Source organism: Megalops cyprinoides, chromosome 4 (genome assembly GCF_013368585.1).
Source record: "Megalops cyprinoides isolate fMegCyp1 chromosome 4, fMegCyp1.pri, whole genome shotgun sequence".
Classification (NCBI taxonomy): Eukaryota; Metazoa; Chordata; class Actinopteri; order Elopiformes; family Megalopidae; genus Megalops; species Megalops cyprinoides.
Genome location: NC_050586.1, coordinates 12576093 through 12647647, shown reverse-complemented (window position 1 = coordinate 12647647; position 71555 = coordinate 12576093). Strand labels below are relative to the sequence as shown.

The 71555-nt window shown below is 42.9% G+C and overlaps 4 protein-coding genes across 6 annotated transcripts; all 4 read right to left on the bottom strand.

Moving 5' to 3' along the window:
* Positions 1–14530: 14530 nt before the first annotated feature.
* slc25a37 (solute carrier family 25 member 37) lies at positions 14531–29012 on the bottom strand. The gene is made up of 4 exons (XM_036528062.1): positions 28741–29012; positions 19030–19258; positions 18077–18133; positions 14531–17633 (listed from the first exon to the last, which is right to left on the bottom strand). The coding sequence occupies exons 1-4, from the start codon at positions 28933–28935 to the stop codon at positions 17098–17100; spliced, it is 1017 nt and encodes a 338-aa protein (XP_036383955.1). The 5' UTR covers positions 28936–29012; the 3' UTR covers positions 14531–17097.
* Positions 29013–37261: 8249 nt separating this feature from the next.
* On the bottom strand, positions 37262–46559 carry entpd4 (ectonucleoside triphosphate diphosphohydrolase 4). Of its 2 annotated transcripts, none has more exons than XM_036527937.1 (13): positions 46421–46559; positions 45333–45436; positions 44847–45044; positions 44072–44277; positions 43487–43637; positions 43079–43182; positions 42703–42762; positions 42216–42370; positions 41216–41382; positions 40369–40693; positions 40016–40101; positions 39694–39855; positions 37262–39326 (listed from the first exon to the last, which is right to left on the bottom strand). In XM_036527937.1, the coding sequence occupies exons 2-13, from the start codon at positions 45338–45340 to the stop codon at positions 39068–39070; spliced, it is 1881 nt and encodes a 626-aa protein (XP_036383830.1). In that variant the 5' UTR covers positions 45341–45436; positions 46421–46559; the 3' UTR covers positions 37262–39067. The 2 variants fall into 2 exon arrangements, with proteins under 2 accessions (XP_036383830.1, XP_036383831.1); XM_036527938.1 differs by having other exon boundaries at positions 42240–42370.
* Positions 46560–47830: 1271 nt separating this feature from the next.
* On the bottom strand, positions 47831–52459 carry chmp7 (charged multivesicular body protein 7). 2 transcript variants are annotated; one of them, XM_036527459.1, is made up of 11 exons: positions 52206–52459; positions 51376–51658; positions 50842–51013; positions 50432–50617; positions 50190–50323; positions 49851–49899; positions 49615–49734; positions 49222–49320; positions 48912–48972; positions 48297–48527; positions 47831–48070 (listed from the first exon to the last, which is right to left on the bottom strand). In XM_036527459.1, the coding sequence occupies exons 2-11, from the start codon at positions 51651–51653 to the stop codon at positions 48015–48017; spliced, it is 1386 nt and encodes a 461-aa protein (XP_036383352.1). In that variant the 5' UTR covers positions 51654–51658; positions 52206–52459; the 3' UTR covers positions 47831–48014. The 2 variants fall into 2 exon arrangements, with proteins under 2 accessions (XP_036383352.1, XP_036383353.1); XM_036527460.1 differs by having other exon boundaries at positions 48297–48524.
* A 3879-nt stretch (positions 52460–56338) lies between these two features.
* On the bottom strand, positions 56339–69925 carry lgi3 (leucine-rich repeat LGI family, member 3). The gene is made up of 9 exons (XM_036527067.1): positions 69480–69925; positions 65267–65338; positions 62963–63034; positions 60560–60631; positions 59850–59921; positions 58996–59165; positions 58708–58872; positions 57604–57694; positions 56339–57382 (listed from the first exon to the last, which is right to left on the bottom strand). The coding sequence occupies exons 1-9, from the start codon at positions 69692–69694 to the stop codon at positions 56653–56655; spliced, it is 1659 nt and encodes a 552-aa protein (XP_036382960.1). The 5' UTR covers positions 69695–69925; the 3' UTR covers positions 56339–56652.
* Positions 69926–71555: the final 1630 nt, after the last annotated feature.

Genomic DNA, 71555 nt, shown 5'->3' with positions numbered 1-71555 from the left:
TTTTCTTATTAGATGTGGGTGAAGTTCAGGCAGCTGTTCAAGGGTTCCTTGCTCCTGTTTTTGTTGTACTTATTTTTATGGAAATAAAAGGAAAAAACTATTAATCACAAAAAAATCTCAAATTGATTTTTATGTTTTCTCTTCCTTAAGGCTATTTTTCCTTCTTATTCTTATGTTTCCTACTTCTTACCTATCTTCTGACCTCCTAAATAAACCACATGATGAAGGCATTACACACACTGACACAAAATCTGGAATTGTGAATAAGCAATGAGTGGCACACAGTGAATGATAAAAAAAGGGGTGAGCTCTGATCCTTAAACGGTCAAGTTGGCTTTGTAGAGTAACTGATTTTGGTGGGCTCTATTACCAGTTTGTCAACAGAACATCTATTTCACAAATTACTTGATACAGTTTCTTGGAGAAACCATGCGCACATTTTTTTAACAGTAACTCACAAAATGACGTTCCTACGTGCTGGAATAAATGCTTATAATATAAACAAGTTTTTTAATCCATTGGCAAACAATGCCTGCAACTGTACTTCAACCCTGATAAAGCAAGCAGATTGCATCAGTGGATATGAGAGGAGCTGGGATCCAACTTAAAAACATGTGGGCTTTCTAAATATTATAAGTTCAAGTTACTTAAAAGATAGCGATCAAGTGCCCCTATCCCGATACTTTTAAACTGAAGTTTGATTCAGCATAAGATGATTTCAATTGACTGTACCGGAGGTGGTCCGTGGTCTGCTCTGTTTTTGGATAAAATGACTGCATGAAACGTGACATGGTTTACCCACCAGCATGACCAGGCAACAGGAGAACCATGAGAACTGAAGTCACCAGTACCCTCTGTAGAAACTGAGGGCTGTTACAGGTGTATACAGTCAGCTAAACAAATGTGAGGAGCAGTCAGCCCCATCACAATCACCATACAGTGTGAAATCCAGAATGATTCAAATAGTGCAACAGGAGGCTACATTTAAAGTAACACCCCAACTTGTGCCAACACGAGCACTTTATTGTGTCAGTAGTGTGTGAGTAGGCCACACACATAACATTGCACTGATTGTTCTCAGGGTGATGCTTTAATAGAGAGATATTTTTTTTTTTACAATTTATGGGTTGACCATAAGTAAAGTAAAGCCTTCTTATTTTAGACCAATAATGAAAATGCCCAATCATGAACTGTGCATCTGACTGACTTATAAGGACTTTTTACTTGCCATTTACTTGGTAAGTACAACTATACACTTTCCCCAGAATTCATTATCAGAAATTATTAGAAAAAAATAGAAATCACTTAAAGCTGTGGGTACACAGTACATTTTGCACTGTAACTGTAAGCTTAACTACTAGTGATTTCTCAGGACTTTTAAAGAAGGCAAGGGCAATATAGCTAGCTGTTGAATGTGGATTGTAAAATATTGTGCACAGATACTTTAAATTATCAACAAACGTGGTAAAGCAAATTGCGCAATCTAAAGGCATATACCGTGTACAATGAGTATTAGACAACTTGGGCAATCAGACAGCTGGCAATTTTGCTCAACCACATATATTGTTTTTGCCAAGCATAACCAGATGGTCCTTTGCATCTCCACATAGCTTAACTAAATATGTATTTGACTTGTGCATAAGCACAGGGAATGCTGGCACAGGGAGTTCAGATTTCCTCATGAAAGAATGTGTCTTTTTCTGGTTCCCATTAATCACCATGTCAAGGCTGATGTTTTTGTGGTTTTTTACAGTGTGCCAGACTGTCACTTTGATTAATTGGATTTTGAGTGGAAGTGATTCCGCCATCCCAGCTCAATGGTAATGTCAGTCAGCCTGTGGTGAATACAATATAAGACTATCAGTAGTGAGATGTTCAAAATAGAGTTACAATTGACCTTACATTTTAGCTTGTTCAATGACTCCTACAGCATCTGGGTGTTCCTTTTTCCTCCAATCAACACTTTCTTCAACCACAGGAAAATCCACCTATATGTTCTGCCAAGCTGAAATGTTATCTTATGACATCTTGATATTATTTCATTCATGCCTGAATATTCCTGTAAGAATTTGCTCACATTAAAACCTCCTAAAAGTTCAGATGAAAAGACAAACATGAATGAGTTGTCATTTTGCATAGTGCGCTAAATGGTCATGTGTGAGCTGTCATTAATAAATGTAAAGTGATACATGTTTACTTAGTAGTCTAGTTAGTGTAGCAACAATGTTTTTCATGTATGCCTGCTGATTGAATTTACAGCCACAATCCATCATGTTCCATGTAACCCATCATGAAAATAGCAAACATTGTTTGCCTGCACGTAAATCACGATGGATATCTTCCTTGACGTCAAATTAGATGTCAGAGATTAGAACTTTTTTTTTCCTGCGGCTGGCATGTAGTTCAAAGGACACCATGTGAAACGCAAACCCAACCCGCACTCCTGCATATTTCACTCACCTTTGTCAAGCCACTTAATAATAGAAGTCTTCTTGTTGCCATTTTCTTTGCTGTGAGATAAGAACTCAGGCCTGATGCAAAGGTGCTGTGAATAAGGCCTGTAAATCAGAATGCCACCCGCTGACCTTTAGGGCAGCCGTGGAATGCATTCAATTCAGTAGTCCGGTTCTCCGAAATTCTCTAAACATATCAGTACAGTCCATGTCTTGTGTTTGCAACTCCCCTGCACTCTGAACAGAAGTAATGGCTTACATCGTCCTACTCCCTGCTCAATCACGTAGGTCTGCTACCAGTGGGCTGGTGTCTAAATCTTATCAGCTGGGGCTGAGGTACTGCTTTGCCTGGCCTGGGGCTGTTGGCTGGAGAGCGGCAGACCTGCTCTAGCTCAAAGCGTTCAAGGTTCACAGCACTGTTGACAGCATCAGAGCAACCTGCAATCTGTATAAAAATGAGCCAATGCTTCGCAGGGCAACTAACTAATGGTCTGTCCTCAATGTGAACACAGCGCTACAGACAATCGGATAGTTGCACAGATCATGCCTTCACAAAAAATAATTTCTGCTACTCCCTAGGTCTGAGGCGCTGCCTCCTCTGCTAAACATCTGTTGATCGTCGATGGTGTGAGTCATGGCTTATCATCAGAGGCATGGTGGCACAGCTCCTTCAAGATGAGTCAGTTGTGTTTTGAAATGGTGGTTTTCCCCACTTAGAGCTCTCTCCCCCCCCTCCCAGCAGATGAGCACCGCTGGCCCATGTCCTTCTGTATGAGGGCGGTGCAATGGGCCATGAGACTGAGGCACACCTCAAAGTCCTTACTTGCAGCACAGGTACTGTACACTCTACTCTCACGCAACACACCGCCTGAGTCGGTCTGACTCACTGTTTACACTGCCTTTCACAGCAGCTCTCTGAGATGTGCAGAAAGTAAAGCCGGGAAAGTTCTTTCCCTCATTAATGATTTTTAATTCAGTTCACCCTAATAAGCCCACGTAAAGCTGTCCCTTTCTTTATACGCTATTTCTTTTTAGACGGGTGATATGGTGAAGTCACCTTTGATTTGAATATTTGTTCAAATTTTTTTTACTAAAGGCGACACCTTTTAAAAACAACTGACATATCAATGTATGTGGGGTATAAATGTATGCCACAAAGAAGGATTACATATAGACACAGTAAATACCACTTGTGTGAAGTATGGCAAGATAATAATCTTAAGATTAACCCTGAGCTCCACAGATATACTGCTTTCACCTCTTCTGCTGTTTCGGTCACAAGAACCACAGAGATCTCACGGCTACAGACCACAGACTTACAGTAAGGTGATCCACATATACAGGTTATCACAGATGTGATGGAGCAGTCACTCAACTGAGTGGCTAAATATGAGGGGAGAGGGGGAGGATCTCTGCAAGAGGGGATTTAGCTTCTCCCTCTTGCAGAGATCCTCACTCTCCCCATCCTCTCACACAATTATTGCGGGATGGCAGGCTGACTGATTGCAAGATTCAGTTGGATCAGCGGGGGTAGCAGTGTGGTGTACTGGTAAGGAGCAGTTTTTGCAGCTCACGCATTGCCGGTGTGATTCAAATTGCCTCAGCAAATATTTAGCAGTATAAATAGCTAACATGTAAATAACTGTAAGAGTACATACTTCACTCAGGATAAGAGTGTTTGCTGTGCAAACACAATGTAATCTAATCAGGGGGGAAAGGTTGAAAAGAGGTCCTTTTGTGTCAAATCAACTGGCATTTTAGGAGGAAACCAAAAAATATCATTGTGGTTTTCTACATTTCTAGGTGAACAACTGAAGACAAAATCAGTTTAATTTTCTAATAAAAACCATACTTTTAATAAATAACACATCTGGCACATGAGTAATGATGTGCATATCAGCATGACTCAGTGTTTGACTATTTGATAATGCAAAGTAAGAACATTTAAATCAACAACAACCCCTTTAATGCCCATAAACTGTATGAGTTGAGATCTCTCTGTGTTAAAAAAGATCCCCCACAGAAGTGCTGTACTAAAATACCAGTTGTTTCATATGGGATTCTTCTGCTACCTGACATGAACAATGATTAAAAAGAATAACAATTCAGATCACGTAAGATTAGCTCATTTATGGTGTGTATGTTTTTAATGTACTCATGAAGTTAATGGCATTCCCAATGATGTTGTTCTGTATTGTTAATCAATACTATCTGCTGTTTTTGAGTGAGACAACCCAAAATCAACACAAGACTTATAGACAAGGCAAAGAGGCCATAACGTATCAAAATGTAAACACTTTGAGCTTATTGAGGTGAAAGGGCTTTTTAAAATATACCGCTTTGTAATCAAGTTGCCACAGCTCCATGATAACCTTGTTTATCAGAATACAGAAGCCATCTTTTAGCCCTCATGTTTTTGTGGTGGTGGTGGGGGTATGCATGTCAAAAATGGGTCACCTTTGATACCCTGTGCAACCTCTAAGGTCAATCATGTCCAAAAAATGTACTCCTTCTCTTGTAAAAAAAAAAAAGATTTCTCAATTACATATATATGTATGTTTATTTTTTTAAAAAGAGGTTTGCTAAAAATTCATTGATATTTACGTTGTGATAAAAGACCCAGTACTAGCCCAGGGTCAGTCTGCACATCTTTTTTGTTGTTTTTTTTTTTTTTTTTCTGGGGTGGTGGTACCAACCAACATTACAAAAAAAAAAAAAAAAAAAAAAAAAAAAAAACTTTCTTTATACTGGAACACAGCCTGAACTGTCCACTGAACAACATCAGCACAAACAAAACTGTCCACCCCAGTGTCAGTCAGCAGCGAAAATGCTGAAGAAAAAATTCCTCTAACAGCGCTGATGTGGCTGCGGGTCCCAGTGCCCGCCCATTTCGAGGCCGGCTGTGTTTACAGTAGCGCGACTCTGGCGTGAACGCGAGCACGATGCAGCTCAGATAGCAGCGGGATTTATCTGAGGGCTTCCGCGCTCCTGTACAGCTGACCTGTCTGAGGCCGATAACTCTCTGACCTTGCAGAATCCCCAGGTGTGATGCGTGCGTTGATCAGGGCATGACATCTGGGGCTGAGGCGTAGGCTGCTTTCATACCTGCCCAGCATCACGTGGGCCTTTTGCAAGCCGGTGTAGTACAATAAATAATCTAAATAAAAGCTCCTCAGATTTCATTTTGTGGTAGAGGAACACGAGAGCCACATAAATACCTAATAACGAATAATCTATACATATAATGAATGCTTACTCCTTGTTTCCTAGTTTCCACTTCGCACAGCTAATTGCAGGTGAAGTGACCCATTCAAAAACGGAAAAAAAGGCACAATGCATTTATTTGTCTTCTCTAAATTCGATGCTAGCCAGAAAAAATGCTCCCCTTAAGGGAGATTTTCAAAAGTTCCCATTCATAGACATTTTCAGTCCCGCACCCAGCTCTGTACCTTGATGATTTCCAGTTGCTTGTGCATTGTACATTTGTCAGGTGAGCGCTCCCATTTGGAAGTGACAAAAGGGAAAATATTTCCCTCCAACTAACATGCCCATGGCCCATATTGAGAAGCAGGGTCTGAGGCAGGCTGGAGTGTAGAGGGATCCCAAGGGAAAGAGAGAAAATGTCAGACTACAGCACTCTCAGCTATGTACAGTGACAGCACACAGATTCAGTGACATTGTAACGCACCAAAACAAAGGTCTGTATTCACTGTTGCAGGGAGGATTCCCCCTCTGCCCAAACTGAAGCATGCTATGTTCATTCATGCAGGGCACACCTGTCTAAATATGACACATACTGTAACAGATCAGTTGGCCAAACCATTACTACATTCTACTGATATGGAAGCAAGTTTATGTATTTTTATGCCAACATGAGTGCAGTAAGCATGACTAAAATTTGACACATTTATGTTTTAAACATTGACTCAAAGCTGCTCATTCAATGAATCATCATCTGCTGTTTGAATAACTAATTTGCCCAAACCAGCAAACAGGTTCAAGTTGAAGTGAAACACTTTGACCGCCATTCTTCAAAGGACACAGTCCAATCAAATTCTTAATGTTGGGTCCCACACTTGGAGTCTGTTAAAGCAAATTCGTACTTGGTTATTACAGATGAATGCTATCCTCCTTCTAACTTTTATTTGGTGCTAATTCTCTCCAAGGGGTAGAAACCTAGAGATACAGTATGCTCAGAACAAGATGCCTGAAACCAATTTCTCTTTATTTTTCAAAGGTTCAGGCCTCACAACACCAAGTGCTTTCCAGAGATGACCCTACAGAAACACTGTGTCAATGCCACAATCCCTGTCCCCCGAGCAACCAAGGAAACCAAGCAACCAAGGTAACAACTCCACTCTGCTCTGTAAACAAAGTAACACCAACACACTTAAAAACAGACTTCTCTGTAGGAAACCCACGTGCTGAGGAAAACCGGTTTTCAGCCACCAATCCAGTACATTTAGAAGTGCAACGAACGTTCAAGAGCACCAACAAAGCGCACCCAGGCACAAAGTGAAGTTTTCATCCATCATTCAGCCAAACCAGATAGGGATCGAGAGGAATTCCACCCCCACAGCAACAGGCAGATAAGAGGGCCTCTCTGACAAGCTCTGTTTAACACAGTGCATGTGGGGGAGAGATGGGCAGCTCGGATACTTACCCCATCAGCTCAAACCAGCACTGGTCACAGAGACCAGTATCCTCACTGACCCCACAGGGGAGAGCTAACTATATCCATGGGCCAGAAGGGATCCATCTTTGACCCAATAACCAGTAACCAGTTCCAGTGGCAGTGATCAGCAGTGAGAGATGGGTCCACTCCCAAGTAAAACCATTTAGACATCAGTCCCAAGGCTTACCATGTCTGACAATGGATCTGATATATCTATATATCTCCAGTCAATTACATCACATTACCACAATTTTTGCTATTATTCATACTGGGAATGGAGCTAGAATCAAACTATATCAGTGCGATAAAAGGTAATAGATTCCATGACAAGCTGAAAGTGACAAAATGAAGCACCTACATCTGAAATCTGATTCAAATCCATTGTAAAGAAAACCGAAGGACTTAGGCTGTTCAATTTTCGGCTCTTTGCCGCTTCACGACAGTGACAGAGCCATTCAATGTACAGTACATTCAACATTTTACTGTAGGAATCCCTCCCCCGCCCAGTGTCTTAGTCTTGTGAACTAGATCTGAGTTGTGGGGTTCAATCCGGCCACCTCTGAGCACACAGGTAATTAGATAAGGAGTGCGGAGATAGCATCTGTTTTGACGGGATTAGGAATCTGACAGTATCGCTCTGTGTGTCTCAGACGACATGGCGAAAAGAAGACAACCATCAGATAAGGGTTTTGTTGACAGGCACAGCTGAAGGTTAGAACTATTATTACTATTCTTGCCATTGTGACGCCTGCACTTCCAGGCCCTGAGTGGGACACGGTACATTGACTGTCAAATGCAACTAGTTTAAAACAACCTCCACCTCCTCTGTTTTTCCTTCCTCTTCTTCTTCACCTTCCTTTAACGCACCAACAGAATTTTTTTTTTTCCTCTAGCACCTGGCCAAACTGGCTTTTCAAAAAGCCAGACAAGAGAGGAGAGGTGAGGTCTGAACAAATCCCTATCCAGAAAGATCTATCTACGGAATACTTCATCTCAACATACCAGAGAATGACCAGAATGCTTATAAACTTCTGTGTCCATCATGCATGGAATTTCCCACACTGCAGAATGTTGACGTACACAAATGGAACAAAGTCAGCAACGTCTTCACTGCACCTTTTGAAGGAATCAATACAATAGAAAATTGGCACAGAGGTAAAGTTATTACCAGCCTACTAAATGAAATCTTGCCACACTACAGTGCAAACATTGAGTCATCCCCTTACAAACCAGAATGAACTATATAAAACCTGCTAACGTACTCAAGTGATGTCAAACACCTACAACAATAAGCATAGTAACTTAGGGGCTGTTGCAACCTGTGTTCAAAGCTGGAAGCTGCCACTGCCCTCTAGAGGAAACTTTAACATGGAGCAAAGCCAGTTCCTTCATCTCTCATACTTTCGTCTTGTGCCACTTTTGGATATAAAATTGTTTCTCATATTACACAGTCAGTGGATACCAGCATCCAAAGAAATTTGCCAAACATAAAGAAAGAATGTGTGCAAATTTCAATACCCAGATCTAATTTAGTTACAAAGATATGTAACGCCAGTCTTCCTGCCCTAACCTGCACCATTCATTATTACTCTTTTGATTAATGAAAGGTCACAGGGTATAAACAACAAGATGTGGGAGACGTCTGCGGTCTGCCCAGAGTTCTCCTTTCACTCTGACAGGCCACAGGGTCACACCGTACACAACACAAAACATGTTTTGACATTTATGGTTCCAGTCTTGTTTACAACCCTGCAATTCCCACTCTGTTCACATGTGTGCCTTTCCAAAAACAACATGAAGGCAAATTACATGACACATTTCACATCAGTAGCACAGAGGCTGGGTTTCATACCAGTGTAAACTTTGGCAGGAAGACAGCCACCTTGATTAACTCTGAAAGACCTGGTTACAAATGACTTATCTATCAATGCATGGTGATTCAACTGACTGCCAAATTGCGGCAAAAAGGCCACTTCAAGGTTACATTCTGGCCATATGCTAAAGCAGTTTAAGCAGTGTAGTGAAAGCAAACAAAAAACATTAATAAAAAAACTGTCAAGTTAATTTTTTAAGAATTCCTCCATGGCTATGTTTCAAACATGGCAAAGTGAGTTAAATTCAAGACTGATCCTGCTTAAGCTTGATTTTATGTCACTGTACCATACATCTGCTGCCCTTCTGTTTCAATTGATGACTTGAACAAGTTGTGGCATTTTAGAGCTTAACTGAGCATTTTACGTCAGTCTCGCATGTAACGTGAATGGCATTCTACTCCGCACAACAGGCATCCCTGGGCCCCAGCATGTGAATCTGTCTGTCCTATCTCCCTCGTGATCTGATTGGCTCTTAAGATCCTGCGCGCAATGTGGTCGTCAGTCTGTACCGTCATCCAGCTCCTCATAGCGCCCATTCACGCTAAGGAAAACAAACAGATTTCCTTCTTTAAAAAAGAGGGGAACACCAAGCTCTTCCACAAAGAGAACCATTGTTGGCTCTCCAATATGCCGTGACTGGCTGACAAATTTGCAGCGGCTGATAAGTCTCCTTTAAACAGCCCCGCTCCGACCCACAAGGGAAGCTTCATAAACTTCCCAGGCAGGCCCGGTGAAACTGGATCTCTGATGTTACAGTACCAGCACGGCTCCTTTCTTCTCCCATCCAGAGATACGCCCCCTCGCATCCGACACACCAGATCTCCGGCTTCGATTGCGACCCCTTACACGAGCGAGCCAATGCGGACTGTGAGTGCCAAGACCCGCTCTGTCAAAGCCCTCTAATAACGGCCTTATCTCTGAGATAGAAACACAAAGTGGTGGGACAGTTTACCGCAGATGAAGTGATTACAGAGAGGAGGAGTACCACGAGGGCTTGAGACCAGCAGAGGGGGCTTTCATTCATCCACTCCAGATAAACAGCCAGCACATTTTGGATAGGAAAACAACAAACAAAGGGCTGACAATTCCACCAGGCGAGTACGTGTCCCAGGACAGGTAAGGGGAGTGGAACTTATGTAAAAGTAATCACTAAGAGGGAAGTACGTATAATGCCCACCAGCATGGTGGAGTCAGAGGGTCGGCGCCACACAGTACCCACAATAATGAATACCAAATGAACACTTTCTATAAATAGCACTGCTAAATTCAGTTGCAAATCTTCAGCACAAAGAGCATTAATCATGTGATCTGCGGTGCTGAAGCTGCAACAAACTTCAAACAACTGTTGTAATGATTTGGTGTGTCTACAATTCCTTACTTCAATGATATAAAAAGGAAACATAACAGAAGTTCTTTTTTCCCGTTGCCATCATGTATATGCATATCTATGTGACAACTCTATGCCGCATGTTGTACTTCCACCGACCAACAGACAAGTGCTCTATAAAGATAATTATTGAAGGGCCATTGTTGCTTCTATGCATTCAATATTTCAAGAAGTGTGCTGGTAACTAAGGGCTGCAAAACCTACCATCTTTGTGTGTGATACCAGTTACACAACAAAGCAGCTCAAAACTCCAGCCTGCTGAAGGGAGTGTGTTAAAGTTGGGTCAGGTTCAGTCCTTGATCTGATAGGGTAAAAGAGTTTCTCAATTCTAACAGCTCTTTATTTCTTACAGATAAGGTGTAATATACATCGGAATATATTGTTTTACATGAAACCGTTTTATTAAAAATCTGCTTCTGAGCTCCCCCATTTTTTAAGGGAGCAATTCCCACAAATATTTTCTTTTGGGGTAATGGGTTACACTACATAATCCAGACCTACAGGAGGTACAAGTACTAAAACCGAACATATATGGAACCAAGTCTACTGTAAAATGTATAACTTTTTAAACTACTAATCAGTGCAGCTGTTCATTCAAATTTTAAATTCATTTTAAATGTGGGATCTATTTAAATGTCATCTCATATCTCACAAAGACTAAGCTATTTTTGTTAATATTTGAAATGTGTACCATAACTTTGGCTTTGCCTCTGTATACATCCTTTGAACTTCCTTTTGTTCCCACCAATACTTGAGGCCCATCACAGATTTAAAAATATTCTTATGTAATGCCACTCCTTCTACTAAATAAATCACGTGTTTTTAATTTTTGTTTTTACATTCTTTATCAGAGAGAATGAATACACTAATGTCATTAACTCCTTTAAGGAATGTATGAAAATGTGATTCACTTTGATTGACTCACAGAATTAATCATTCAGTCAATTTTGTATTCAACCCTATATTCAATATTTTCAATTTAACTCCAAGATTGGCTTGAGACATTCCAAAAAGGGACAAATACACCCAGGCTCTGTTTGGGGTGTATCCTAACTTTCAGCGTTGACTCTCTCACTGTAATCACCAGGAAGTCATTCACTTCTTAAAATTCACAGTGTAGAACAGTTCTTCAATAAAGGAAATACAAACAGTGGAACTATTCTTTGAACTCACCCGTCCATTCATTTCGTAAGTAAAACCTACGCTTTAGGAGATAGAGGCTGATGGCCTACATTATCTTTTAGGCAACATTGCCCTCTACTGGATGTCCTATTAAACATACAAGGGCATCCATTAAAGGCAACATTGTTGACTATAGGTTTTGGTCCCAAAAAACTAGCTATATACTGCATGCATTAGAAAATAGTTTAATTTTATTAATACATTAACGTTAATGTGATTAAACAACCCACCTTTGGCACGTGTTCACTGGCGATACTTTGTCATTATGTTGTCCGACTGTCAAGCATGACCACGTTGGCAAAAGTTTCTCTCCTGGTCATGTACTGTTGGAGACTGGTATGTAAAGGCTGAGAGAACGTTCATTCTTGGTGAAAACATTACTGCCACAACTTCCGGAAATACATAGAGGGGACTGGGCAAGCCATTGGCATAGGCTACTACTTGACGGTAGTATCAGTTTCAGCTTAGAGGCCTGAGACTTTAGTGTGCATCAAGCGAAATGGCCGTGTGCGAACAGGTTCGACACAGGCATACTTGTCGTACGTAATGCCTCTAAATAAACCGTTTTTGAACTAGAACGTTTTGAATCCCCTCGTACACCGGGCCAGAGCTTGCATCTGCAACACGTACTGAACTGCGCAGTTCTCTTCAAAAAAAAAAAAAAAATGACCGCTGTAAACCAGAAAACAGTAACAGTGTCAAAAAAAATCTAACCGCGAAATCTTTAATTTTGCGTTTCGTCTGGTAATAAAAGTAAACGTTTTCTGGTTGCCTACTATTTGGGGACGACCAGGCTTTTAGCAACGCTAGAAAACTACGCAGGCCGAAGAGGGTTAAAAATAATTTTTTCTCTTGCCCAACTATGGTAACTAGCTGAAGCCATGTTTGCCTACGATTAGGGCAGTGTACGCAGCATTTACTATAGTATAGTAGCTGGAGGTTTAAGTTAGACCTACAATGCAAAGAAGTTACTAAAGGAAACCACGTAATTAAATGGAAAACTATGCAGGTGCTCTGGGGACGTTCCGAATGGGCAGAAAGACTATCACATTAACAAAGGCAAATTATGTCATATTAATTAATTAACGTCCTGAACTGTTTTCAGTATCTTTTAAACCAATGTTATGAGGGAAACAATAAAGATGGACATCTACTGTAACCTCCCCCATCAAGGTAACATTTTAAGAACTAAAAGGCACTCAGTGGAATGCACTCCACGGTTAAGTTGTGCCATTGCTAAAATTGAATCAATCCCTTTTTGTACCATTTCAACAAGTTACATATACTGTTAGACATGAGCAAAAGAAAACTCAGAAACACCCCCAAGACATGATTACTTATATTTTATTTCAGCTCCAGTGTTATAAACTGTAGCAGCATGACCACAATCATAAAAACATCTGCGTCTCATTTTTATCTCCAAATTGAAAATATTCTTGTTCTCTAGATGGCACTCTATATTTAAAAAATATCATCCCACTGTTTCCCCTCTTTCATTGTGCGCAAGAAAGCAGCAAAAAATGTTTCATGACAAACATATCCTCAGACAAGGACAAAATTCTTCAATTCTCCATAAACATTAAAGGGCAAAGCATAAAATGTACAACATATTTTCCATACTATAAGCGAAATGCTTCAAATATCAAGTTAGAAGGAAGGCTTTAAGTGTCTTGCTTCTGTTTTCCTCTTGCAGCAACAGGATCATGACAGCAACAAAGTAGTAAATCGGGCTTGCATATAAGGAGAGAACTGAATGTTACCCAGTAACCTGGATAATTTGGGATAACTCAATGAATGGATGAGAAATGTCTGAACAGATTGATAATAAGAGACTTCTCCATACTCATTATTGCCCATTTCCTTACTGACAAACAAACACTAAGTGCACAAAAAGCCAAATAAATGAAGACTTGCTTTTGTGGTTTTTCTAGCAAATTTCAGTCCCATCTATGCACCTTGTAATGCAAGTACTGAACTGTTATTTGGGAAAAAAAAGCCTCCAAAAGATACTGCAAGTGCTTTATAATAAAGTTACAACGAACTGACAATCTGTCCAGCACTGTTAGATACTAAAAGCCCTATAAAACATGTCAATGTAACCTCTGCACAAACATGGCAGCTGTGTAGTGCAGTGGTAAGGCGCTGGGTTTGTGACTAAAATATTGTTCAATTCCCTGCTGGGGCACTGGCATTGTACCCTTTGGAAAGGTAGAGTTACCTCATTAAACTAACTGTACATGGATAAAATTGTATGTCGCTCTGGGAAAGAGCCTCTGCTAAATAACAATAATGTGATGTCTTCTTAACAAATATAACAAAAAGGTATCATTTTGAATTGTACTTGAAATATGCCATGTCTGTTTTTCCAATGCAATAACTGACCACACTGTTTATATACATGTTCACTGGCTGTCAAGTAAATCCATGTTTGCAGTTGCTTTGCATTTTTGTGGGTAATGGCTGAGGTTTAGCAAAAAAGTAAAGGTGCAATTAAATCTTATACAAAACAAGCTAAAACATGTCAAAATATCTGAAAATAGTCAGCACTCATTTCATTGCCCAACAATCAACAGAGCAGAGAAATATGTGAATTTCCCACTGTTCCCCATTGGTAAGTCTTTCTACTTGAGATTCTTGCATAAGGCCCCATAAAATTACCAATTTAGCTAAGAGACTTGACGCCGACGCCCCAGCCCCCACCCCCGACACGAAAGCACACACACACGCGCACACACACCCAGAAATGTTTTTCATCAATGTCAGTTCCCACGTGTAAGGTGGAAAAGGCCACTGCTTTTATGATGGTGAAAAAAATAATTAATTAAAAAAATAAAATGCATAGATGCACGGAAAGGACAAAAGGCACCAAGCCCCCATGTGATATGGACATACAAAAAAAAAAAAAAAAAAAATTCAAAAGCTGAATGTACTTTCACTCTGGCAGAAAATACCTGTGGAGTAAGAGCCTGAAGAAAAAAAAGAGTTCACTGCCATAAGAAGCTTCAGGAGACAGGCTGGCTTCAATCCTCTGGAACATGAATGTTCACAAGTACATTGGCCTTCACTGCCCCGCTTTTAAAGCTACACATCTGCGAGCACAACACGTTCATGTGCGCGTGCACACACAGACACAAACGTACTCACACAATCACAGCACCTCAAAGCAGAACTTTTCTTTTTGGGGACTGGAAAGTGGTGAGGGGAAAAGACAACATTTGTTTTGGGTTAGATCGTTGGAAAACTATATATGCGCCACTGGGATAAATTAAAAATTAAAAAAGCATTTAATTAAAAGCAAACAAACAAGACTTGCAACTTGGTGGGGAATCTGGCAATATTTAAAGGAATGTCCAACTTCCGAGGGGAGAGATGCAGGCTTGATATGATGGGAAGATTGTGGCAGGAGCACGGGGTGCTTGTGACAAGATCTGGACCAGATGGAAAAAAAACCCACATCGCCTCTGTTCATTGCCAACTGAACCGGTCGGTATCCAGTAATGGCCCCAATCTCACCAAACGCATCCAAGTATTCTGCGCCAACCAGCTGAAATTTGATTATGCCACTGTGAAACGCATACCAGTGTTCAAATAACTGGAAGTCCTGCTGGTTGGCTCCCCCAGGCATGGAGATCAAGAAGAAAATAAAGTGAGATCATGACGCAGCTCAGTCACATTCCCCCCAAACAAGATCAGATTACACACACTTACATGGCTCTTCGCTGACTGTTAATATGTACAGGCAACACACAAACATTTCAGAAGATACTTGGTTAGATTGAAGGACATGAAGGGGGAAAACATCACAGATGTTTCAGAGTGCAGTGGAACGGGGGCATCTACGCCTAAATCACCTGCACCCCACTTTGGTGTGCGCATAAAGCATTGACATTTTAAAGTTTTCTTTTTTGGACCACCTTGGGACCTGCATAATGCGGTGCTCTGCAGCAAGCTTTCACAACAAAAACCTCCAAAGCTGACGTTTCTCTGCAATACTATACAGCAATATATTATTTACAGTAACAAACAATTGTGCGTGATTTCAACATATACAAAAAAAAGAGTTTGGGCCCTGCTGGCCTAAATGCTTTGCTATGTAAAGGGAAGGGGGACAAAGAGAACACTTTTCTAGCATGCGTGCTCTGTGGGGTGCAAGCTGTATAGAAAAGACTGGAGTGTTGAAAACACTTATGACAGACGACACCCTTGTTGTCCCTTTTGACTAGAACAAATGTCAGATTTCTCGCCACTGCACCCATGCATTGGGGTTTAGAGTCACAAAAGCTTGACGCACTGGTTTTTAGATGAATGGCAAGCTCAGTGGAAGTGCAACTCTGATTTCCAGTTCTGGTTCTTAACTCCAGCTCCTGTAGCCTTTGATAAAACAATCACCCCTTTGTGGTTTTAACAAAGCGTGAATTTGTCAGTTCTTCTCATGGGTACCATCACAAAGTACAACGGGGCAAAACAGCTTCAAACGAACGCTTAAATAGCCCTGCTGTGAATTAGGATAAAACGTTATATTATTCAATTTCTCTTTTAAATGCATAAATAAATGTTATCAGGTTCAGTTAAGTTTAATTTGGGCCAGACCTATGGATTTATGTGGAAGTTTTTCACACAGTAGGGCAATTGTGCTTACCAATACTGTGCCATGTCCTATGAATTATGCCATCTTAAAGTGCACTTGTATTTTTCACAGAATCAACAGGGGCACTCTCAATGGCCAGAGATACTGTTGAACTGCGCGATAAATTCTGGCCACAGATTTTTAAGAGAGGCAGCGCACAGTATTGAGGCACTTTTAAAGCACAATTGTTCCGCGTTTGCTGCACGGCAAGACTAAGGAATGTGTTAAATTAAACAGTCACTTATAAATATACAAGGAAATAAAACAAAAAATAGCCGTGTGTCTCTTCCGAAACCTTGAAACGCTAGCTCTGAAAAGCAAGTAAAATAAATACAATTTCCTACATTTTCAATCTATAAACAAACGGATGAAGCAAAACATTGTGGTAGAAGTACATACTGAGTCACTACATGGACCATCATTTTTAGAGTGTGAGAAAGTGTTGTGGGCCATTATTTAGAGATAAAAAAAACACTGCTGCCCTGCGAAGTTGCCGTTCTCCTCTCCTCACTAATGAAAAGCTTTGGAGTGTGACTTCATTAGCTTTCATGTGTTTTGTAACAGGACACCTTCTCAGAAAAAATAAATAGAGAAACAGAAAGGAGGACCATGGGAGAGAATGGGCAGAGGTGAGAGATGGTGAGTCCTGGAGACTCCCCGGAGAGCTCCATGGGCCTGCCCTGCTCCCTTCAGAGAGTTTTCGAGACCTCTTTCGTTTTGGAACAGTGGCTTCCTAGGGAGTGAACAGACCAAGTGTAAGAGACAAAAGAACAACACTGACAAGCACGGCAAAGCCCAGCAACACCTCTGTTCTGAGGTGTCCCGCTCTCAGGTGGTCCCGGGATCAAAGTCGCCCCGGTTTGGGCGGTACCTGCTACCCCTGTCCCCATGACCCTTCCTCAGCTGGGCCCGGCCGCGGTCACCGGCTCTCGCTGCAGCTGCTGCTTGGTCAGGAAGTACTTGAAGAACTCGTAAACGGACCAGGCAATGGCGGTGGAGGGCATCTGGTAGATGACGCGGGCCTGCACGCCCTTGAAGAAGGCGGGCAGGCCCCCGAGGCGGTACACCGTCCTGAAGGCGTTGACCATGCCCGACAGGTGGCCGCTGATGTGCACCGAGCTCAGCGCCACGTTCTCCTGCGTGTTGAGCAGCGTCTTGCACACGTCCAGCGGGGTGGTGACGGCCGCCGACACGGCCCCGGCCGCCGCGCCCGACAGGATGTGGCTGGCCGGGTGGTACTGTCTGTGGGGGTTGAGCTGCTCCTGCATCAGCTCGTACGTGATGAAGTGCACCGCCTGGAAGGGGATGTTCATGGTCAGCTGCGTGCTGTAGCTGCGGTAGAAGGCCGCCAGCCCCTCTGTGCGCCGCACCGTCCGCACACAGTCCAACAGGCCCCGGTACGGAGAGTTGTACATCTGCATGCGCTGCTTCACCACTGCCATAGAGGGAGGGGGGGGGGAGCGAACACACAAGGAAATGCATCAGTGAGATGAACCACAAACATGAGCTCCAATATCACAGACACAGGAGAAACAGAAGACGGATCACTCTCATCAGATAGGTGAGACTAGCCAGTTGTATTGCTTAGGTTATTTACATTACATTACATTATTGTCATTTAGCAGATGCTCCTATCCAGAGTGATTCGCATACCTTAATGGTTTATACAGCTGGACATTCTACTGAGGCAATTCTGGGTTAAGTACCTAGCCCAACGGTACAACAACAGTGCCCCAGTGGGGAACTGAACCAGCAACCTTTTGATTACAAGCCCTGCACCCTACCACTACAGCACACTGCTGCCACACAACTGCAGACAAAGACAGGGGGAGGGCATTCTTTTTTTTTCTGGAGCTACATGCACAACTTTGCCGTTACCTTCAGCGGGGTTCATCACTGCGTCGTGAAGCACAGTGGCCAGGCTTCCTGCCACTCCTGTATGGGGAGATAACCAGTCATTAGTCTGGGTCACAACCAGATTCATTACTGAAACACTTCACACATTTCCCAAGTCATAAGGTGAGAATGTTAACAACCATACAGCATGCGAGTGGAGTAACACACCACAGTATCACATTCATAGTTAGAATATGCGTGAATAATTCTGTGTAAAACCTCATCTCTTTTTCTAAATGTAATACTCATTACGTATTGAACTTACAAATACACAAGACAAGAGGGTCTGCAATGAATGTATTAGCTAGCTATCTCTCTATGAATATTCCTCAAAATACTATTTTACCATTGCAGTGTTACCTGAAAAGTTGTATGATATTTTTGACAACAGTGACCACACCAGTAATTTCCATTAATGCAACATGGATGATAATTTGCTGCATTAATAAATATTTAAATTATAATTAATAAATAAATTGTGTTAGATTGTATGAAATTATCATGCTTCTAATAGCCCTTTGTGCTATTCACCAAACTTAAGCGATTATTTTAACCAGATCAATAACAAGCATGTTCTAAGGCTTATTTCTAGTATGTACCAGTTGTAAATTTCTATTTACAAAATGTAAGCATTTCCAAGGCTCAAAGCAACTGTGCAAAAGGTAACTACACATGCATACTGACACATGAGAGAGGGAGGCATTAACCTTAGTGAGTTCTTGTATCTATCATTGTTTTTTTTTTTTTTTTTCAGCATTTACCTTATCACAGGTAACTTCCCATGTTTCATTTCTATGTCGGAAAGATTTTCTCACATGGAAGGACCCATATCCAAATCTGGTTGTCTGCAGCTGTCATCATTTACATAACTACTCTTTGTAGGTCATCCAAAAAATGGAAAAACACTGTATGGGAAATTTCTTTAACTGCTGTACCATTGGCTATGTGGCTGTTGCCCCCGTTCTGAATGACGTCGCTGAGCGCGCGCTTGACCCTCTCGTAGCAGGCGAAATAGAGGGCATGGGCGGGGCCGGCCCCCATCATGGTGATGTTGAGGCCCCTCAGGGGCCGGAGGAGCCCTTCGGTCCGGACGATCCGGCAGAGAGCCTCATACACACTCCGGTACTGTGCCTTGGGGTCCGGCTGCAGGCTCTGCATCCGCGTCTGAAACAATCAGAGAGGAAGGGAGAGATTTGGGGTCAGAGAGAGACAGAGGGAGAAAGAGGGATGAGAAATTAAAACAGGAAGACATTAATGAGCATGTGGAGGCAAAGCAGACGGAGGATGGGTGCAGAAAAGGTGGTACGTATGAGAGGAGACGAAAGAGAAAGCGCTTGGGGCAAGAAAAAAGAGTGAATAATAGGAAGGGAGACGTAAATTTACCAAGGGCAGGTCTATATTTTGCGAAACAGAAATGAATCATTCAAATTCAATAATGAAAAACATTTCCTCTTGACAGTGGGAGGAAGACATTGTCTGAGAGAAAATGCAAGAACTATAAGGGGCTTTGTCCAATTGAATTTTGGACAAAACAACCCCAAAAAGAACATCCCGAGTCTTCTGTGGAAGGTTTTGCATCCCTCGGCCCCCAGATGTATCAGACGGAAATGAAAATGATATTTTATTGTTGGGAAAAGGGAAGGAAGCACAAGCAATATGCTGGCGGAAGATAGAAACAGTCCGTCTCTTGAGCTGCCCTATATTTTCGCCCGAAAAAACATGCTTTGTGTGGTCTGAATAATTTGGCAGGGTACAGTATAACAAAACGGCCTGCCACAAGGCCAACGCCCCCGTCCCATGAAAGACACACATCACTCAACCGTGAGACCAGAGCTGGCTAGAACAAATACTGCTGCTCTCTGGTTAGAGAAGCTTGCAATCAGTAGGTGGAGGACCCAACTGCCAACTGAGCAGACAGCAGGTGGAGCCACTTGGGGGCTGATGCCTGTTATCACCTATGACCAGATGGGCGGCCCAACATGCGTGCCTCTGGGGCCAAGAGGAGAAGTGAGGAGACCTACATGATCTTAGATCCCAAACTTGTGTCCTCCGGTGCACTAAAATCCTCCTTTACATCAGACTCAACTGCAGCAGCTGATAATGCGAGTTATACCAGGACACATAACGACTGGCAGGGAGATACTCAAGTCTTCTATAAACTTTCACAAAAAACTATGAACCCCTCTTAATTTAAATGTTTCACATTTAAAGTCCAATTACATTTGACAGCAAATGTGATAATGCAAAAAGAGTGAATTCAAATTTTCATAGCCTAAGTGAACAGAAGGAAGGGAAATTTTTTTTTAAATGTAGCAATTTTGAACAAGACAGTAAAATGAGCTTTTTCTGTGAGGTGATTGAGGCCGTGTCTAAATGTGAATGTCTAATGTGCGCCTGCTTGAGACCTGTGTGGTCCTTTGAAAGCCTGACACTCGAACGCATGTGGAAATGTATTCCCAGCATAACAATACCCCAGGGTCAGCGAGTTCACATCGTGCATGCGCCTTTGTTCTGTTCTGTGTCCTTCTGTTCTCTCAAAAGAGACCTGTTGGAGACTGCGGCGACAAATTAAAAATGCGAATGCTGTGCACGTACAAGAGAGGACAGCGCCCTTAAACATGACAACACTAAAAATAAGGCAATGCAAGAGTTAGAGTTGTTTGACCTGACGAACCCCCCGGTGCTGCGGAATCAGCAGCAATCACATGATTCAATTATTCTTTGTGCAAGCACATGGCAAAACATAACCCCGGAGATGAACCGAAAGCACACAGCACCGTAGCACAGATACTGATAATAAATGTAAATCGTGAATGATGAGGCGTTTGACATGCTCATTACTATAAGGATGACTGGCATTCCCCCCCACCGAGTCACCCCGCTGAATTAACAAATGTGAGCGTGGGACTGCATGGGGATTCTCATTTCTGCCTCGCTCCTTTCTAGGTCACTCAACCAGAGAAAAACCCAGGGCACCGAAAGTACTGATCAGGTTGCCAGTGCTGCAATATAATTACATGTAACCTCACATTTAGAAAATTAACTTTCTTCCCTGTAGCTGTGTACTTTGCTGTCTTACAACACTGTCGTGGAAAAGAGCGCAAGACAAATGTGGACTGTGCCTATGCTGTTATAACCCAGCCCAAAATGTGCTGAAACTTGGGGAGTCATATGCTGAACCTGTGCCAGTTGCTAATATGGGGTTTCTCTAAAGACCTGCTTCTCAGAAACAAGGTACTGTGTACACAGGCTTAAATCTGATTTCCACAAGCTTTGCAGCCTCCTTATCCTAGTAATTCCACCTACTTACCAGCTTTGCACTAGATAAACCACAGGAGAAGGGAATGAGCATGGGTTTATCTCATTCAGATAGCAGTAATTAGACACAAGCTTTCTGAACAGCATCTGTTCAATCCTGCCTAATTTCAAAAAGCTTAAGGTTTCCCCAACATTTGCAACAAAACCCTACAACATCAAAACTCAGTTGAAGTAAACTCACTGCCAAATCCTTCTGTTTGGTGCACTGCCCCAACCTGCACTTATGTAGCTTTAATGGAGTGACATCACACCAGATCAGTCAGATTTATGAGGTGTCTGGCAGCATGTAAAGATTAGTTCACCGACTCCAGTTGGTAATCTTCACTCATGATTCAACACACATGATTACCCCCCCCCCCCCCCCCCCCCACTCTTGTAAAATACCTTCACGTGAGATGTGTAGCCTTATGCAGGCCTGAAAATGCCCAGCTGTAGATATACCAGACCAAAGCAATCAATGCTGGAAAACACATGAGAGACGAGGCTGGTAGACGCTTGAGAGAGCTTGTGAGAAGATGAACTTAAATCTCCAGGGAGACAATAATGTGAGAGGGGATGGGGGGGTACACCAATGCGGCTCTCCTCTGTATCCTGATACACATTGGAGGGGTGCCGACAGTGACAGATCCAAATAACGGCTTCCATTAAGTGATTAACATGGTGTGGCTTGCATTCTTCAGTGTAGCCTTCATGTGGCTAACAACTTTATTACAATGCAAGCCTGGCTTTTTGTAAAAAAGTGAATGCATCTAACACAATAACTCAATGAAAAAAAGGTACCAGCATCCTTTCAGAAAAATTAGGGTTAAGAGTTGACACTTGTAACAGAGTGAAAGCAAACAGCAAATAATTCACCTCCCAGAGAGGGCTCAATAGGTCATTAAACCATGTTGCAATTTCAGTTATTTTATTCTGTGTTTACACCCCCATTCAAAACAACCTGTCAGGACAATTTTTGTAATCCTCAAACAGCTGCTTGGCCCTAGCCCTTCTACAAATTCAGACAGCTCCTGTTTCAATTTGCAATCATAAGCCCATTTACAGGAACAAGGCTTGCTCAATCTGGATTGGCTGGCCGGGCACTGCTGTGCCTTGGGCCGAAAAAATGGCTGCTCTGCCTGACTCTGTTGCATGAGATAAACTGAACAACAATTCATTAAATCAGCGCATAAATTCTGCCTTGACTGCAGAGGGCTTGGCAGTGGAACACTTCTAAAGGTAAAGAACTCTTCTCAGACGAGACAAATATTGATTCAAAATATGAATAATTCAATGAGAGTAAATAAAACATGGGGAGAAATAATTCTGCCGAGTCATGCACAAAGACTCATTTGTTTGTGTTGTTTTACTGCCACAGGTCTTGGTTCAGCACCAGGAAGTACATTCCTGATGGGCTTAAGGCGTTCTTCAGTGGAGGGAACAGTGGATGCATGAGATACAAAACATTTTGAGATGCAGAGAGACTGTGGGGAATAAAAAAAAAAACATTTAACCCTTTGCCAGCTGGAAAAGTAATAAGGGTCATTTTAACGGGAAGATGATGCACAGAACAGACAAACGCAGACTGAGGCATGCAGACGCTGCCAAATAACTCTGCATGACTGTTCAGTAATGCACAATGTTACTTACACTCACTCTTTGAAAGCCATTTCTATGTTGGAGACAAAGCAAATACGATTTTAAAATTACAGGTCTTGTTACCAGACACCTACTTGTATATTGGCACGCTTGAATTTGAAAACAGGATATAAAAAAAGCTGTTTTCAGGAATACATGTCTACTCCACTGCAGCACAGCAATGTTTAAAAAAAGTGCCTTCTGCACGTGCTTTTTCGAATACTTTTTTGCTATTCCCTTTAGGAAACATATTTTATTTCCTAGAAAGACACAGGAAAGGTAAGGAAAGGAACTTTATCCCCAGTGTCTGTGGTTTGAATTATTTCTGTCATTTTGTTTGGAACACGGCTCCCTTTTCAGCAAAAAGGAAAGGAGCCCATTTTGCATTGGAGTGGAAAAATCTCACCAGCTCATCCTGCCTGGTCAGGCTGGAGAGAAAAGCAGGGCTGGAGGCGGCCTCGAGTGGTGCAGGATCACTCAGCTACCGCTGCCTGAGAAAGTCTGATTTTACGACACACCCCCCCCCCAGGCACTCTAACACAACGCAGGGATGGCCTGTGCTCGTGGAACCACATGGCAGCCTGCAGAGACCATGGGTGATCAGCACATCCTGACTGGATGAACAAGTTCTTCTGTTTGGAGTTAGTGGGATCAGTCAGGGCGGGGGCCCCTGTACAGCCAGGCCTGAAAAACACAGCGCACGGTGACCTCTGAAGCCCGGCGCACGGAGGCGCTGGAAGTCGGCCACCTTGCGGGAAGGACGTGCGGGCCCGCGTGGGAGCCGCGCGGATTCCTGAGGCAGGGAGGCGCGCCGGCGCGTGCGGGTGAGCGAGCTTGCCGCAAGGCTGCCAGGAGCCCGGGCCATTTGACGAACAGTTTGCTAATCAGCTCCATGGGAGTGGGAGGCTAAGCCCGCCCTTGGCCTGCGCGGGGCCGATTCCCGACAAGGCAGGAGCACACACACAGAGGCGTGCCTGCAGCCACTGCTGCGCGGCTGGGCCAAGCAGATAGCAGCCAACGCCTTAGCCAAGCCCACAGCGGCGGGGCACGCAACAAAACTCCCTGTCATTTTCTCACAGGCGACGCGGGGACCTGCAGAGAGACAGCAGCTCAGACACGACTGCGAAGCCTCCATTTCAGCGCCGGCACCGCAGCGGATCCACATCTGCACAGCACAGGAGCCCGTGCAACCGGCCACGCTCACTGTGCCGCCATCCCTCTTCGCTCAAGCTCTTCCATAATTGCTTAATGGCCTCTGAATCATCTCTCAGGCTGCCGATGAATCATTCACTGTTTCAGAGGGGAAGTAATAAGGATGCTTTTTAGTCTCCACTGAGGGGGCACATTCCCTCTTTCTCCAACACTGACGTCTCACTCAACCACATCACATCCAGAGTATACTGCCACATAATTAACCACTTATTAAAAATGTACGATTTGATTTAAGCGTATGCGTTTTCATTTAATTTACAGATTCAGCATTTACAACATCTCACTCACAGGGAAGCATGTCCATACATATGTATGCATAATTATGAATCACATATGAAAAGCTTGCAGCACAATGGGCTCAATGAAAAGTGTGGGAGGACCTGGCTGCTGCGTCACTCACATTCCTGAGTATGACGCACCTGAGGTTCCTCATTTGGGCTCACGCTTTGATTAATGCTTACTATGGAATCTTACTACAAAGCAGAGGCAAGGGCGGGCTTTCACAAATGTGGGTCAAGGTTCTCCGTACGCTCACTGAACACACGCACACAAGCAGACGCCGGCTCGCAGACACTCGTCAGAATGCACGGATTGCACAACCGCCTGGGCCTTGCGGCTGTCATCGCTTTATGCCACACACGTTCAAAACTGCTGTTTCATAACACTGGCAATTTCCACTTTGGACAAAATGACGTCACATTCTGCACTGTGTACAGTATTATCATTTCCGTCTTTGTGATCATTGTCCCATAATAAAATGTGCAGAAATCCAGATACAGACAAGAACTCCCACTTCTTAATGGTTTCTTTTGCCTCGTATACTGTAAATGCTTCTGTATGCACACCCTGACAGCCAGAGCAGTAAACCTAACTGACTACGGTAAATCATTGACCCGAGAGATGCACACAGATCAGTAATATGGGCTAAAAAATCCACGATGAACTTGTAAAAGCTGTCACTGCAAAATATTATCATGCTGCCATCATATTAACAGGATCCTGTCCCTCAGATGCAATGGTCAAATTGGCTGCACTTAGTCATGACCTGTAGGGATTATTCACAGCATCAAGCAATCATTACGGCCTCTCATATTTATACATAAGGAAGCCCTATGGCATTTTGGTTTGTCTTTCTGATCCTTGAAAATAAATCAAGAAAATAAAATAAAATTAAACTCCTTAACAGCCCAAACTTGATTTCAATTTATGAAACTTCGCAATCATATTATAATATGACACACAGTAATTGAGTTAGCCCTTACTCCCCATACAGTATGTGTAAATGTAAGTCACACTTGGTATAATTTCATAACTTTAAAATGTGTGCAGGCTTTAGGCCATTTGGGTGTGGGTTTTTTTTTTTTTAACAAGGAAGCTAAATCATATCAGTGGGACTTCATTTCACAATAGAAACTACAGAAACTACAGAATGACTGATAGCTCCAGTATTAACTCACAAACTTAATTACAAACATCACATTTCTATTCCAGTCATGGTGGAATAATGACAGATGATGATTTTGACATTTATCATAGAATATACTACTCCAACACATTTATTTTTCTACTCGCTATGGCCACAACCTTGCAATTTGTGGCAAGATAATATTTAAAAATTTTGATACTTCAACTGAGTTAGGCAAAGAAAGGTGGCAGAAAATAGTAAAGGTAAATGGGGAAGGCAAAAAAGCTGAGCACTGTGAGGGGGTCATGAATACTATGACGAGCTACTGGTTTCTCAACAAAAGTTAAATTGAGCTTCTCTTCCCTGAGTCCTGTAGCTCAGACTGGTCACTGACATTTACATTTGGTCTCATGTCTGTATGACACAGATAAAACTATTAAGATAAACTCTCTGTTATTTAAGATGACAAGAGTTACTTTTCCTGTGGTACAGCAGGGAAGAAATAACATCTGCATGGGTGTTGAGGTACTGTAACTAGTATCGTTTCCAGGGAAAATTTCTGGTGTCATGGCCACTCTATGACAGAAATCATTCAGAGAATGCTAAAATTCACAGCTCGACAGGAAACGGATTCCTGTCCGCATAATCCTACATCACATGTTGGCGATGCAAACATCTTTTTACAAACATGGGAGAGAAGTATGATAAGTGCCACACAAGAGATTGAGTAAGCTGCAAAAATGTATTCATTGATTATCTGATTTTAAAGAGAAATGCTGGGCTTAAAACTTCTCACCCTGCTCTGAATGCTGACTCATTATGACAACAAAGTAGATGTAAGTCAGTACATGTTCCTTTTAAATAATAAAAAGAACTAAACACAGTGCAAGCCAAAGTGATAGGATTACTGTGGTTCAAGCAATTAGCCCACTTGTGACAACTTTCTAGATGCAGCATGTGGGTAAGAGTAACTTGTGAAAAACAAAGAAGTCCTTTACTTAGGGTGACCATACGTCCTCTTTTTCCTGGACATGTCCTCGTTTTGGGACCTAAAACATGCGTCTCTAAACGAGGATGTGTCCGGGAAAAAGAGGACGTATGGTCACCCTACCTTTACCTACAGTATGGTGTTTCTGACAGTCAGGAAAAAACACCAGAATCACTTTCTCCTGTCATGATAATTTCATAAGTCTATAGCATTGCGTTGAATTAACAATACAGTATGTCTGAGAGTGCAAAATTCATGGTATCATACTACAACACAAGTATTGGGTTACAAACATGTGCCAAAGAGGAAAAACACTGATAAGCAAATAAATACATCATCATATCTAATCTTGTGAGAACATCCATTTAAAGCAGATTTTCAGTGGATTCACAGCAGCTTGATACATGAAGCCTGGGTTGTTCTGTATGAATGTGAGCTGCCCAGCCATGTAGAGTCTGGTCCTCAGTCTCGTAGCATTACGATGGATCGAGCCAAAGAGCCCAACAATCAAACCCTGGCAGCCAGAGAGAAGGAAGTAGCCACAATGGCCGAGTAAAGCCGCTGAATGGAGGCACAGGCTAATCTGGCAAAATGTCAGGTCATTTAATTGTAATGGTTTAGCTGCGACGGAAAGTTTTGCTACACCGTGCTCTCTTTCGCCCACGTACAAGCTTCACAGTACAGCTACCCGGTGAAAAGAACCCCGCTGGGTTTGGGACCGCCGTCCCAGACTACCGTCTCTACAAAAGCAGAGACGTCCATGTGATTCAGAGGCCTTGTGTGCGTCTGAGTAAACTGTTGTTTTAAAGTCAGGACTCAGGATGTAAGCGAGATTAGCTCTGGGCAGATGTGGGCTGACGCACGCACGTCTCCCTGGCTCACTCAGTGTCACCCGATTAAAGGCACAATCATTGCATTTCATTGAGAAATGAACAAACCAACAAATTGAAACCTGTCCTTTCCCGTGGCTTGGTGCAAGTTTAGGATTGAGCTCTTTTGTTTGGGAAGTGGTACTGCACCACACAGTCATGACATCAGCACTTTCACAAGGGCCCATTAGATAACCAGACCTGGAAAAAAATATAAAACAAAAAAGTCCAGTCCAAGTGTGGAATCGTTCAGAACTGTGGGGTGCGTGGAGAGATAGCCTGTCGCTTGAGCTTGCTGTAAATGATGAAGCAGAAGGAAAAGGAACATCCCTGTCATTGCAAAAGAGAAAGGCATGGGGCAAAGTACATTACAAACCAGGAATCATGCACCTTTCACACACAAGCAGTTAATTTACACTACGTTAGGGAGCCCAGCAAGTCAAGAGTAAAAGATTACTGGCATGTAGCTAACTTTTACAGTAGTTAATTTACAAACATACAAAAAGTTGTTTTTAAGTTCCGGCTACCTGTCAGTAAGTGTACGCTAGAAGTATGCCGAATACGCTCAACTCTAGACACGTGAAACTGGCTTAACAGAAACTCAGTGGAATTTTAACATCCATGTTTCGGCAATAAAAAGTTCACTGTCAATCTTACCAAAAAAGTGTCATTCACTGCTCAATGGCTGGGACTGCAGCCACGTATTATTAAACCGACTTTGAACGGAGGGGGCTCTCCTCTTTACCTCGCCGTGACCTTCACTGACGCGTGAGGGTCTCGGTATGTCTTTGACATGTTGAAAAAACAGACAATTCGACAGTCCCATACACACGGCGACAGAAAAGTTGTCTGTTGTAGGCAGCTGGCTTGTCACATTGCTAAGTTAGCTTACTGTATGTAAAGTAAAAGAAAGTTGCACATTTCACAACTGTCTAGCCAACAAGCCAAGATTGTTAGCCTGTCGCAACTAAACGAGCTAGTCACCAGTTCTCAATACTTAGCCAGCTAGCTAACTATAACCACGTCGTTTCACTGTAGACTAACATTATAGTTTGCTGTCGCTACACTTAGCAAGCCAACAACTTAGCTAGCTATCATATAACAGAATACCTCATGTAGCATTTATTTTGAGGAATGAGAGACCAGATGCTATACTTTGGCACTAGTCGGCCAGCTGGTTAGCCAGAGTGCTTATTGTGGCTAACTTCATTTAGCTAGGTAGCCAGCTAGCCTTTACCTTGACAGAGTCCACGGGGTACATCACAGTGTGCTCCAATATCCCTGCCACGGCGCCCGCTGTCATGTGCGTCGCCAAGGAAGCAGTGGGTGGCAAACTCTCGTAGTCATCCCCTTCCAAGGACTTGCCGTCTCGGCCCTCGTTGCTTTCCGACATGTCCAAGGTTGCAACTACAGGATCAGTGCGAAACTCCATGCGGGAGAGGCTGGGGAGAAGATGTTAACACACCACTTACTGAAACGGCGGCAAGGATAGCCACACCATCATCATTGCGTTCCAGCGCCGTGTGACGTCACTTCACCTAGCGACAGACCGTCTAGCTCGAGCAATGAAAAAAGCAAAAACAGCAAAATAAGGCGGGGTGATTTAAAAATGAGGCGGGATATGCAGTGGAATTAGCCAATTAAAATGACCTGCTAGGCGAACCCATTTCAGCAAGCCCAACACGATCAACAAGCTGTACATAAATCATCTCAAGGAACGGTGAGCGTATTCATCTTTTATTGGCTAAAATGTGTCACATGGAGAAACCAAGCCAATTGAAGTCGAACTTGTTGAGTATTTAATGAATTAAAAAATCTGCCTTGTAGGATTTTATTGACAACATAATGAGCGAATCAGATAAATCCAAACAAAGTAAGGTTTGGGGCATCATTTTCGGGATCGTTTGATGGAATTCAGATGCTACGTAATAGACCGTGTTCACATGTGATGCCAGAATAAAGTCTACGAGTGTGATTTAACGCATGCTTCACGTAGTTTAATTGTTATGCAACTTTACTTGCCGTTCTATGAAAATGCAATGGGCCAGTTAGCATAATACGCTGCCCCTACGTTCATGTTTTCAGCATTCTGTTTTAGGACCCACCGAACAACCATCATAGAATAACTAGCCTACATAACATCACAAACATTACGAACTCAGAATGATGGGAAGTACCAACTGTTTAAAACAGTCTGTCAACGTCTTTGTAATACATATTCTATTGGCTCATCTTTGTATTAACAATTATATCTAATGCTTAGTATTTACCTGGTGGTCTCTTAACATCATAACCAAATGAAGCAAGCGTTTTTTTGGAAAGTATGCTATGCATTTTGTTCTCTTCATACCGTGTATGAATTCATATTATTAGGGGTATCTCAGCTAACAAAAAATATGACCTGCGCTGTTTCAAACAACTTTGCGATAAATGTAGGCTACATCATTAACTAGATATAATACCATAAAATGTGATACGATCTCAGTGATAGAGATATCCTAAATTACGTCTCTTTTATCGACCATCTATTTGCCCGTAAGCTTCAAGAGGAAGCAAGAAGATGGTAGATAGATTCGGGTTAATTAAAAGCATTGAATGAAGTATCAATAGCCGAAGCATAACATGCAGGGAACACGGATTGTCTGGTTTAGCGAGGCATGTCGATGAAAGGTAATGAGACCGTGCATTTCACAAGCCCCTTTCACCACTGGAGGCTGAAAAAGAGAAAGATAGATCCGTAGATGGAAGAACAAAATTAATAGGCGATTTCAACCGATGAAAGTGGTAATTAAGAAATGAATGATTACAAAGAAGGAAGTAGTCATTTCATTCATGAAAAAGAGCAACAGAATCCGACGTGAGGAAGTAAGGAAGTCAAGAAACTGAAGCGCTGGGTCTTGCAAGCTGTAATCAGTCTTTATCCAATCTAATGAGTGTCCACTTAAATGTAGATAACTTATGGGGTGCGCAAAAACTTTATTTTCGATTAAAAATGTTATAAATAATTCATGCAATTTGAAAAGTCAAATTTTTGGCTCTTAATACCTAGGAATTATGTTGAAATTATTTTAATAATTCAGAAATGTGTACAGAAAGAATGCCACAATTACATGGAGATACAGAAAGAACTGTAGTTCCATTACACTCAAACCCAAGGTGCCCTTATGACAAATAGGCAAGCGCACAAGCCATATGCACAGTACATATTGGTTTTATTTTAATTCTTGTCTTAGATATAAATTATCTCATTACACAGTATAAGTTCATATATTCATCGGACTAACCAGCATGATCCCTAGCAGACTGGGTGGAACCAGGCAGGCAAATATGGGTGTGCATGTTTTGGGGTGGGTTTACATAGATTAGCAGGGTCGTGGTCCTTCTATCATACGACATCTGTTCATTGGAAGGTAACAAAGACACACAAAAACGTCCAAAGGGGAGTATGATACAGCTGAGTAGATGTGCAATATCATCCTTCTCTGGATCTGTGACTTAGTTGTTTCTATGTTCCTTGGTTGTTTCTCTGAAAGAATATACATGGCCTTTTCAAGACTGAATGTGTCCTTAGGATGCTTTTCTGAGAGGAGACCCTTAGGTCACCTTTAACCCATAGTATCAACTGTGGTCATACCAATCGTCTTTGATGCCTGGCTCAGCGTTGTCAGGGGGAGCATAATATTGTGTGTTCAGTGTGTACATCGTGAAACCCTATGGAACACCTAGGGATTTCATGGCATTTCTCCTAAAATCATAAGTATGAGAGGGCTCTTCTACAAACACTTCCAATGCAGTGTTGTTATTGACACCAGCTTGTCACCTTGGGTTTCTGTGACATCTGGAGTGCGCCATTCTCTCCTTGGTGGTTATAGACTGGATCATGAGGAAAACAACATCCGATAAAACCCATGACATTCAGTGGACCCCATTCTCTCAACCTGAGGACCTTGACTTTGCTGATGATTTAGCTGTCTAGTCTGCTTTTCAACAATACCTGCAAGAGAAGACAGACAGATTAACCAAGTCTTCGCAACAAACTGGTTTCAACTTAAATGTCACGAAAAAAGAAGTGATGTACATCAATTCCACCATTAGTACATCCACCACCATCAATGGTGAGACACTTGACATCGTTGATGACATTGTATATTTGGGAATTCTGATTAGCAAAGACAATGGAGCTCAAAAAGACATCCACTGAAGACTTGGAAGGATGTGCTCTTCATTCGCACAGCTACATAACATCTGGAAATCACACTATTACAACGTAAGAACCCAGATCTGTGCAAAACATTAGAATAGCCAGTTCTCCTGTACGGTTCTGAGTGCTGGCGAGTGGCCAAGTGTGAAATGAGTAGATCACTCGCTCATGTTCTGAGGTTGCAACCAGACCGCATGCCCAAGGTTGCTTTAAAATGGTCTACCCCTGGTCAAAGAAAAAGAGGATGCCCCAAGACTGCTTGGCATAGGACCATTGAGCAGGAACTGAAAGAAATGAATCTGGTGTGGGGAGAGGCACAAAGAGCTGCAAAAGACAAGCAGAGCTGGGAGAGAATTGTGGATGCCTTACGCTCCACAAGGAGCAAAGAGAATGAATGATGATGAATGAATGAATCAACTGTGGTAGGGTTTGGGTAGAACAACACAGGACTCTATAATGCTTCCATGATTTTGCAAAACAAAACAAAACAATATGGAAAGCATTCTCACATCGTTACCAAAATGAATGAAGAAAGAAACAAGGAGATCAGTAGTAACTTATTTGTAGTAGTAACTTTATTGTTGGAGATCAAACATCACACTTTTGCCCATTTTTACGCCTAACAATTTACACATTCACTTGGCACAGTCAGGCTAATTCTCTAGAATTATTTCTGTTTTATATTTACGGGGAACATTCCCAATGTCATACACCTAACAGTGAGAGAAAAACCAATGAACTAAGCCACGGTGATCAGTGATTAGGAGCGCAGGGGACCGAGCGTCCGGACACATTAACCAGTCAGACATATCCTTTTCTCTCACTTAAAATGCCTCAGATCATTTCAGATCATTTATGTGAGGGACAGAGAACACAGATGCTAGGGAGCCTGCAGCCCAGTAGCCTGAATGTTTCAGTGTCGCATCCTGAGTCTCTCTACTCTGTCTTGGCCTGCTCATAGTGTCGCATGCTGGTCAGTGTAAATTGCAGTCATATGAATTAGCCAGAGGCTGATACAGAGGGACCTAACAGCCAGGGACAATTAGTGTGGCTGTAGTTTTAGAACCTTCATGCTAAGTGTACCTAGACCTATTCTCCAGAAAAAAATACTTTTTTTCCTAACTTTGAACATCAATATTACATTTCAATTTGAAATTAACAGTATGTGCCAGACACTTACACCTTACAAAAGGTGCTCTTTAAAAGTTTGAGTTTAAAGATCAGACTTTGGGGAATAGAGAGAGAAAACACTGGTAGTGTGAAAGGAGGTTTTCTTGCCTGATATACAGCCAAAAAATAAAACCACACCAATGACACTAGGGATGGTCGTACTCAACTGAATTGATCTATATTGCACAGTTCAATAAAACATCACTAAATCCATTCCAAAACTGGCCCCTCAAAACTGAAGCCCTGGGTGAATTTCCCCCATTATTTCCACCAGCTTTCTCAATAATTTATCCTTTGACCCAGTTCTGATGTGCACTGGATCTTGTTGCAGACGGTAAGTTTAAATTTCACTTCAGATGGACTTGAGCCCACCTGTGCCAGCTTTTGTATAGACAATGAGATTGATAGTGCTTACACATTTACACTAATTGGTAAATCAAAATGTTGGACAGAATGCAATGATCATTTTAATCCTACAGAGAGAACATCATTAATCCCTGATCCAAGTATACTCTGGTAAGAGGACACATGACTTGTCATTTCATAACGAGCACTGACATACTTACACAGCAGAAGATTACACCACTCTGTTGTCCCATAAATTTGGGTCAATATGCTCCGCTAAGGAAAAGAAGACTAGATTTCTGTCAGTTTTTGTTTCTGGAATTCCTGCATTTTTTTTTTTCAGACGGGCATAAATGATTGTGTCTCGGTAGTGCCAGAGCCAGGGTGTAGCCTAGGCTTTCATCTCTGTCACTGAGCACTGAGCACTCTGCTGGCTGAAAGCAGAGCCCCATCACAATCCCCTGCACTCTCTCACTGAGCAACTATAATGCCACTGCTCTGATTAGTCATTACAAAATATCAGCCGGCATTCCCGGCATTTTTTTATGCCGTGGGTACTGTAGCCACCTTTGTAATGCAGGCGGAGATAACTGGAGCAGCACTGAGGGACTGCAGAGAATGTGGAATCAGTCACATACCAGGAAATGGGACTGAACTGTACTCTGGGAAATATATCCTCGCAATTTTAACAAGGCTTGGTGTAGCGTGTAAACGGAAGAGAAGAGTTGGCCACTGACAATGCTTTATGAGCTACTGATATGACTGTACAGCAATCTGCAGGATAACTCAGACCCATGCTGTCTCCCACTTAAAAGACAGGCCCTCTCTGAAATGACCCGATGCTATGTGTCAGGCTATGCTAACTCAGCAGTCTGAGGAGTGTTTTCTCACTCTCCCTGGTTATCCCCACTGTGCTGTCAGTTGGAGGACTTCTTCAGCAGCTGCACCAACACTCCTCAACTCCTCACCCCCCCCCCCCCCCCCCCCCCCGGAGAGACAGGAGGCAATAACTCAGCCACTGGGAGGGCAGGCCAGTTCACCAGCACACATTCACACAGGAAACATAATGCCATTCTGACACAATCATTAATATGTTCAGTAAGCAATAATACAAGCACACCATTTCACAGTCAGAGAAAGGTACATGCAATAAAGACTCTTACCTGAATACAAACTTACAGACATCTTTGAAACACATAAACCTTTAATTAGTTTAAACTATTAACCTATTAACAAATTATTGACCAAGTTTATATTATTTCTATTTTTTTTTAAATACACATATTAATTTTCCTTTAAAAGAAGTAGACATATACACAGAAAGATTACCATGATACTAACTGGCAGATATACCCAATTTATTATTACAGAATTTTTTGGATGCATGACTCAAATAGTTTAGCCATGGTAAAATTTATAAGGATCCACTGATTATCTAAACAGAAGTGATAATAATAAACAATGAAAAATCTTTAGAGGGCGCAAGTTCACAGAGGGAATGCAAGGCAACATCTGTGCAACACTGCCACCTGCTGGGGTAAAATTCTTAAGGAGTGGAAAAGGTATCGTCTCGGTTCAGAGAACGCTTGAATCATGCATTATTCAGATCACAGCATCATATAATATATGAGCGTTTGTGTTTATGACAGCACTGGGGGAGCAGGGTGGACCTAGCTGTGGTGTGGAATGTCTAGGAGGAATGCAAAGTGCATTGATGTGCAGGCGGCAGACATGACGCCTGACTGTGCTCCGCCTCTCCCTTGCACAGCTTAGTGTAATCCCTAGATGAAGAGAGAAGGCATCACAAATAATATTAATGCACCCGGTCACCTTTTGAGAACAGGGCCAATGAGTCTATGACGGAGCAGTTTACCAGGGGAAAGTGAACAGAACAAATTCACTATTGTCATATCAGTTTCATTGATTAAATGAGCACTGTTCTCATCACCCATCCATGCATTCACTCGTATGTGAAGTTTACACTTGACACAAGGTGGAGTTGACGGAATGACTATTTCGCCAAACGTGCATCACAGTGCTGCTGGGTGTATCCATCTAGTGAGATGACTGTGTGCGTTAATCCCCTAGCCAGCATTCATCTAGCTTGTAAAGTTTTCTTTTCCTTTAAGGAGCCACAAAGTTATAATGGGCCACAGGCTGGCCACCCCTGGAACTGAATGCCTACGACAGGACAGAGACGCAGAAGTGAGGCAGGAGAGCCTGAGGCTGAAGCGCACGGAGCCGTCACTGACAGCACCCGTCTGCAGCCGACAGCTCCCTGGATTAATCACCCCTCCCACTACCACCCCTGCAACCTCTATGCTCTGACCAGATAAATGCTGCTGTTTCAGGTCTGCCTGTCAGTCAGGGTAATGGAGGGTAGGAGACCCAATTGGAAAAGAGGGAAATAGTCTATGCATTTGCACTGTACCATACGCTATTAACCCAAAACCTGCAGCAGAAGGATGCTAAGTTGAGAGACAGTTGTAATGTGTGGAGAGTGAGTGGTGGGTCTCATCAGGTCTCAGTCCCTCTCCACGCTCTGCACAGCGTCCTCAGCACAGTATGCACCCGCCCCCCCCGTCAGCGGCCTCGTCAGAGCAGGCCAGAAACCTGACACACACAAGCCCCCCCCCCGGTGCACCCAAAACAAGGCCACCCAGCCTCTCCGAGACAGGCCCTGTTACACAAACGTGTCCTCTAATGAGCAACCGGCTACTTGTGCTACTTGACGTGAGGCGGTCATTAGTGCCTGTGGCTGACTGATATCCCCCCACACCATGTCAGCCCTCCCTGTGCCACCGGGGGCTTGTAAACCTCGCCTATAACGACCGTAAATATGCGCTTGTTTGTTTGCTTGCCCTGCCCGTCGCCAGAAGAGGCCCTCACAATCTCCTCAGTAATTTCCGGCTCCTCTCGGAGACAGTGAAAACCTTCTCCTTTTACACCCAATAAATCACACACAAACAATGAAACCACACCATTAGTATAAAATGGTGTTTTTTGGGGGGCTTTAAATGAGCTTCAGTCATTCTACTCACATATTTCAGCATATTTTACTACAAAGTTCCAGCCATGCAGACCAACGACTTAACAAAAATACTTAATGTAAACACAAAATAACATTATAGTAATTATTGCCTACTTTGCAATATTTTTGCCTTTGAGAACAAACTTTACAAACATCATACATAATATACCATAACTAATGGTCAAATCTGTCAGCTGCATATCCTGATACTGATACAAGATACTGCTTCTCTTTTTCTAATCCTGAAAATATAATGGAGAATATGTCAAACTTTGTAAGAAATGATAGCATCAGATGCTGGAATTAGTGAATGAAATAGAAAAACCAAGACTCAATCATGACTACTGTAATGGCTATTTTGACAAAGCATCATAAATTTGACAAAGTTTTGCAGTTATTAGTCACAAAACTTTTCTGCTGTTTGCTAATGGTCAACTGAGCAAAGGGGTCAACAGTAGCCAGCTACTGTTTATGAAAGCACAGTAATGCTCTTGTTTATTTTGTAGCAAAGTAAGCAAGAGAAATGCAAATGCAAGCCAACCACTCCAGTGTGGCAATTCAGTATGTTCTACTGTCAGAGAACTGTTTGTCTTCTAACAGGTTTAATTTAAATGTAAATACATTCTCCTAATCAGTGCATACACCATTCCTTTTGAATTACAAATGACATCCAAACACAAATAAAAAATCTAGGCTTTTAACCTGAGGGCAACAGGTTCATTCCAGGTGGTAAACTGCCACTTAACTTGAGTAATTTTTCAAATTACACTAGTCAATATCCAGTGGCATGATTGGATAAAATGCAAAAATGTAAGCACGTGTCAAGTAAATATGTTGTAGTAGGTTATGTAGCCATACATGGTGAATGACAAGTAATACAGAGTAAATGAAACATTTCCACATTTGCTGGTAATGACATATTACATACTGGTCTTCAACTATAAACCAATCAAGTAATAAATTAACATGACACTTTACAGAGGAAAGCAAAAACTAAAACCAATTCCGTTGTATTTTTTATTCTTTTGTTCAACAGTAACAAGATTGTCAACAGTATTTTCAATGACACTTCTTCCGTGCAAACCATAAATTGCTTTCTGTACATCTGTTATAAATATGGCATCTGTGATTGACAAAGTATGTGCATCATACAGCATTGAAACCATGGCTTCTTAAAATGAAGCTCAGTGTGTTTTCAAGAATTAAGAGAGAAGCTTCCGTCTTGAGATCTGCATTCGCCCAAAACCACAGCTGATCGACTGACAGCAGTTGGTGGTAAACAGACCCACACACGTGACCTGACTAGAACTGCAGTCAGGCCCCGCTGCTTCAGCAGATGTCAGCAGATGGGAGACCCTCTCCACAGTGATAAGACAACATAAAAACTTATTGCACTGTTTTTTGATACGAGAACTGCTACCTGTACTGTTTATGGGAAATGTACACAAGAAAAGATGTTACAAAAACACAGACCTCCACCAACAAAGGAGTTCCTACCAACAGCTTGAGTACATTAACCTTTGTTGTATGTAGTGTCTCGGACCAACTCTATTACAATGCTAAAAACATACAATAAAATCAGGTTGCAACATGAGACTGACAAGGCATTGAGGCGTTAGTAGTGGGTCCACACCATAGATGAAGCCCTCCTCACTCTACACACGCCACCTAGAAGAGGCACAAACATGTCACTCCCATGATGAAGTCTCAGGCTGGCAGAGGCTCTGCAAAGGCGGGATGTGCTTGTATTACAGTACGTTACCTCCTCATCACAGCAAACCCTGCAGCTTGATGACATCCCAAAACTGACATTATCAGAGGACTGCATACGGTTTAGACACACTAGCCATTCTGCAAGGGATATGAAACCAGTACCCATTAATCACCCTCTCAAACACTAGTTTACAGGAAAAGAGGAACTGCTGTGAATATGCTGCAAGGTCAAATATCTTCTGGTCATCCACTGCTTCAACAATACGTGAACCAAAAAACTCCACAGCAAGATGCTTTCAGAACAGCCGTGGCCCTACAGCTGAAGACATGCTTGGCTGCCTTCCACACAAGGAGGCTGTAGAAGACAAGACTGGTAACTTACAGACTACTGAGAGAGGCCTGGCTAAGCTGCATATCTTTCAACAACTGAGAAGCACTGAAACAGACAAGTGCTTTTGAATGGGAGTATTGAATGGGAGTATATTATGTATCCACTGAGAAGTCTGCTAAATGAATAAATGTAAATGAAGTTCTCCACCTGGTGGCCACATTGGGTAACACGTGATCAATAAGAGCGCTCTTACAGTCGAGCTACGTCCAGAGCAAGAAGAGCACTTTCTTCCTAGTTCAACCAATTAAAGGAGTGACATTGAAAGGCATCCACCTGAACCTCTGATGCAGCAGGTGTGGGGAGCAGTAGACCTGGCCCCTAAGTGGGAGTGTGCCGGCCCCAGCTGTCCTGCACTCAGTACCTCTTTCACATTATAAAAAGGCAGACTTTTTGATCCTGACAAAAATAAATTAACACACAGACATAAAAACAAAACAAAAACAAAATAATCTCATTGCTTATTCTGAGTAAAGGCCGTGACCACATTACTGATTTAGCCTACCCTCAAAATCCACCCGAATCAAAGAAATAAGTGTTCATTCACCACGAAGGACTGTTACCCCCAGCTGCCAGCATTCCGGATAAAGAGAAGACCCTCACTCGCGCGCCTCAAGTCCCAATCCCACGGTTCTTCAAAAAGAAGCCACACCTTGTCCTTCGAGTAAAACCCCTGGCATGGCCGCTCCGCTACCGCAGAGAGAGGGCGGGATTGGCTACAGAATGACAGGGGCGGCGGGGGAGCCCAGGCCCTCCTCCAGCCACTGCACAGTGGAGGCGGAGGAGGAGGAGGAGGCGGCGGTGGTGCCACGCTGCGCCATGCGCCGGTGGATGCGTCGTAGGCGCAGCAGGTACAGAAGGATGGACAGCACCACCACCAGGAAGCAGGCCAGGAACAGGTAGTGGTTGTTTACAAAGGAGAAGCTGTGGCGCCAGTGGGAGTGCGCCCCCCTCAGGCTCTCCTGCTGAATGTCCCTGATGGAGGTGAGACAGAGAGAGACCATAGAGAAAGAGCATTTGCTAATGTTCATTTTCCAAATACAGGAGCAGGTCTTTTTTATAGTGGTGCTGTGGCAGGATCAGTGAACGTTCTAATGATCTTTTCACAATATGCAAGAAAGAATCTTCAAACCTCAGAATCTGATATCTCAATTTGTTATTTGTGTTATTAAGTGCTCTGTGACAAACTTTGTATGAGGTTGTTACAAATCAAATAACAGCTGACTGATATGAAAGCTATATTAAATGCAATGTGTTTTATTTTGAATATTCCCTGGTAAATAAAATAGACATTTTGTGCTTGCTGTGGCCAGAGCTCAGGAAATCTAGGATCGCTCTTTACCTCAGAGGCAGGAAGCGTGTTCTGTAGAGGATGGCACCCAGGGTCCACTGCACCTCTTTGTCGTAGACCAGCAGTGCTGTCTTTAGGTTCTCGTACACGGTGGGGAAGGAGAAGCCGGAGTGGAACACCTCGTACATCCAGGCTGATTTAAAGCACTGGTACCTGCAGAGAGAAAGGCATAGGGCACGTCGCTGCATGTTCCCCCAGACAAATGAACACTGACCTTAGCCCTCAGCACCGAATGGCCTGCTGTGGAAGATTCAGCAGAGCATGACCGTTTTCTGAGGAACAGTCAAATAACTAGGCTGTTGGAGGGACATACTTGAGCCTGTGCAAGTCAGCATGGGAGGCGTACAGGCCCCGGTCAAAGCGCTCTTTCAAGGTTTTCCACTGGGTGGCGCAGTAGCTCTGCAGAGAGATCACAAGGGCATTAATGCTACAGGGTTGTGCAGCAGGTGAAATGAGCCAACACTTTGAGTGGTTTCCTAACACTTCTCTCCTGTTTTCTGTACAAAGACCTTAACTGGTCATCTTCACTGCACAGATATGAGAGCTTAGTGCTTCTCAAAAGCCAGGAATTCTTTGGGCCTCCTTGCTAAAGGACAGGTATTTGAGGATCTTTAGACTAAGGCGCTCTCTGTCGTGGTTGTGACAGTGCTGCTGGAGGCGGCGCACCTTGGCGGCTCTGCTGTACTTGGTGGCGTTGTAGTCCCCGCCCATGCGCAGTACGTCCTCGGTGCAGTAGTAGAACTCGGAGAAGCCATAGAACTGGCTGTTCTGGTAGTCGATGGGAGGCTGGTAGATGCCGTTGAGGGAGGACTGGGTCTCGTTGGTGCGATTGAGGAAAGGCTGGAGCAGCTGGCGGCAAACGTCGAAGTCGCCCGTGCCCCGCAAGTGCACCCTCTGCCCGGGCGGCCCGATCTCGTCCTGCAGGTCCCGAGGCAGACACGGGTCCAGGTAGGGCGACTCCGCGGACTCCCCCACATGCTGGCCCAGGAGCCTGAACACACAAACAAAAGGATGCAATGCACATGAGCCCAACCTCAAGGTCCACTGCAACCTCTCTCCATCCAGGCAAAAACGAATTGACAAGAACTCATGATCAATGATAAATCAATGATAAATAACTGTTATAGCTAAAATAAATAATAATAATGAGTAAGGCTTACTGAAAGATGCAGAAGTACATACTGAAGAAGTGGCTTAAACTTAACATCTTCTCCAAAACTTACAAGCGGTGAAATTCAACAGCTGTAGGGCTGCAAGTCTACTTGACTTTCCTCTTTATACTATTAATTACTTCATTGCTGCAATCATTTACTCACTTTCAGCTTCTTCCATGTTTCTGCAATTAAGTCACAGCTGAAAGCTGCATTTGTGCCTTGGAACAAAAAATGGCATACACACAGCCCTCTACAAACACCTTTGTACTAGCATGTAGCACGTTTATTCTGATGTTGCCTGCCATCAGGTGCACTGCGTTTGCCTAAGTGAGTGTGTGTATGTGGCGTATGGCTTTTACTTGTTCTGGACGAGAGTCTTGCTAACGACGCTCTCTTCATATCTCTGCCTTGCGGCATTCCCTCCGAAACCCAGGAAGGTGGAGACGTAGACGCGGTACACGTGCTCCGTGCGATGGGCATCACAGCCCAGGTTGAACTCCGCCAGCAGGTTCTTGGCCACTTCCTCCTGCAGGGTAACTTTAGATCAGCCGGAGAAAAGCTTCTCTTTCCTTAAACTACCAACATTCATGCACTACATGTGTTAGTTTGCGCAATAACACCAGATCATGTTCCCCTGAACAAAAGGCAACCAAAAAAGATGGTGGGAATTCAATCAAATGTTGTTAGTAGTATACATTATTGTTTTCTGCTTAGCAAAAAGCAAAATGAAATTGAAAACAATATAAGCATGCAATGTTCTTACATGCAGATAAGTGCCATAGCTACCCAAATCTCCCTTCTTGCTATTAATTTCAGTTACTATGTTCACATCATAGAGAACTGCACAAGTAGGGATCAGAGTAATCAAACGTTGCAGAAGGAAGGAGAAGACTGCTTGGAGATGAAAGAAAATTCCCTAGATAAGAAGTGGTAATGCGCAGAGGACAGCAGTCACCAATTATATTATCTACTGTGGTTCACCATAGCATAACCATTCATTAACACATCATGTGCGCTGTCTAGCAAACACCCGCTGGGCTGCTTTCACTCGATCGTGAATGTTACATAATTCTTATCATCACATTCCTAGCACCTGCCCGAACCTTTACAGGTTACATTGAAATCATTCCAAAGCCTAAGCCCTGTCTGGCTGATGCATCATGCAGCAGGCTTATCTTAACCTCAGGCCTCCAGAGTCCATCCTGTACAGAAAGGAACTCAGCTCGGGGTGGGAGGGAGTTGTGGGACAGAGGGCGGGATGGGGTATGAGAGGGGCGGGGAAGACGAGGCGGAGGAAATGGCGTGAGCAACAAAACCAAAGGAAAACACAAAAGTTGGGAAATTGTTGTGGATAATAACCTGCTGTGGAGAGGCAAAGCTTACAGTTTTGGGCACTTCATACGCTATCTGCGTGGAGACGCCCCCCATGTCCAGCACGCCTGCGGTCCGCTTGCGCACCAGCGCCTCCTGCTGGTCGCTGCCTGGGACCTGAACCTCCACTACTGCCTCCCTCTCTAAGGGTATGGAAGGACCAGGCAGAAGGTTATAGAGGGGACGTGGGGAGGGGGGACAACATAAAAGGAAGAAAATGAGAGGAAGGTAAAGAGGGAAAAGCAATTAGACATGATTTGTTCTACTTTTTGGGTATTCACAACTGCTTTGGTATCACTTTAATGTCATAGCAATGTTTTGTCTGGGGGGGGGGGGGGGGGGGGGGAGAACAAACAAAATGTTTTTGTCTGTTTTAAGTGGAATGGGAAACACCTACAAACTGCAGTTATTTAATCTGTGTTTAAACTATAACTAACTGTGTTCATGATTTAGAGTACATGATTTAGATTCTTACCATCATCTACATGGTCAAATCTCCCAAGGACAAAGTTGATTCCAATCCATGCATATACACCTATGCAAACAAAGGAGACTGTCACGTATCTCCTTCAGCTTGACCAAACTTCACTCTTTCAATATCTATTGTCATGCTGGGCGTTTTCCTACAATCCTACCATGACTTATCAGGTTTCTAAACAGGATACTGTTTGGCATGTGAACAACATAACTTTAAGTCTGTGTGAGAGACAACCCAATGTGCTATGCAGTACTAGGACCTAAACTACAGAAAACATCTATGGAGAATAGTAATTATGCAAATAGCTTGTAACATACTTTTGCTACTGCATCCCCCTCTGCCTCTGGTGCCAGAGGCTAACATGGTCACTCACCCTCCTGTTTGCCAGATATGACCTCCACATGGGAGTCAGAGAACAAGAAGTTAAAATGCACTGGGATGTCAGTCCGCAGATCCTCCAACAGCGCTTCCTGTTGACTGAAAACAGCGCAAAAGCTGAGGAGGATTCCCCCCATGCACAGCCCTGGCATTGACAGATTTAAATATTATTCATCTAAAATGAAATGATTCAGGAAAGCAGAAAAAAGCCGCTGTCTCTGCTTTTGCTGAGAGCGCAAACTAATTCCAGCGTATGTTCATTTTCACATTTCTAGGTCAGACATAATCCATTACGAGGAAGACAGTTCTCTTTGCCACCCACTAATAGGGCCCAGCCATATTAAGGGCCAGAGTTTAATTGAACTCCTGAGCTGAATCAGTTGCACATGCAGTGAAGTGATACCTTTCTGGCAGTACTCTCATTCCTGCTGTGCAAAGAATATACAGAGGGGTCTCTTGGTGTTTGCTCTTAGGGATATGCTGGGCAGCAAAGCTCAGCAATGGATAGATGTAATCGCTGGCTTTCTCTGGTGTTGTGGCCAGTTCTGAAATACCTACCAATGGAGAAGAAAACACAGTCACACACCAAAACACAAACTCTTAGCAGGCCACAAACAAAGACTGCCAACTGTACTTTGCATTGTATAAACTGTATGGCGATAGGAGGGACATTAAAGATTACCCTAATCAATAAGAGGTGAGGATGTATCATCAAGTTGATTCCTTTGCATAATTCTAGCATGTACTGTATGTTTAACTCTGGAAAGAAACAATGCCATGAAACCTGTGAAACCCTGTTTTCAAAGGACTTACAATGTTACTGTTTGTGAACTTTGAAAAATGCTGTATGGTACAACACTGTCCAGCTGTATATGTAAACCATGCAAGTCACTTTGGATAAAGGTTTCTGTGTAGAAGGTATGTAATGGCATGTGATGTCTAACATACTGCCTGATGATCAGACATACAGCGGATGCTGCCCCCTCACCTGGCTTGATCTTCATGACCACAGGCTTCCTGTGCTGGTCTCTCATTTGCCGGATGTCCAGCAGGTCGTGGGGGTTGCCGTTGTGCCGCGGCCAGCAGTACACAAACACCCGGGAGCCACTGCTGCCACAGTCCACCACAAGGCCATAGTTCAGGTTGGGGTTGCTGGTGTCAGTGGCATCAACGTCTGTCACGCGTGCCATGTGCCTGAGGAAAGCATGCGTGTGTGTGTGTGTGTGTTTGGTGGGGGTAGGGGGTTTTAGTGCATTTTGGAAACAAGGGGGAAAGAATGAAGACCAAAAACAGTGAGCTGAAAGGGTAAAAAGCAGAATTCTGTTACCCTGCCCTTTATCTGCCCATCATCAGCATTCACCACTTCCAAGTCTTGCAAAGCTGCAGCTGTCATGAAACACAATTCAGGCTTTGTGCTGCAGAGCTCCTAGGAGAACACTTCAGTAACAGCCACAGCCCACACCTACAGAGCCCTCTCACACAACAGATTTATGATACTGTCACACAGACTATTCATGCTCAGAGCCAAATAAATAAAAAAGTTACAAGCAAACGACTATGCTGTTCCCAGTAAATACGTATCCACTGAGCCCTTTCTCAGGTTGTAACAACACAGGACATGCAGCATGGTCACAGCTATATAATATCCTTTGCTAAGACCTTGTCAACAAGCACACTGATTTTTTTTTCTTTCCTGAACACTGTGTCTTGTAAGAATAGGCACTCTCTGCCGTGTCTCCCTGTAAGGTATTCAAAACATTCACCTGTGAACCTGCTGGTCCCTGCCAGTCCAGTTGTATTGGCCCTTGCCCATGACCAGCAGCAGGTAGAGCAGACCAAGCAGACCAGCTAGCAGACCCAGGAGCAGCAGCTGCCTGAAGGAGGGCAGCAGGAGCCTGGGGAGACCCACTGGGGACAGGCTAAAGTGCCAGGACGCCGGGAACAGGCAGGAGAAACTGATCCTAGTATAGAGGCACAGACAGACACTCAGGCATGACAGACCTGCAATTCGGTAACTGGGAATAAAGACTCTTTCAGAAGTTACGTAATTGATATTGGACACTTTATACACGTGCTTGGGATTAGAGATAATGCGATTAAACTTGAAAAATGAAGCTGTATTTTCATTTCAATTATATCTGTTTTTATTGGCATCTTCACAGTGGATTCCTGCTGTATCCCCAGTGGAATGCATGTTTGCCACTTCTCTCTCTGCTTCGCTTGAAAGCCCTCATTAGCGGTAAGCTTACCTTCCCATGGCTTGGAGTGTTCTTCACATTAGTTGCTGGAAATCCAAGGGGAGACACGACAGTGTAGGTTCAACGCATTTCTCAGGGACATCACTTTAAACCACCTGGGGACAGGGAAACCCATATCAGATCATATCACTTGCCTCTCAATGCTGTCAAAGTATCGTTATATTAGTTCAATGGGGACAGTGCAAGTTTATTTTGAGCAGACTCTTCTGAACAAAAAATGAAAATCTCATCCAAATCCATATTGCCAATTCACGTCTCAAAGGTTCATCTTGTGAATACCCACTTAACTGAATCAACGCGTTTCACTCAAGTGGAATTCCAGGTTGAGCTGTTAGATTGAGCATATATAAAATACATACTTTAAGTGAACAAAACGGGCTGACTTAACGCTGTCGGTCTAGTGTAGAATTATAAAACCACTGACAGTAAATTACCAGGGCAGTTAGACATAACGTGTGACCTCCGATTATAAAAATACTTAAACGCACTGTCAATCTACTGACATTGTAGAGAACCGGCTACTCGAGAACATTTCAGTATCATCTAAAATCCGTACACCTCTGAAGTCTGCCCGAAAGCAAGCTGGCAAGCAAGCTAACTTAACGTTGGAAAGAAAATTAGCTCGCTAACTAAATTAGTACTACTCTAATTGTAATTTGAGACAAGCCACCTTGTTTGCTGTACTAGCTAGTTAGGCAACTCGTTAAACGTTACCTGATTAGCTACGTGGTTTCCTGATGATGTGTCATTTTCCTTCAGTTCCCTTGGGTGCTATAACAAGATGTCAAACTTCCTGTGATGCTGGCAGCCTACCTGGGCACTGAACACACAGCCCTCCCCGCCGCACACAGCTAGCGAGCTCATTTGCTGTTAGCACAAGCTGCCAATTTGGAGTTGAATCGCAGCTCAACGCCTTGATAATTTTATTTAGAAAATTACTATTATGTCGTTATATTGATCAATTCCTTAATGTTTGTTTTATTGCCATCTAGATGGCTTGCTAAAGTGATGACACCCCGGGTTCGACACTAGCTAGTCTGGCTAAAAATAGCTTTGCTAGCTATCCAGAAAATACTTACCAGGTAGGTGTGAGCAGATTCACTGACAGCACAGACAACGGTTTCAACATGTTTTCATCCACATTTTCCATTAATGTTAGCCAGCAAGCTGGTTTTTCCCCATATTCAACAACGTATCTGTGGAAGATGAAATCAGACCCGTGGGGAGGAGGCTGAATTTACTATAAGCGCATGCGCATATTGTCCCTATTTAAAACTTTATTGATATTCTTGGACGGCGACACACACATGTTCTGAGAAGCACGGTAAAACAAGTATTCTGTTTATCTTACAACGTGAAGGACGCAAACCAGAATATCTGTTCATAAAAATATAATGAACAACAGCATGTATTTTGTTCGCGATAGGGCAAAACACTCTCACTCAAGTGTTTGGGCAACACTTTTTCCGTAGATGTACTATGCTGCAGCTTTACTACTACTTTTGCTATGTCACGGAATATTAATATAATCGTCTCAAAACAATGAACAGAAGTTTTTTAAACAGGAACATTCCATAACTACATTGTAAAAAGCCTAGGTATCCAGGTAGCAAGAATTTTATCCCTATACGAAATTAAGATGCTGGTAGGCCTACTGGTCTTCTTTAAAGGAATAAATTTACGAATCAGTAATGACTTCGCAACCAGCTGCCGTTGCTCACTGGTTTTGATACGTTTTCCTTCTTTTTGCTGGTGCGGCTCACTCATTGACTGTCAGAGTGGATTGCGCATCAATGTTTTGCCACAAATCTTAGTGCAAATAGGCCAGCAAGGTAGTCGTAGCCGTAGCACATTTTCAGTTCAGTTTTTGCAGTTCAATAGTGCATTATGGCGTATTGTATATTAAATTTAAAATAAATATAACTTAAATTCCTCAAACAGAAGTTCAGGCGATTAACACATTTCAAGCGTTAGCTTAGATCGCCATCTTGTGGTGGTAAAATCGATATGTGAATACATCCTCGATAAAATCCATCTGTGAAGTGTGAAATTCCGTCTGGCTTGTTGTGTCTGTTTTCATAACAACCATCCTGACAAGCAGTGGCTTGGCAGTATGGACTGGCACTATCGTTCTGCTTCTAACAGCGCTGTGTTCAGCATTAAGTATTATACCCATATTGTCCAGACTAGTATCCACAAAGATGCCACTAGTCTCAGCTCTTTGTGGTTAACAGAATTTAAAATGAAACCATTACGCTAACTTCTGCTGTAAGTTCACTTGCTAGTTAAGAATGTTATGGACAAAAACAGTGGAGTATATAGATAAGACTAAGAAATAATGAATCTATAAATGTAAGAAGAAAAAACACCATTATGTTCCTAACAATGGTCAACATGAATAAGAATAAGAAGCCTGCATTGTTTGTCATCATAATTTTCAATCATTTTATTACAGTGAAACACATAGATACAATTTTCAAAAGGCCTCTTTTAAAATTGAAAGTTTAAAAAAAAAAAAACAAAGACATTACAAACAGTGATATATTTTGATTACAAAATACACATAGTTTTAACCGATTGCTTTTTCCCCCAGACTCCTTGTGGTCTCCTGAGACTCAGAGCTCAGAGCCTGTCTTTTCAGGCACTCCCTGGGATCAAGTGTACTTCTCTCCATCACTGTGCTGTCTCAGGCCTCTTCAGAGGAGAGATATGGGCTCTTTGTGACACACCTAGAGGGAGGGGGAAAGCCATTGGTGGAGGCCTAGTTCATGTGTATGGCATTTCACCAACAGTGGTGCAAAGAAAGAGATGCAATATCTTGAAGAGAGGGGAGGAAATATAGGTGACAGGCAAGGGAGGAGGGAGATCTTATAAAAGTACAGAAGAGAAGGCAGAATGCATTTGATAGAAAAATGAAGGCTCAGTGCAACGGTCAGTGAGGAACAGGTGGCATACCCGTGTCAGTGAGGGTGAGGCGACTCAGCTCTCTGTCCAGCTCCTCGTCGGTGATGCCAAAGGGGGAGTTCGGTACAGAGGGAAGGGAGTTCAGGAAACTGTCACCAATAAGAGTGCCTCCAGGTTGGAGGGACTTGGAGGGAACGGCTGGCAGTGTGGGTTGTCCATCTGGGGCAGACTCGTCCAATAAGGACTTAAGTTCCTCTTCCAGCTCCTCCGTGTCCCCGCCTACTAAGACAACATGAAAAGCTTAAATCACCATGTGACTGGTTTAAGAGACAGATCATTTGTAACACTGTAATTCCTAGGTGAAGACAGAGGCTTGTTGAAAACAGGAGAGAGATGTTCGACAACATGGATATTATAAAACTACATGGAGTGCACATGTCCAATCCAAATGTACGATGAATGCCTTACAAGCAGTGCAATTGTTTTACACGTTCAGCAATGAAAATGCAAATCTGTTGTATAAAGAGTACAAAAAAACATTAGAAAAGCGCAGTACAATTTGCTGCTGAGGCGGTTTTCCAAATGCAAATCTGATTATGATGCTGAATCATAAGACAGCATGTAATGAATGGCTGACTGCAGCAAATGAGGGCAGAGCCAACGTACTGGAAGAGTCGAGCGCCGCTCCTGCAAGGGTCTGGTTCACCTCGTCTTGAGAGTCACACAGCTGCAATACACAGGAGCGAGATAGGCCTGGTGAGGCAGGAGGCTACTCCACTTGCCCCGTACATACCTGTGGCTGAGGGGCGCAACTGATAAGCACAGAAAGGCTAACCAAAACAATCCACACACTTGAGACAGTCATAAGTATGGATTATGGAAAATGAACGAATGATTAGAATGTGATAAAGAAGATGCAATTCCTGACACTGCAAAAGCATAAGCACAACTTAAAGCATCCCCATGAGAGTCTGACCTCCTGGATCTGATCCACCAGGCTCTCTGCTCGTTCCACTGTTACATCCTTCAGGGAGAGCCTGAGGGCCGCCACCCCTGCCTGGTATGCCTGCATCACCTGTGAAAAGAACAGGCTCGTTTTAATCTCCACAGTCACGGGAGTCCATTTGCTAACATCAGTCACTCTACCACAACACAGCAAAGCAGTTATTCACATTACTAAAAAAGGCATACTGCAAAATGGTCTAGTATGACGCCCTCAAATCCACCAGTACTTATAAAGGAAACCGCTGCATCAAGTTTCAGATCTGACCACTCGGGACAAAGGAGGCTGAGATGTTTAAGTAAGAAAAAGGCAGAGATAGCCCTGGTAAGTGCTTTTTGTGGCAACAACAATTGTGTACCCCCTCACCAGGCGGTCAGTCTGCGAGTGTGCAATCCTGTCCAGGATTCCCTTCACAGTTTCCAGTTGGGCGTATAGCCGGTCTGCTCTCTTTTCCACACGCTTCCGCCCTCTCAGACACCTCAGAGCCTGTCAAGCACAGAAGCACTTTCAATATGAACTCGGGGCTCCCCTCTGATTACGCACAATATTCAAGCAAAGCTAACAGTTCCTAAAGTCAAAGCTGTAGGAGATTTTGCCTGTACCTGGGACTTCTTCCCCTCTTGCAGCAATGCCCTTGCCTCCTCTCTGCATCTGCACATTATAAATACAAGCTTTGGGATCAGAAACGCTATGAACATCCACACTGCTCTTTCTTTGACAAAGTTATCCTTTTGCAATGTCAGAATTGAGTTATGCAATGGTTATATAACACAGAGAAGAGCCAAAATGAGGCTATTACAGTACATTTTCTCATGAGGTTTGGTCTCAGTTTTGGTGGCAGTTTGCAGACCAATAGACAATGACATTTTAAGGAGTAGCAGAGATACATCCCTGCTCAACCCTGGCTGTAGCAGACAGCAGGAGTGAGTGTTGGGGCTCACCTCTCAGCCTCCTCGCCCAGTTCCTGCACTCTCTCTCCCAGGAGCTTCTCACTGCGCTGCAACTGGTAGATTCCAAGGTCGACATCACTGACCGGAGAGACACGGCCGTGGCCAGGCTGGGAGAACTTCACAATCTGCACAGAAACACACACACACACACACACATCCAAGTTCATCCTATATCTGAGGGCTTCATCTACAACACAGGTTTACACGTGACCCGACCGTGTGCATCTGCTCACCTTCTCTCCCTCGTGCAGCGACACCATCACCTGCTTCTCCCTCTGCAGCTGCAGCAGCGCTAAGCACAGGGTGGTCTCGTCAGGACACACGTGGGCACACAGCGTGCGCAGCTCCTGGAAGGAGAGGAGGGCACGGTCTGCCAGTGGGGAGCTCCGGTATGCGGCCAGCAAATCCGCTGCCTTCTCCTGAGAGGACAGAGAGACAGATGTAGAGCGAGGGTGGTTTGCATACGTCACCCACTCAAACTGATTCTTTAAACTCAAGCCCTCTGAGTGAGCTCATCAGCAGATTCAGCTCTTCACTCAGAAGCATTTCAAAATGCATTTCGTGTCCTTGCGCAGCCATTTCTGCTTGCTAAGCTCAAGCTGAGCTGGAGGCAAGCTGGATTGCTTTACACTGCGCCACACACCTTAACAAGCTCGATCACCACAAAGGACTCTTCCAGGGGTACGCGGCTGCTGCCCAGCAGTGTGGAGAGGGTCCACTTCAGAGGTCGAACCAGCAAAAGCCCCACGCCCCAGGACAGCCAGCCAGAGTCTACATTTGCTGCAAACTCAGACTCCTTCTGCACCTTGCCACACCTGCTGGGTACAAACAACAGCTGCAGAGCACTGTACACAGTGGCACTATACTGTATGTGCAAAACTTCCATCCCTGTAAGCAATCTCAAAAATATATATTTTTACCTTAGTGCTTCTGTGACCACAAGACATACAATACTCTGGTTGTCTTTGACAAATTATACCTGTCATCAGGTCAATAAAAAATTTGCACAGCTATGATACATATGAACAGTCCCCTACCTTGATCAGGAGCAATCTCTTGTGATTCACCAAAAGAAAAACTGAAACTGAACAGGAACTGAAACTGAACAAGTACCTGAGTTATAAAGACATTCAAAAGGGAAGGAATGCATGACAGTGCTACAGGAAAGGCTGTGTACCTGGCCATGCCCTGAATGACAGTGCCTAACCCCAGTGGCACGTTGCCTTTTCTTCGAAAAATCTGGTTCAGCTCCTTCAAGTTCACGCAGACTGCCCCTCGGCGCCTGCAGATGCCAGCTATGAGCGGGGACCAGAAGTCCATTTTACTGTCCCAGTCGGTGGTGTCCACCTCTCTGTTCTCTTTAAAAGCGGAGAACAAGAATGACATGCGCTCGTCATCTGCCCAGTCTGGAGGGAACTCCGCGTGCATGCCCTCTTCAGTTGATTGGCTCGACATGTCGCCTACAAACAAGCGAGAAACGAAGCCATATAAGCAATAAGAGAAGGGCAAGGAGGGCACATGTACGACCTTTAAAAAGAGTCAAGGGGCTAGTTGTATTTGTTCGATGCTCGTTAAGAGTAACAATTCACAAGTGAAGGTATGACACAGCAATAGCTAGATTAGCTAACTAGAGACGACTCCAGACGCAATAACGTCTCTTCCCGAAAACAAAAACTCTGCCAAGTGCCATCTATGTCACAACGACGCAGTGACGGGATAGATACAGCATCTAGTCAGCAAATCATTATTCCTTTCAGCTTGCTACCTAGACAGTCTTGGAAAAATGTTAGCTAACTAGCAATCAGTTAGCTAACGTTAGTTCCACTGCGATATTGCAAACTAGTAGCTAAGAGCAATGCGCCAGTTGACAGACGGACATGCTCACTGTTGTCCTTTTGACTTCCGTCAACGAAGCTACATAGCTAGTCTAACTATCTTACAGTTGGCTACAAAAGCGTGACATTCTGTAAATATGAGATAGCTTGCTTAGTGGCCCATCTCACTCACCGAAACAGCAGTAGCTGGCTAGCTAGCCGACTGGCTTGCTAGCTAGCTAACGAGATAGCCTAAGGACACAATAGCAGGTCACTGCTTTCCTCGACACTGAATCCTAGCACGTCGATGAACGCTTCATTGTCTCTTGCTGCCACTTCATTTGGCTTCGTACAGACAGCAAAGGAAATATCCGTTATGGTAAATCAGCACAGCTTATTAGACATATCACTGTGGCATGAGCCCGGAAGTCAACATTGTTTGTATTGTTTGTGGTTTAACTGACTGGCCTATAAACCAATCGAAACACAGAACAGACTCGGGGGCACTGTAGTGGCTAAGGGGACAACAGAGACGACATCAGGTGAGCTAACGGAGACAGCCGAATACGTCCGATTTCTTTTTAAACTGACTCACCATTGAACGTGAGCAGCGAACAGCTACAGGCCTGCTGATATACACGAAATAATAATGTGTCATAATATTAGAAACAGTAGAAATATGCTGATATTTCCAGCTAACTAGAAACGAAAATTACTTTGTAATGTCCTCATCTGCGTTGCTTTACAATGTTGCTCACTTGAGCCAAAATAAAAACGTAAACACAAAATAAAAGCATTTCCAAATGGCGATTTCTTTGTGGTGTTCTTTATTTGCATTGCTTTTGACGCTGTTCATTTTCATTGCTTTTCGTCTTTCTCATTTCCCTAACTTTTCATCATGATAATTACAATGCATCGCTTTTCCTTCTGTATCACTTGTCTTTGTTAGTTTAGGCCTATCATCCTCTGGGGTGGACTTTGAGATCATGCCCATTTCCCCAGGGACAGGACCTTAAAGTTCATCGTTATGCTGTGCAGTGGAGTCTGTGCGGCTGTTTGCCAGATTCTTGTGATTGGCCGCATTGGACGAAACTACGGAAAACTTTTGATTCCCAACCCTGTTGCAAGGGACCTGCTAGGTATGCTGGTTTTAGTGCCACCTGAGCTCTCTTTGAATTTAGCTTGATGGAACTGTTAACCAGATCCCAAACTAAACTAATTGCTATGTTATATGCTATGTCTTTGACGATCAATTTTACGTCTAATGAAATATGCAAATAGCGATAATTCATTGTGGTAGGTTAAGTTTCGAATCTAAAATAAAAACTAAAATTTCAAAATGCCATTTAGAAGCTTGATTTCAATTTTTTATATATTTTTCAGATGCACATGGATTATGGATTGTGGTGAAAACATTATTTTAAGGCCACTCGGCTGATCAAGTCTGATCAAGGAAATTCGTAGCCCTCCTTGGCCTTTTTATGTGTACTTAATTTTATCCTTGTGTGTGACATCACATCATCTTTGGGCACCTTCATTTTTCACATGATGTCGTCACGTTTGTCCCTTTAGTTTCTTTCGTGGAACGCTCCGCTGAAAGTTGTGCCTACCCAATCACAGCCTTGTTACAAGATCATGGCCAAATTCAGGGAGTGCTAAAGCTGACTCACAGTCTTGCTTGGTTTTGCCCGATTAGGGCACAAGCAGGTTTTGATTTACTCGGGTACTGTAGACAATAGCTGTAATTTTGGTGTTTTTTTACTTATTCACTGAACAATTGTCTTCAGTATCCCATTATTGAGTTAGGTTGTCATAAAAGTTAGATGTGATAAGTAGACAGATTTACTTATCATGTCAAAATGAGATCGGTTACGCGACAGTGAGGCAGAGTACACCACAAGCAAATAGCCATAATTTGAAGTATACTGAATAATGATTCAGTAATGATTCAGTGTGATTTTAAAAGAGCAAAATAGAGTGTTGACTGGCTCAATCTCCACTTATGAAAGGCAAGATTAGAGCTTGTCTTTATTTAGTCACACAATTTTAAATGAGGTTCAATCATTGTTGAATCACATTGGTCGCTGAGTGTTGTGCTTTCCCAAAAGGTCAGCAAGAAACTAAAATTAGAAATGCAAGATTCCATATAGTACAGGGAGGCAGTTGAATAGTTAAAGCATATTTATTAATCACCATGGCAGCATTACTTGGTTATGTTTCCAGTAACACACCAGAAAGCACAAGCAGTGACAACAAGCTCCTCTGGGGTGAATGTTTGATGCAGATATTCATAATTTCTGCTAAACTGTTGACCACATATGTAGAGATGTTCAAACTCATCAACACATATAACAGTCTGGTGCCATCAGTATGGAAGCAAAGAGCAACTCTTTTCATATGTCTCTAAATGTAACTTTAAAGGGGGAAGGCAAAGTTCTTTAGAGTTTAATAGTCACATTGAAATACACCAGTTTCAGTTTAGCTGATTTTTCATTATTGTTACACAATTTCACACTGTATAAGCAGCAAACCCATACAAAGTACAATTGTTTAATTCTCATATTGCATTGCATTTTTCAATTCCACTTTCAAAATGCCATGTTGACTTCCTTGTACAATCATTCGGTCTGTACATCTCTCTGCCCTCACAAAATACACTTTTGTAGGATAGTGTATAAACACGACAGTAAGAAACACACCACGTGTTTAAATCAAACACAACAGTCTATACTGGAATAAAATATATCTCACAATGATATTCACAGCATTTATTACACACATTTGGCAAACAGTTAATTTCCTGGAAAGTATTTTAAACTTCAAGCTATTGCTATTGAACAAACAGAAATGATAAATTTTTCACTTCTGAGGTGTCACTTCTGAGGTGATTTAAAGTAATTTGGTGGATTTATTGCATACATTTCATGGAAGTGAACAAGATAATGCTTGTGATGCAGGACAATATTAATCAACATTATCACAAAGCCACAATCGCAGCTGGTTTTCTCTAAAAAGAAATGAACACAGATTGTTGTTCACATAGATGAGTGAGCAGTGGAATCAGATATGGAAGGGGACAATTCAGTCAAAGTGTATGCAATTTCCCCCATATTATTTTAGAGGGTAATTTAAGACAGTGTCATCTTTTTATAACCTCCACAACATTTCATTATTTCAGTTAAGGTACATATAAAATGGTTTGAAGGGAACAAAGACTTTTGTTATGGATCATCAGTTGATTGTATGGCTCCTGGTAGATGTAATCACACAAGTGGGAAATCACACACAGTCTACTATAAAGGTGTGGATCAGTAACAGGAAACAATAGCTTTCAATGATTTCAGCCAAAACAATGAAACAAACATAAGAACAGCACAAATCAGTGTCAAATATTGAATGGAGTCCTTTTGGATAACTGTATACATTATGTGATGTAACAGAAGCTGAGAGGGCTAAAGCTCAATAGCTTTAAATGTAAAGTTGCAAAAGAGTGAATTTATAGCAACAGACTAAATAAAAGGATATTGATGAACAAAAGATGCTATAAAATACTGAAATGGGAAAGGATGGATCCACTGTAGGAAAAGATCTGTAAATCATAGCATTAAACACAGGATAACATATTGCTTTGTATTCCCTGTATGTATTTCAAGAGTTCTAAATAATTGCTGCAACCAAGAACCATGATTCTGAAAAAAATCTGCTAGTAAGTGACTTCTAAAACATGCACACAGCATTTCTATTACATAGTTAGACAAAAGTCATAATATTTAATTAGAGTTTATGGTGAGGTATGAGTGAGATGCATGAACACAGTGGATTACCTAACATGCCCTATTTTTAACAGTCTACTGCAATAGAAAATAGGTCAGTAGTTTGGCATGCTTTCATTGCGTCATTTTTTATATAAAGTATAAAAATGGGATTGAACATTCAGTGCTGCAGCATATTTTTAGTTGTTATTTGCAAGGAATCCCCTTTTCCTGACCATTGTTTATGAATGTATGTCTCTGTATAAATCAGACAGAATCTTCTAATAAATAAATACAATATAACAGTGTCTAAGGGGTAATTACAGCTTGATTGGTAGCAATAATCTATCCATGTCTGCAAATATGATCACCAGTTTGAAATAATCACATATAACAACCAGTTTTCAGTGTGTCTTTCTGTCCAAATACATTTTTCCTTAAGAAAGTAAAATAAATTAATGGTAAAAGAAATATAAGGAACAGCATTTAATGCATTACGCTCTATATGTAAAGTTTACTTCACTGGTAAATGCAGTAGAATTTTGTCACACTTTCTAATAATATACTTTGTCGGAGTTGAAGCAATGAGATTGTTTTGATGGTATGAAGTTATTATTTGACTAACAAGTCTATCTAATGAATAATGACAGCATCATCTTTTGATTCGTGGTAGTCATCATTTTTTAAAATGGGATATAGTCTATATGGTTAATGTAGATTTTTTCTCTTTTCTTTTAGATGCCCCTCCCTTATCTTCAAAAGAAAAAAAAATGTTAATTGGAGTCATGTTAACAGACACACAAACCCCATAACTAAGGTGGATTTATACATGACTGGCCTACTTGCTCCTTCACTCAGGCAGCAGGGCTGTCAGCTCCATTTTTAGGTTTATTTGGCACTCAGGTCTATCACCAGGTGCTGGTAGGCCAAGGTGTTGCCTTTGAAACTGGCAGCCAGGAGGATGTCCTTGTTGTCGACGGAGACCAGGCTGAAGGCCCGCGGGGCGCGCATGTTGAGCTCCTGGAAGGGCTGGAACCGTTGAGTGAGGTCATCCCACAGGTACACCCTAGAGAAGGAGAAGTCACTCCCCAGGATGAGGTACTGACGGATGCCGACCGTGAAGGGGTACACAGCCATGGAGCCGCGAGAGGGTAGGGTCTGGACCTCCACAAAGCGCTGCCCTTCCCAGCGCAGGATCTTGGAATCCCCGATGAAGCGTGTGAGACACAGGTAGACGACCTTGCGCACCCGAAAGTGCTTCACCATCTGGATGTCCGCCATGTCTGTGATCTCAGAGTAGAAGGCAAACTGGCGCTGGCTGCGGTTCCACTGGTAGACCACCGGGGGCTGTGAGGCACTGGAGAGGATGAGGCGGGGCTTACCGTCCACCTCCAGGTACTCCACGTGGGTGTCGCGGTGCCAGGGGTGTAGGGACTGGTGGGAGTAGAAGCCGTTGCTGTTCCAGCGGTACAGACTGGTAGAGCCGGCCTTGGAGCTGTCGGCCACTGCAAAATACCAGTCCCCCTCCAGCTGGAAGGTGTCCACAAAGTTGGGCTTGCGGACACGTGTGGTGTCTATGTCCTGGATCTTTACAAAGCGCTGAGGGTCCTCCTCCCACCTGCCAACAGTGGGCCAGTTGGGTCATGGGTAGTCAGCTTGGTTTCATCACCAACACCGTTGGTTTCACAATTTACACAACTTTTCAAAGACCACTTAAATAATTGCCATCATTGGTCAGAATGTTTTGTTTAAACTCCAAATGCACCTTGTAAAATTAGCCTACATATCTACTATACTTCAGAATATTTAGAAAAGGGAATGAGTGCAGAATGAACTCACTTGTAGATGTGGGATCCCCCAAACAGTTGGGCCACCACCATGTAAAGGGTGTTGTTAATGATTACTGGCTTGCAGTAGACAGCGGAGCGAGCTGAGAAAGACACACACAAAAACACACACCATTAACATTATTATTATCATCGCCATCAAGAATCCCATCTGTGAAAGTGAATTTGCAAGCTGTGGCATACTTAAAGTATTGCTGTGTGTTTTATAAAGAAAAAATATTTTATTTTAGCATTTTTAGAAGCAGCATAGAAAAGCAAAGGTGACTCCTCTTAGTGCTTCTATGTTTATCCCATTTTCAGTTATAGGATCAGGTTTGCAGCTGTGGAGAATCTCTATCCCTGAAGAGGATTTTAGCCTCAAACCTTCACTGTGGCCCTTTGGGTGGAGACAGCGGGGGAATAGCCCTTTTTTGCTGAGTGCTCCTCTCTCTCTCTCTTATCTCTCTGTCTACCAGTCCCACTGAGACATGGTCTGAAAACCCTGCCTTCCCCTCTCCCTCTGTCTTATTCCCAGTCCATTACTTTAAAAGCTACTACTTCAATACAGAAATAGATCACTGGGGCTTGTTCTAGCCAAGACCATCAAAGATGATTCAGTGTTCTGAGAGAGGTACTGCTTTCACCTTGTTTAAAAACTGAAACACTAGGAGAGATTTAGCTTCAGCTCTTTGAACAAACAGGTAAACAATTCTTTCAAAAAATTTCTTTGCATTAAAGACAAAAGAGGCAGTCCTGGTGCTTCATTTGGGTCTTGGCAGGCCATAGAGTCTGAGCTTATTTTTGCTGGTATAAAGCAATCAGATGTACAAGAGCACTCACTGAGGAAAGTAGTGTATCACAGGGCTATGATTCCAGTCTGTCTGCATGCATGCTACTAAATAATGGTACCAAGCCTTTAGTGTGATGGATGGTAATGGAACCCATAGCCTTCTGGGCCAACAGATGGACTGCAAATCCATGGAGTAACCACATTGCAGTTCTTAGCATCATGGACTGCAGACCTGGACCTCTAGAAATTATGCCAACTTGGTTTACTGGTTAGTGCAATGAAGGATTATTTGGATAAAAGGGAGACATTTTTCATTAAGAGCCTTACATGTGATATTGTGGTACTTCCTGAAGACCATCTCCACATGGTCCCACACATAGAGTGTACATATCCCCGTGTCAGGCAGCGCAAAGGCCACAAACTGGTCCCCATTAAATTCGTAGGACTCCACAGACACAGACTGGAAAGGGAATGTCTCATACACTGCAAAGTCTGTAAGGGAGAGAGACCGGGGTCATCACAAAGTCATTATTAAACAACACAATCACACACACACACACGCACACACACAAAGAAACAGTCACTCCCCAATCCCCAATAAATTCCCTGAGAAACCTGCACTTATGCAGTTGAAGTCTCGAGGTGTGAGGTCATGGATGCGTCTGCCCTGGAACTCGAAGGGGCTGGAGCAGTATATGGCGGGCACTGAAGTGTTTGTTTTCTCCATCCAGTCCACCAGCCACTTGATCTTACAGTCGCAGCGGAAGGAGTTTCCCCGCAAGTCTCTAGGAACAAGCAGTACAGGATAGGAACCTGGGGCTTCAATTACCACGTTCAGGAACAACCTCACAAATAGCTCTGCAGCCAACAAGTAAATATTACAACACAAAGTGCCATAAAAATAGGATAAACTGTCAGTTAAGACAACCAAGCCCAATGCCACTGTAACATCTACAAGGTAACATGTACCATTATGCTACAAAAAAAAAACAATTATGCATATAGATGCCAGTATATCATTGGGATTATCAAGTGGGCACCTCCCTTCATTGGTGTTTCATTGAGTTAGGCCCACAACATGTTGGGAAGGCTCACTATTGCCCCAGAATAAAGTAGGGGTGTTGCCTTTGAAACAGAGGTAATCGTTATGTTTAGGAGCATGGAGAGGGGAGATAACTGCAACTTTCAAGGATGCGTGAAACCTTATCATGCAAATATGTCAGCAGAGTACATTAAGTACTCATCTACTTTGTTGTACCTTGTTCCTGTTATGTACTAAGGCACCCTTACCCAGAGCAACTTATATAGCTTACATTTTCACACATTATCCATTCACATAGCTTTATATTCAGCAATTCATGCTCACGGGTGCAGTAGCAGATACTGAGCCTGCTGGGAAACTAGGCCTTTGGTCATATGCCCATCTTCGTAGCCACTACAAATAGTGGTTTGTCGGAGAGTGTACTTACAGGTCAGTCAGGATATCCAGGTGTTTGAAGAGGTCTCGAGGAAGGACTTGCAGGTTGTTATTGGACAGGGATCTGCATATTGACAAGAGGTTTTAAATCTGAATATCAACATACTCTTTTCCTGGGAAGCGCTACATCTCTGTATTTCCCAGGAACAAAACGGACAAAACGAACAAAAGGCAGACACAAATGATTAACCCCCCTAGCCTACTGTTCACTACAGTTGCCCAAGTCTTTGCATCTCACTTTTTTCTGCTATTTATGTTTAGTTCAAGGGATAAAGTCATTTCTCAAATTGATAAAACACAAGCTAAGAACTCAGTCACATGATACTCAAGGCAACTTTGAATGGGTGGCAAAAGCTAAGATCTAGATATTGCAATCAGCATACACACACAGTACTGTACCTGTTAAGAGTGTGTGCTGGAAAGCCTTGTAAGAGCAGAAATACAGTGCAGTGTATTGCACACGGTAACAGCAAGTTACTATTTTTATTTTGTTTCAGAACATGATCATCCCAGTTTAATGCATATGAAGTTAGGGCTTTCTGCTGATTTTACAGTTGAATAGAAATGGGGAATAGGGGAATGGATGATTTAAGAGCTCATGGCAATGTAAATACAGCTGAAAATACTGCAAAACCACCATGTTAGGAAATTATTAAGGAATCTCCCTGTGCTAACAGTGACAGAGATATGATAAATACATACAGGTGAGTCAAGGCTTTGAGTCCTCTGAAGGTATGTTTGGACAGGGCCTGAATGTCGTTGTTCTCGATGAATCTGTAAAATAGGATGGTAGAGAGAGGTTCAATAAGCAAGAAATGTGAAGACTGACCATAATACCTCAACGTGGCTGAGTAGAAGACAGGTTGGAGCTTTGAGGGAATGTGTGTATATGTAACATGACTAGAAATATATTGCATTGACACTTCACCAAACAGTGGAATAGATCAATGAATTATGGACAATGAAGGGAAAAATAAGCGGGTCAAACAAACAGCCCCCTCTCATTCCCATCTCTCCTTTGTCATTCACAGAGCAGAGCTAAGGAAATGCTTCCTCCTCCTTGTAGCATATGAATGAGCCACTGGAGGAGCATAATTCAATTAAGAGCGTTTTAATAGATTGCAGCACCGCGGGTGTATATTTCACTCCTCTCATTTAAGGTGCTACATTTATCTTGTAAAACCTTTTAGCCTAATGGTGCCTGTTTTTGGTCTTTATTTATTTAATTCCATTTAAAAGCCTTTTCCTCAGCTGATGATCAGCTGCAACCATTAAGCAGCATTCATGTAGCCGGCGCACAACGCAGGCTGAATTTTAAGCAGGCTTGATGGGAATTGCCAAGGCAGGGATGCGTCACCTGCAACACTGACCTTGGCTTTAATCTAAGAAAGAGAAAGGTGGGAATCCAAACCTTCTGTATATCCTGTACAATGCAGACTACCCATTGCTTTCCATAGCACATCAAACTGATGTGTCACAGTCAAAATTGGGTATGGCATTAGCAGCTGATCAGAACTCCTATCCCCTTGTGTTATGCCAGCATTTTTCTGGGGTGTGCAGCAAACGGGCTGACGTATGTCACTATCAGACAGCACTGAAGGTCCAAATAATGCTAGCAAGGTTATAGCTACCCCCGATTCTCAGTTCAGCTGACCCTGGATCCAAGCCACAGAAATCAAAAAGATGCTAACACAACAAGAGGGGGAGGCAGATTAAATTCTACACGGTATGACAGAAGCATCTAAAACGGCACCCCAAAACACTTTCATCAGCAATGCGGGAGACCGCTTCCCAAAAAAACGCTCTTTAAATGATGCTGCATGCTTAAGAAGACCATATGCCTCATCAACCGCAATACACAACAGGAAATATATAATAAGAAATTCGATCAGAGAAGGGAGCCACGCTGATAGCAGCTCAGCAAATCAATGGACAAATCAAAACTAAATAAAACAAATTAACACTACTCAGTAACCAACAGTGTCTCTGTGGGAGTGTGGCTAAAAGAGACAGATGAGCACACACAAGAGCACAGCTGTGTGTACCGTGGTGTGTCTGTGAAACTTCCATGGGGGAATGCCACATCACTGATTCAGCCTATCCTGGTACATTACATTATTGTCCTTTAGCAGACGTTCTTACCCAGATAAACTTACATAGGTTACCGTTTTTTGTATGTTATCCATTTATACAACTGGATATTTACTGAAGCAATTCTGGTTTAAGTACCATGTCTTAGGATACACCAACAGTGCCTAAACGGGGAATCACACCAGCAACCTGTTGGTTACAGGCCCTGCGTCTTACCACTATGGTGTGCGCAATGGTAGAATGGCTGCCGTCTCATTAACACCCAGGTTTCATCCACCCCGGTCAGGCACAGCACTGAATTTGAAGCTGCAGGCTCATCAGCATTCACCATGGGGGCTCACCCTGGACTGCTGGCAGTGCTAAGGCCTGGAAATGGGCCACGGCCAAATCCACACAATCACTTTATGGAACTTAATGCATTGCTTCCGTGGCCCTCCTGCACATGATGGAAGGCAAAAGCCAGGCCATCAGCAATTTCATATTTCCTCATGTCCATCAATAAGGAAAATAGCCCATTCAGCTTTTCTGTGCTGAGAGGGCATGCCTGAAGGATGAAAACTTTGGTGTTTTGTGCCTTTGGGTTTTGGGTGTTTCACTGACCACTATTGAGCATATAATATCATGGCCCCTATTGAATTATAAATTTAGAAAATGCTACAACCACAACACTAAAGACTTTGACATGAACGACAACAGAAAGAGTCATTCTGTGATTTTAATCAAGTGCAAACTACAAAATATTCCACATAGGTTTTACCACAACCATATTTACACCCAGTAAAAAGTATGGCATGAGTCTGGATTCAGGCTTTTTAATGAGACTGTTAAAACAGCAAGGGACTAATTTTTTGTATAATTTGCATCACCATAAAAATGTATAATGGAATGGTTGTGGTTTGGGTTTATGCCTGCTAATCCATTAACATGGAAAATGGAAAATTATGTTTGTGGTTCCCAAGGGATCGCATGTTGAAAAGAAGATTCAACAGCGTTTGACTGTGATCAGGCACTTACAGATACTGCAGGTGTGAGAGACCGGCAAATGCATCGTCAGCAATTACGGTGAACGTGTTGGAGTTGAGCAGGCTGCAGAGAAAGAGAGAGAGAGAGGGAGAAAGACATTCAGACAGAGGCAGTGTGCTGTGAAGTGACACATCAGAACAGTGCACACCTTGTGAGACTTATACCATTTATTTAATATAGACACATGCTTTGCTTTCTTTCATAAGCCAGACAGGTGATCTTACAGGCAGAGATATGCTTGCCCTCCTTCTCTATTTTTGTCTATTCAGGCCTCACACAATGTTTTCATTAAGCTTCATCTTCTGTATTTCTCACAATATGTGATTTTTTTGTGCTCTTTGACTGTAAGATTGCTTCCCAAGCAGATATAGTTCACTTGCTTTTATTTCAACTGAACTTTCTCAAAACGCTGTAAGCTTGGATTTATTTTCACTTAAGTGTTCACGTGTCATGTTCATGATTTGTTCAGTTTTATTGTTTTGTTTGATAGTGCATTTGATATTAAAATACTACTACTACCACTGTTACTCTACAACTACTAAAAACAATAACAAAAATAAACAATAGTATCAGTACATTTGCATTTAAATTTTGTTATTTATCAGCACCTCTCATCCAAAGTGACTTCCAGTGTGCAAACACAAAATGCATTCAAGAGGACAGCATGAAATGATGTACAAAAAATAAGTACACGTAGATGAGTCAACATATACGTGAAAGGCAATACTCTCCATTATTATGAATGAAAAAATACAAAACGACAAAAACAGTACAAACAACAAAAATGCAATATATAACATAAATATACAACATATAAAATATATTGCACTGTTAACATCACTGTTGTTGTCATCATACTAATAATTGTTATCATAAACACAGTGATAATCATGATGCCATCAAATGCATATGATAGTAAACGAGAGAGCAAATTAAGGATTGTAATGGCTGTAAAGGACATTTCTGCCTTTAGGGCTGCTCATTTACCTGTGTGCTATCCAGTGCCAGTTGCAATTGTGCTACAAAAGCTCCTGGAAGTGCTTTCATCAATCTTGGTGCATAGCACTGTTGCATAGTAATCAGGGTTGCAGGATTATATATGGCCTCTGTGTGATACAGGCTTAATGTAAATTGTATCACTGAAGGAGGTCTACCAATTGCATCTCACCAAAAATGCCTGGAAACAAGGCTCAAATGCAAGTGCTGGCTTGCTGAAATGATCTTTGTGAGCTGTCCTTTGTGAAGGATGTGACAAACATTGGCAGTTCCCCACTGAGAAGGACCATATTCTTCATTTTAACCAGAAGGGGATACCTGTCCTTATGATGCCCACAACCATATTCTTCCCCCTACCATTCACAGGGAGAATGATATCAATTTGTCTCATAGATGAATTTTAGACCATTTAAATATGAGAACCTACTACGGAGCTGGTATTGAGAAGTTGAAACAAATACTGGACATTTCAGGCTTGTCAAACGCAGAAAATTACATAGGGCACTACATGTTTTTGAGATTTTCCTCATATGGACACACATGCACATGTGTTACATTAATTCTATTGTCTCTAGCGGATGCATTCTTTTTAAAATAAAACCAATTTCAACAGCCCTTGTGATATTTCTGAGACCAGATATCAAAAGCAGGGAATCGTACCCTTTTGCAGGCATACTGATATTTGCCCTCTCTGCTCTAAAGCTCTGTATCAGACTTGCCTGCGCATTCCCATCCTGAGCAAATTTAACAGCACAAACGCTGTCAGTACCATTATTTTCAGATACGAAAAGGGTGCAGTACTGTAAGGCCACACACACACACACACACACACACACAGGCAGTGCAGAACCAACTGGCACAGTCCTCCTATTGTTTGGCCTGACGGCTGCAAGGGCTCTGTCATCGCTGGTGACACTGACACCGACACTGATACAGAACACCAGCCCCATCACAGGCATGTCACTTACTAGCGACTCCTGCCCCTCAAAGAGGGACAGGGGCGGCCTCACAGCACCCAGCTCTAAGCCACAGCCAGCGACAGGCTATCCTAACGGTGCTGCCTAATTCATGAGATCGGAGCTTGTCACCGTGCGAGCTGACAGATACCGTTTCAATCTGTCGCTATAACCGGCTGAGACCGGTCTTGTCATGTCATCAAGCCTGTTGTGGCTGAAGGCAAGAAGACTTCATGACGGAGCGTGCTGTAGTGACTAAAGCAAGCAGTGTGTGTTCTGTCATATCGTGAGGGTGTGAGGGAGATGTCTCTCCAGAGACATGGTGAATCTGCCGTGGACTCACAGGAACTGCAGCAGGTGCAGGTGGGAGAAGGCCCCCTCTGGAATCTCCGTGAAGGCTGCATTCACCATCGTCCTGTACGAGAGGGCACAAAACACAGATTGATTCATCATCCGAAGTTAAAGAATGAGATAATCATAATCACCATTATCATCATTATCCTCCTCTTCATCATACTCGTAATCAACCATAATCACCTCATCCATCATCATCAGCATCATAATTGAAGTTGCAAACAAACATTCAGACAATCCCTATGCAATTAACTAAACCTAGACAAAATGGTCCCGTCCACGACCATGGGAATCCCACTCACTACTTCCTTTCCATGTCGGCTGTTCATGGCATCCCTCCCCCACCCCACATCCCCATTTTTTCCCCCCACGCATGATGTCCAAATGGGTGGTCAACAACCTTGGCCCATGGCCGGGTTCGATCCCTTTGCCGAACTCCAAACCAGATCTAAGTTCTGCTATACCCACATCAATCACAAACTTTACGCTTTGATTGTATGGAAATTCATATTGACTGATTTACAAATTATGGCACAAGCATGATGAATGGCACACCTACTTCATGGGACTTGATAAAAAAAAATATATAAACAAATTTATAATTGAATTCCTAAACTTTGTGTATCTGTGCATTTTATAGCCTTAGAGTACAAAATACAACAAACAGAATGTGAAAATGATCATAGTAACTACCCATATTTACCAGCCTCCCATCTATTCTTCTCATCTCCCTCCATTGGTTACCTATTGCAACCTGTACTCGCTGTGCTGAACCCTAAAGCAGACCTCCCCCCACTTACATACATTCACTCATCTCTCCCAACAGGCCTGTCATGTCCACTTCCTATGCTGGTTGACTGTTTGTCTCTCCCCTCTGTAGCCCAATTGTGAAGGCCCATTCATACCTAGCGGTAGAATAAGCTACCTACCCCAATCCACACGTTAAGTTCTGTTGCATTCTCAACACTAAAGGTCAGCACGCGCCGGAATGAAAGCGCTTTAGACTGCACCTGGGCACCTGAAGCACTTGAGCCTGCTGTCTCATTAGCACTCTTACTCTTCGGGTTGTTATAATGTCATTGCTGTTCTCACACAAACCGTGCTTGGGGAGCTGTGAAAGATGCAGCTGTCTATAAATGTGCGCCAAATGAATTATTTCTGATAAGTGGCTGTGTCACTATTAGCCATCACTTCATTAGAACTCCAGTTGGTGTTGTAGGTAATGTATTAAGTATTGCCCTGGGGAATTTGTTTAAGATGTGCCTAATCGCAAACTTGCTTGATTGTAGGCAATAGCCCTGTGGTGGCTTTTTATTTGCTTGCAGCCACTGAATGTATTGCTCTGTTGGTTCTTTGCTGTGTTTTCGAATGCATCTGCCAAATAAATAAATAATAATAATCAGAGGACTTATGTATTATTTATAAGTGCTGAGCTCCCTTTCATCACCCTTTTGAAAACAAGCAGCATGTCACCCATTTCTAAAATTGCTAGATGTGTTCTATTTCACATTAGAGTAACAGGTAAGTATTTAAGGTAAGATAAGATAAGATAAGATAAGATAAGAGAGCTTTATTGTCATTGTTCAGGACAATGAAATTACAGTTGCTACCCCGTGTCAGTGCTATGACAACATATAACAAGAATTTAAAAACAACAAGAATATATACAAAATGTGTGAATATATAAAATATGGGAAGTGTATGGAACATAAATAAATAATAATAAATTGTCTGTGCACTGGCAAGAAGTCTGTGTATTTGATAGAAGTGTATTTTAAACCTTGCATAATAATTTTACTTTTTGCAGTTCACAATGAGGAGACTTCGAAGATTAAGCATTGTATGGGCAGAAACATTCCTGGAGAGGGAATGACTTTGGGAGAGCCAAATTATTGTGCAGTATTTTCTTCCTTTTGAAATATTGCAATGTAGTGTGTATATTTCACTGCTCAATAGGAAAAACAATGCATAAACACTTATTTTGAAATACCTGACATTCGGACCTGCTGGTCAAAATTGCAAATATGAGGAGGGAGTCACCATTTTGACATCATACCGAATGAATGTTCTTTTGTGAGCAAAATATATGCAGCATATTAATCAGTCCTTTTGTTTAAACTGGAAGCTACAAGGAGTCTGATATAAAAATGACAGACTAATATCCTTTTACGCTTTCCAGTGTTAAGCAATACAAATTCTCATCTTCCCCACATCTACTTCAAGCACAAGAAGATAATGATAGATATATGTATGATATCACTTGTCAGAAAAATGACCTGATCCTAGTGGCAATGCTGATAATAATGTGATTTTTATGGCAGAGCATTTAAGCGTTGTGTATCCAGCATCCAACAAAAACTCTATACAGACCCCAATCTATATATTGAGTCAGCATGCAAGGGTCACGGACCCACGTGATCTCTTAAGCAATTGCCTGCCGCACTCGGACTGAACCTTTCCCACTGCTTCAGTCTGTTGGAAGGGCTTAATCAGTTTAAACTAGGACATGCTGTTTCCTTTTTCAAGCATTCATGACTTCTCCATTCTAAAATCAGGGCAGCTCCACCTTGAATTGTATCGGCTTCTGCCAACTATAGGGAGAAACAACTTCACCAATGTTGGTGAACTGAAGGCAGCAGAGTTTTACAGGCACAGCTTACCAATCTGCATAATCGGTTGTTGCTGATGTATAAGGATGACATCTTAATTAACAAATCCCTTTACAGCAATCAGTCCCTGAGGTCTGATCAGCAAATCATTATCTTTCCTAGGATTTCAGCCTCAGGTCCCTCAGCTCTCCTGCAATCAATGCATTCCTATTACAAGCTGACTGAAGCCATTCCAGAGACCCGAAGAGAGAGAAAGCCGCAATGAGGCCATCTTTCATCATTTTATTCCCATGTCAGGGCTGATCCAGCCATCCTCATTCTAATAAATGAGAGAACAGTGGTGAAGGTGATCTCTTTATTTTAATGATCCGAATACCCTTTGCAGTCAAAGCGCATTTTACGAAAACACGTACACAAACACACACACACACATTCTCACCGTTTGCTACTCAAAGAGGCTTAGTAATAAAACATTTAGGAAGTGACTCAGAATGGCATTTAAAAAACAAGCTGACTGTAATGCACCCATTAAACTGCAGGTACAAGTGCAGCGCTGTGGTTTAAACAGGTTATGTGTGCCTCAGTGCTGTTGTTGGCATTCCCCATCACCAGACCTGCAGCTGTGAATAAGCATTTTATTTCACCCCTGCTCCTCGAGCACTGAAAGCAGAGTCTCCCATTTTCAGCTGTCAACTGACTAATTTGCATTATAAAAGATCAAAGTCAGTGCAGTTCCTGGTGATGCGCTCTTCACTAAAGCTGACAAAGCCACTTACGCCTTAAATACTAGCCTGCACATTTATGTGGATAAAATAAATCTCAAGCTAGTTGTGTGAGTATTTGGTTTTGAAGTGTGTGTTTGCAGTGCGAAAGTGATGCTTCTGATGAAAACCTGTAGGAACCTGACCAAATTTAGGCTGCAAACAACAACCTGTTTAAAATAATTTCATGCAATCTCCATAGCAGCATCTCCAGACACCTCCGCCTTATTGTCTTAGACATTCATTGGAACATACTTTGGTAAACAACCAGCACTAAAATTACCACAGGTGATGAACTGTTGTTAAAACTAAAGCTTGCACTATGACACAATGTCACATGACTCCCTTGTTTGTTTCTGATATCCATCATATGCCAGGACAGACAGAAAGACAGATGGACAGACACTGCATTGCGTTAAATTGATTCATGAAATACAACAGGTTCCAGGACAAATTCTGGATATAATAAAAAAACTTGTATTTTATAGGGCATCCATGCGTTTGTTTTCAAAGACTAGAATGTCACGCTAAATCCTAAACAGCTGGCTACTGAAGATGAAGTCACCATTAGCTAAGCGTATGACATCATAGACCATTCCATCACTCTCATGTAATGCAGCATTCCCAGAGAATGGCTGCCTTCAGAATTCCTGGAAGTAATAATTGTACACTAAAAGCTCCTTTGAGACAGTACCAGTTGCATAGTAACAGACAGATTGACTGATGGACCTTGACTGATGGACAGACAGACAGACAGACTGACAGACAGACAGACAGACAGACACACACACACATACACACACACACAAAGGGTGCTCAGTGTCGTACTCACAGGGAGATGATGCCAGGGGGGAAGCTTTTGGGGATGGCCTTGGTGTCCACACAGAAGGCGCTGTCTTTGGTGCAGGAGCAGGTGGTGGGGCAGCGGGGGATTTTGGGGGCCCTCCTGGCCCCGCATTCCCCCGCCAGGTACAATAGCAGGCACAGCATGGCCAAGTGGGGCAGCCCCAGCCACCTGGGCGCCCTCCTCAGCCCGGCGTCAGGCATCCTTCCTTTGGGGGGGAGGGGGAAGAGGGCCTGGGGAGGGAGACAGCACAGCTCCTCAAACTTGGGTGCCTCTTTTGGGAAAAAAAAGGGATCAAATCCAACGGCGACTCTGCAGCACCCGGCGGAGGTGATGCTGTGCTCCTAACGAGAGACTGAGCTAAGTTGAGAGGAAAAGAGAGAGAGGGAGAGAGAGAGAAAGAGAGGGAGAGACAAAGAGGGAGGGCAGTCCTAGGTTGCTGTGTGTGTGTGTGTGTGTGTGTGTGTGTGTGTGTGCCTGCGCGGTGCACGCCTGTGTGTGTGCGAGCTCCCCCGCACTCTCCGCACTCTCTGGTGTAGCTGTCAGATCCCAGTGTGCAGGAGAGAGGCTGCGATTCACTGCTCATCACGGAGCTTGTATGCAACGGCGCTGACATTGAATTATTAATTACCGCTCGGAGAAGCCTTCCAGAGACAGCCCAGCTGAAGCGCATTTACCAAAGGGAGGGGGAGGGCCGGGGGTGGAGGCTTGTGTCAGGGTGGGAGGGGAGGGGTTGAGGGGCGCCCGGTCTCACGGCACAAAACCGCGGACACTTTCCAGGACCGAGGCATTTGTCAGGGGCAGAAGCATGGAGATGCGGAGAGCAGAGCCGAGCAGGAGGAGGAGAGGACGGCGGAGCAGAGCTGTCTCTCGGCAGCAGAGCCTGCATACAGACAGCCAGAAAAGGATGGCTGAGCATTAAAGCACACAGCTGCAGAGACTGCATACCAAATAGCACCGCTGACCCCATTTCAGACTCGAGGGGTGCGGAAACCGCTGTTACAGTGAGCTACGATGATACATGCTCTGTGTTATTCATATCTGATTGGCAAAAATAAAAATATAAAAAAATATAATGGAAAATTGATGTGATGTCACATGTGACTGGATTAATTGGTTTTGCGTTGACTCTCACAGGACAGCATCTGTCACCTGTGGTTGAAAATCTCAGAACAACATGCATTCCGACTGGCATGCGCATAACACAGACCTTCTGTTTAGAAGTCTTCTTTTCATGCTCTGCAACTGTGTTTAAAAGACCCCCTTTAACAATGTCAATGTTTTCTGGAAACGAAATGAGTTATAAGCCTTTCACAGACAGGAGCTGACCATGAAGGTTGATACTTGTTTCTCACTGTACTGTCCCATCAATATCGGCCTCTAAAACCCAACTGTGGACCCCCTGTCAAATGTAGACAGCTGAGCATCTCTCACCATTCCTCTCTCTGATACAATTATCTTTAGTTTCCTTTTTGGTAGTTGTTGCTTCACATCAAACATATTATATGCAAAAGGCTTCTTCTCCGTGTTATGATCTTAGAGATGATTAACTGTAACTGACTGCATGAATTTTAGAACTGTATCATCCGCTAGATAAAAATCAAGCTCAAACAAATTTAATGGTCCACACAAGACCATTAAAACATTGCAAAGATGTTTAATTAGGTTTATTATCACAGTATTCCAAATGGCCACAGAAAACTGAATGAAGGTATTAAACACTTTACAGTTTACTTAACCTCACAGACAACCTTCTCAAATGTGTCTGTCTCTGCAAGGTTGAAAGTGCACCTCATGAAAGCTCTGGAATTTTTTTTTGTAACATTAAAAGACTTGACCACAGGGGGAGCTGTTGCCTACAGAACTGAGCATCTGAGCCTGGGATGCCATCAGTGAAGTGGAATGGGCAGAACTGTACAGTACCAGGCAGAGCCAGCTCGCCTGCACAAGGAGGTGCTGTCACCAGTAGACAGTTGCCACCTCTCACTCAGACTGGTACTGTCCACTAACACTGACACATACAGTAACTCCTCATACACTGTGCTAATCCAGGCGAGACAGGGA

Bases quoted from the DNA above. Each gene is read 5' to 3' on its own strand.
- lgi3 (XM_036527067.1), bottom strand. From the start codon at position 69,694: ATGCCTGACGCCGGGCTGAGGAGGGCGCCCAGGTGGCTGGGGCTGCCC. The intron at 65,339-69,479 runs GTGAGTACGACA...CCTCTCGTACAG, and splicing joins CCCCCTGGCATCATCTCCCT to GACGATGGTGAATGCAGCCT. The intron at 63,035-65,266 runs GTGAGTCCACGG...CTTTCTCTGCAG, and splicing joins CTGCACCTGCTGCAGTTCCT to CCTGCTCAACTCCAACACGT.
- entpd4 (XM_036527937.1), bottom strand. The intron at 43,638-44,071 runs GTGAGGGGGCAG...CTCCATTGGTAG, and splicing joins GGTCATGAAGATCAAGCCAG to GTATTTCAGAACTGGCCACA. The intron at 42,763-43,078 runs GTGAGTGACCAT...TTGTTTGCATAG, and splicing joins CATATCTGGCAAACAGGAGG to GTGTATATGCATGGATTGGA.
- chmp7 (XM_036527459.1), bottom strand. From the start codon at position 51,653: ATGTCGAGCCAATCAACTGAAGAGGGCATGCACGCGGAGTTCCCTCCA. The intron at 49,321-49,614 runs GTGAGGGGGTAC...TTCTTTTCACAG, and splicing joins ACTCGCAGACTGACCGCCTG to GTGATGCAGGCATACCAGGC. The intron at 48,973-49,221 runs GTCAGACTCTCA...TGTGTATTGCAG, and splicing joins TGGTGGATCAGATCCAGGAG to CTGTGTGACTCTCAAGACGA.
- slc25a37 (XM_036528062.1), bottom strand. From the start codon at position 28,935: ATGGAGTTTCGCACTGATCCTGTAGTTGCAACCTTGGACATGTCGGAA. The intron at 19,259-28,740 runs GTAAAGGCTAGC...TGATTGTTTCAG, and splicing joins ACCCCGTGGACTCTGTCAAG to ACGCGGATGCAGAGCCTGCA. The intron at 18,134-19,029 runs GTACAGCAGTTA...CTCCCCATACAG, and splicing joins CAACAGCCACATAGCCAATG to GAGTGGCAGGAAGCCTGGCC.